We start from the raw sequence: 72,089 nt of genomic DNA, 5'->3' as shown, positions 1-72,089 counted from the left end.
CTAGACACTCTGGTTCAGCGTCGACCACCCTCTGATCCAAATCTATCGGAGGCTGTTCAAGAAACTCTAGGGGCTATGGCCCTACCCTTCGGGTTCACCAACGCCGCCGCCGCTTACCAAGATGCCCTAAGGGGCAAATTCACCGACTAGGATGAGACATTCATCCTCTCGCCGACCAAATCACCGACCAGCCTCTGTCAGCTGTCAACATGCTCCACGTCAGCCGACACTCTAGAGCATCCTGCTGGACCATCCCAGAGGGGAATCCAGACTCTGAGTCCCAAGGTTCTATGGAGACCCTCGCTGAAACCTTCACTGAGCAACTTCCTCTCCCTCCTTTCTAGGGTGGCGTGATCTTCAATGTCAGCGTCGATAGCCCCCCTCAGAATGTCGAGATCGAGGAGGAACGCGCTGCTCGTGAGAACCAGAACATCAACCGTGCACAACGCCAAGCAAACAAGAATGTCCTTGTGAGGGCCGAGCAGTAGCTTGACTCGCAAGGAGTACCACTCCAACGCAACCTCAACGAAGAGTTTCTTCATGTCGACGGCCATGACGTCTTCAAGACTCCAAGTGCCAATCTGGCAGTGGCCGCCAACGAGCTCACCTGCCTCTCATAGATGCCCGAGCTTGCCAAGGTCGCCGCCATGCTCAAAGCGGAGCACTGCCAGATCAATGAGATCCACCAAGATCAGAGACCTTCATACTCCACCACTTTGATTCGTCGATCAGTCGCCACAAGAACCGATCGCCGCCAAAGTCGCTTCACCGACTAGCACCGCGACGATAGGCAACCCCTCTAGGGTGGAGCTAGGGGCAACTGCACCAAACATCACTACCAACATGACCAGGAGGTCGACCAGGACGTTCGGGTGCACCTAAACAATCTCCAAGATGCATGATGATGTATCGACGAATGCCGCTTCGGTCGCCATGAAGATGAAGTATGCCGCCGCTAGGAGTATGAGCATGAGTATGGTAACCCAGACTCAGCTCTCGAGCCACTTGCTGGCTGCAATGCTGTAGACGATGGCATCAACAACCCTGAGGGCCCCCTAGCATTCATAAGGGTGCTCCGAACACTTTAGTGGCCCTATGGTTTCAAAATCACTAGGGTCAAGCCCTATGAAGGAAGGATAAACCCGACATAGTGGCTACAGGCTTACGCCACTGCTATCTTCGTCGCCGGAGGAGACACTAGTGTCATGGCGAACTATCTTCCCATCATGCTCATGCCAGCCGCCATGAGTTGGTTTACTAGCCTTTCCCCAGATTCCATCGGATCCTAGGAAGAGCTGAAAAAAGTTTTCACCGATAATTACATGGCTATGTGTACTTGGCCGGGCACCAAGCATGATTTGAACCGCATCAACTAGAAGCCATCTGAGCTCCTCCGTAGCTACATCCGATGCTTTTCTGAGATGAGGAATTCTATTCCTAACATCACGGAAGCTAAAGTTATCACCGCCTTCATCCGAGGACTCCATCACCGTGAGCTTCGCTCCAAGTTCAACCGCAAGCTACCAATAGGGATTGGCGAGATGATCACGACCGCCAACCAATACACCGACATCGAGGAAGCCGAGGTGCGGTTCAATGAGGATGCGGGCACTCATCGCCCAACACGCCGCCACGACGACCGCCCCGACGACCGATGCCACAACGACCGCCGCTTCGACGATCGTAGTTACCATCATGACAGCGGTCGTGATCGGCCAAAAGGCCCCAAGTCTAGCCAAAATCACCGCTGTTGGCCAGACTACATCGTCGCCGCCGTTAATGAACCTCGGGCCAAGTGCAATTATGATAAGGTGACCCGTGCCTCTCCATAAGAACGCCAAGCACAAGATGAAGAACTACCTCGGTTTGGCTAAGGAGTTCCAGGACAAAAAGCTAGACGACGACGCCAACGACGAAGCTGGAGGCCGCCGACCACCTGGGGGCAATAACAATGCTTTCCAGGACCACGACAAGGTGGTTGCCACCATCTTTGGGGGCCTCGCCTCCACTGAGAGCAGAAGAGAATGGAAGCTCGCCGCATGATCAGTGCTCGCCATCACTACGGAAGACACCGCCGCCAACCCCAACTATCGCCCATGGTCCAAGGTTCCCATCACCTTCAGCAGGGCTGACCAGTGGGCGGACATCCCCTACACATGGCATTTCTCTCTCGTCCTTGATGCAACCGTCTAGAAGGTGCTCTTCAGAAAAGTGCTCGTCGATGGTGGGAGCGCTCTGAATCTTCTCTTCGCCGGAGCCCTAAAGGAGCTGAGCCTCAGGTTAGCAAATCTCACACCCTCTGACTCCTCCTTTTGGGGTGTTGTACCTAGTAGTGCCTCTAAACCACTTGGAGAGATCACCCTACCAGTGCAGTTTAGCATGACAAGCAACTACCACATCGAACATATCAACTTCTACGTCGCTGACTTCAACACCACCTACCACACCATACTTGGTCGGCCAGCTCTGGCCAAGTTCATGGCTGTACCGCACTACGCTTATCTGGTGCTGAAGATGCCTTCGCCTATAGGAGTCTTGGCCCTGTGGGCCAACCTCTCCATTGCCTAGGCCTACGAGACAGAGAGTCTCGCCCTCACCAAAGCCATCGACCTCTCCATCTAGATGGCCAGTGTGGTCACCGAAGCTAAGACGGTGCCTGCCGACGACATGGAGATCCTAGAGCTGGAGCCTCCTCGCACCTTCACCAAATCCAAGGAAATAAAAGAGGTCGGCCTTGGCCTCGATGACCCCTCCAAGACAGTGAAGATTGGGGCTCACCTTGACCCCAAATAGGAAAGCGCACTCATCTCCTTCCTACGTGCCAACACCAACATGTTTGCTTGAAAACCTACACACATGCCAAGGGTACCATGGGAGAAGATCGAGCACTCCTTGAATGTCTCGCCGACCGCCAAATCGATCAAGTAGAAACTCCGCTGATTCGCGCCAAACAAGAAGGAGGCTATTAGGGTAGAAATAAAATGCCTCTTAGCTGCCAGATTCATAAAAGAAGTGTATCATCCTGAGTGGTTAGCAAACCTTGTTCTCGTTCAAAAAAAGAATAAAGAATGGAGAATGTGCGTTGATTACACTAATCTAACAAACACTGCCCTAAGGACCCCTTCGGTCTGCCTCGTATAGATGAGGTTGTAGACTCCACCGCCAGCTACGAACTGCTCTCCTTCCTCGACAGTTATTCTAGCTATCACCATATCTCTCTCAAGGAAGAAGACCAGATCAAGACATCGTTCATCATGCCCTTCGGTGCATACTGCTACACTACCATGTCCTTTGGACTCAAAAACACCGGGCGACTTATCAAAGGGCTATCCAGATGTGCCTCGATCAACAGATCAGCCGCAACATCGAAGCTTACATCGATGATGTGGTCATCAAGTCCAAGACCACCGATGATCTTATCACTGACCTCAAAGAAACGTTCGCCAACCTTAAAAGGTACCGATGGAAGCTGAACCCTTCAAAGTGCATCTTTGGAATTCCATCTGGTATACTCCTAGGCTACAATCGTCAGCGCACGAGGCTCTGAGCCCAACCCTGACAAGGTTTCCGCCATCACCAACATGAAACGGCCAACATATGTCAAGGACATACAGAAGCTTATAGACTACATGGCTGCTTTAAGCCACTTGATATCACGCCTCAGCGAGAAAGAGCTACCATTCTTTGAACTCCTTAAAGCCTCTGAGCGCTTTTCATGGTCGAAGGAGGTAGACACAGCCTTCGAGCAGCTCAAGTTGTTCCTAACAAAGCCTCCGATCATGACAGCACCATGGCCAGACGAAACGCTCCTGATCTACATTGCCGCTACTTCTCGTGTCATCAGCATAGCCATTATGGTCGAACGCAAGGAGGCCGGGCACGCCTATAAGGTATAATGTCCAGTATATTTCATTAGTGAGGTTCTTAATGAGCCCAAGACTCGTTACCCTCAGGTCCAGAAGCTGCTATATGTTGTCTTGATTACTTCACGCAAGCTCCATCACTACTTCGAGTATTACAAGATTGACGTGGTCACCGAGTTCCCTCTGGGGGACATCCTCCGCAACAAAGAGGCCAACGGCCATATCATCAAGTGGGGCCATCAAGCTCGGCACTTACTCCATTGAATTTAGAAGTAGGCCTACCATCAAGTCTTAGGCGCTTGCTGATTTCGTCGCTGAGTGGACCGAGATCCAAGAGCCCATTGCCGCCACCTGCCCCGAGCACTGGGTGATGTACTTTGATGACGCCCTTAACATCAATGGTGCTGGCATGGGCATCCTGTTTATCATGCCAACCAAGGATAAACTTCGATATGTTCTCCAGATACACTTTCTGGCCTCCAACAACACCGCCGAATATGAAGCATGTCTCCACGGACTCCATATAGCTGTTGAGCTCGGCATTAAACGCATCATGGTATACGAAGACTCCGCGCTGGTCATCAACCAGCTCAATAAAGACTAGTCTTACTCTAGTGAGAAGATGGATGCATATTGCACCGAAATTAGAAAACCTGAAGGGAAGTTCTATGGTATCGAGTACCACCACGTGGTACGTGATCAAAATCAGCTCACCGACCACTTATCCAAGTTAGGCTCCTCTCGCTCTGTGATTCCACTAGGGGTCTTCATTCAAGATCTTCTGGCACCATCTATTAAGGAAGATAAGGAAGTTCAGGAAGTTTCCCCCGCCAAGCAGCTAATACTTATGGTACCTTCACCGGCCACCGATTGGAGGGAACAATTCATCAAGTACCTCTCCAGCGCTGAAGTACCCACCGATAAGACTAAAACTAAATGCCTAATCTGTTGAAGTAAGCATTACATGCTGGTGGACGACAACTTGATGAGGAAAAGTGCCAAAGAAGGGATACTACAAAAGTGCATCACCCAAGAAGATAGAGTGAAGCTACTTCTTGAAATTCACTCTAGCTCCTGTGGCAACCACGTGGCCTCGAGAACACTAGTCGACAAAGCTTTTCGAGCTAGTTTTTACTGGCCCACGGCCATCTCTGATGCAGAAGACCTCCTCCGACGTTGTGAAGGATGCCAATTTTTCACACAAATACACATGCCAGCACAAGAGCTGTAGACCATCCTAGCTTACTGGCCCTTCACATGCTAGGGACTAGATATGATTGGGCCTTTCAAGCTAGCGCCTAGTGGTTTTTGGTACGTGTACATCACCATTGATAAGTTCTCCAAGCAGATCGAGTATAAACCGCTCATCTCAGCTACTGCAAGGAAAACAGTCAAGCTCTTTGAAGATATCATCCATAGATTTGGTCTCCCAAATAGCATCATCACCGACCTCAAAACTATGTTTACTGGCCATCAGTTTTGAGACTTCTGTGAAGACTGGTGCATCTCTGTTAAATACATCTCCGTTGCCCATCCTAGAGCCAACGGCCAGGTCGAACGGACAAACGGCATGATCCTTGATGCCCTCAAAAACAGGCTATATCAGAAAGAAGAAAAGCATTCAGGCAGATGACTCAAGGAGCTACCAGCTATAGTCTAGGGACTGCACACTCAAGCTAGTCATAGCACCAGCGTGTCTCCATATTTCTTGGTCTATGGATCAGAAGCCATACTACCAGCGGATATTGCGTTCTGAGCACCTAGGGTGGAAAATTATGATGAAGAGCAAGCCACCGCTGTTCGGACAGAGGACGTCGATAGGGCCGAGGAAGAATGCCTAATCACTTGCATCCGCACAACCAAGTATCTAGAAGGCTCGCGGAGGTACTACAACCGCAACGTCAAAGGTCGTTCATTTGCTGTCGACGACCTCGTTCTCCAAAGAAAACAAAAAACTGAAGGGATGCACAAACTCTCCTCCCCATGGGAAGGACCTTATGTTGTCAAAGAGGTTACCCATCCAGTGTCTTATCGCCTATGTGACTTAGGCGGAATCGATGTCCCCAACTCATGGCATATCGAGCACCTCATACATTTCTATCCTTGAAATGCCCCAGATATGTACTCTCAACTTTATGATAAATAAAGTTTTGGTCTCCATAATTTATCTCCATTTTTCTCCATTATGGCTTAATCTCCACTTATGGTCGCCGAGCTCTACGCTTCTCTATAATGAACTCCAATACGAAATTGCCATAACTGCGCTGACCATGTTTCTTCAAATCTCCAACGTTTTCGCCGAACGTTTTCTCCAAATCGCCGAACATGTTTTCTCCAAATCGCCAAACACGTTTTCTCTAAATCGCCGAATAATCACTGAACATGTTTTCTCCAAAATCGCCGAGCATATTTTCTCCAAACCACCAACGTATTTTGCCACATGTTTCTCCAAATCACCAAAGATTTTTTCCCCAAATCTCCAAGATACTTCGCCAATCAGCGAGCAACATATGTTCTTTTCTATTCTCTTCGGAGAAGACCCAGTCCCCGATCTCTCCCTACACGTGCCACGGGCTCCACGCTCTACGTTATGGGTAGTCGGCTATGGTTCTTTGGTCACGCCTATTCTTCCTACACGTGCATAGGCTCTGCACTCGACGTTATGGACTATGGGCTGGCCAAGGCTGAGAGTTTAGTAAAGACCTAATTGCTCAGATGCCACTTGTACTACGTTTACCTCCAAGTTATTTCACCAAACATCGAACAGCACACGTTCCGCTCTGTGCTCTATGGAGAAGACTCAGTCTCCGATCTCTCCCTACAAGGTCTACGGGCTCTATGCTCTGTGTTATGGGTGGTTGGCTGCGGTTCCTTGGTGGCGCCTGTTTCTCCTACTAGTCCATGGGCTACACGCTCGACGTTATGGACTATGGGCTAGCTGAGGCCAAAGAGTTCAGTAATGAGCTAACAACTCGGCTGCTACTTATACTATGTATAATTGCATTGGGTTGTCAGTACAAGGATTTTTCGCCGCAAATATGAACGAGTCGCATAAACATGCACTTTATAACATTTATACATGTACACAAATGTTTTTTTGCGCTTTTGACACCGTCCAGATATTACAGATGATAATCTCCGAGCAGATCACCAAGCTTCGCCATCGCCGCCTGTGTCACCAAACAGGTCGATGTCACCGGCTAGTTTTTTTGCTGCATCCTCCACCTCATCCTCTAGCTGCTGGGTCTCTGCCTCGCCTAGCCCTTCGGCAAATCCAACCCCTATCGATTGAAGGTCAACGGCTGGATAGTGCGACCAAACCACCGCAAGGGTGTGAGTAGCGGTGGTAACAACGGCATCGCGGTTGAAGCTCTCCCATGCCGTCTTGCACCTGTCGATGATGTCCGGGCGCGTCGACCTGCCGTCGTGCTGAGGAGCCACCTCTAGGTCAACATAGTCAAGCACTGGTTTGATTCTAGCAATACGGCGTCAAACTTGTCCCTCTGAGTCTGGGCGTCCTGCTCCAGCACATCGAACTATGCCTTGACCCTCCGACGGTAGTCTACAAGCATTACAAGGTTCCATTAAGCAAGGAAACTACTTCAGCGGTACTTTGACCAGGAAGTACTCACCGTTCAGCTCCTCAGCTAGTTTGTCTGCTCGCCCTGTCTCCTTCACCTTCTCCTCTCGGAGTTGTTCGAGGGCCTAGCGCAGCTGGCTAAGCTCTACATCTTGCTCTACAAGCACAATAGTCATCACCAAAAATATGGTTGTTCAACAATATAAAGCACATTCACTGGTATACCGCACCTGCTTTTTGCTCGGATACACTTTTGAGTTGCTCGGATTTTTGTTCTAGTTGCTTGGAGGCACTCGCCAGCTCTTCGGACTTGCACCGTAGCTGCTCGGACATAGCCGCTAGCTGCTCGGACAGGAGCCCTTTTTGGTGTTCCAAGTCCCGCGCGTTGGACTCAGCAAGGTCTCATTCACGTCAGGCCCTCTAGATGTTTCTCTCCATCAGGTTCATTGCCTCTTTGAGTTTCTTGTTCTCCTCGGCGAGGGGTTCCATCCTCTTTATCAGCTGGTGCCGCTGCTCGGTAGTCCGAGTTATCCCCTGCAAATGCACAATTATAATGATGAACTCCGATCTCCAACGTCAAAGATGAGCACTCCAGATGTAGTACTGACCTCGATTTGTTTTATCACTCTGGCAAGGGCGGTCTTCAATCTCCTCATTCCCTGGTGGTGTCTTCCTTCTCGATAACCACCACCTCTTCACTGCGCTTGTAGAGGATTCGGACAGATTGGGGTCGAGGTTCAGTGTGCTCGATCTCTTCCACCTTGTCCTCTTCTGCCATAGCATGAGGCACCACTGGGGGGCTCCATGGCTGGGCAGCAGGTCTGACCATGCCCTGCGATGCCTTAGGAAGCGCTGTTTGCACCTCGGGCGCCACCAGCTTCATCGCCCTAGATTCTGGTGCATCGCCGGCAACTCCAGCCTCTGCTCCCAAAGACCCGGTGGTTCCCGCCGTTGCCTCGGGCACTGCCACCGATCCATCCTTTGTCAACGCTGCTTGTTCATCGTCGCCAAGTTCGCTAGCAGTGGCAGTTGACTCCTCCTCTGGCTGCTGAGCTTTCAGGGACTCTAGGACGGGAGCCGCCGGCGTTGCCTCCACCATGGGATCAACCCTTGGTGGTTCGGTGGACTGGTCTGATGGGGTTAGACCCTCTGCACATTTCGCCCTACATCAGATCAGTTTGTCAAGCGCCAAAAAAGCTAAGCAATGACAACAAAGTAACTCTAAGGCAAGGATACTTATGGTTTGGTCTACCGGTACAATTTCTTGAACCGATGACACCTACCCGAGCACCTAGGCCTAGCCAGGGGGTCAACTTCCATGCTCTGGGGTGGAGGTCCTGTCTCCTCCACCATCGGCCTCTACTTCGTCTGCCGCTCTGGGATTTCCTCCACCTACTGCTTGGGGACTCCCATCGCCTGCCGCTCGGGAACTCCCATCGCCTACCACGTGGGGACTCCCCTCGCCCGCTGCTTAGGGACTTCTCCACCTCTCTTCACTTGTTCCTCCATGCGCATGCTGTGTGGAGGTGCTTTAGTGCTCAGTGGAGGAGCCACTGGTGTTTTGTCATCATTCGACCACTCGAACACCACGGTCCTTCGTGTTCGAGTGGTCTGGTTGCCACCAAGTGAGATGCCACCTGGTTTGAGGGGAGCAGCTATCACCATCTTCCTCTTCTTTTAGACCGGCTCGTCTACCGCTGCCCTTTTCCCCCAGACTTTCTCCAACACTAGGGATGGGCTCTCCGATGAGACGCTGATGGTTCCCTCCTTAGGCTATGGTGGTGGCCAAGAATCTACTCCCTTTGGCCAATCGCTCCTCAGGATGCCCGAGAAGTACCCCACTCTTTCCTACGAATGGATCTTTGCATAAGTGAATCAGTTCACTGCTCGGCCATAATCATGGATACAAAGCAGCATGAGAAAAACAACTAAGATGGTTACCTGAGGAGGCGGATTTGTATAATTGAAGGCCCTCATTTTCCTTGGCCTACTGAACAAGGCGTTGGGAGCAAATAACTCTATGGCCCGCTCCAGCACATCTTTCCTCAACAGTCGCTCCATCCTCTCCTAGGTCCCATCGTCATCACCTTTGAAGTCAAAGCCTGGGTGGGCCCTCTCCTTGTAGGGCTAGATGTGGCACACTATGAAGCTTGTCACCACTAGTTCGCCGCTAATCTCCATGCCTTTAATGAAGTCAAGGAGCTCCCTCACCTGCTCCATGTTAGCACTATTCGGTTTCTCCGACTAGCTCTTCTGGCTCTCTAGGATGTGGTGGATGTCGCAGCAGATTGCAGGGTGGCTCTGCTTCATGTAGAACCACCTGGAGTTCCACCCTTTAAGAGAAGTGTTTAGCGGTACATTAATGTACTCACTAGCCATCCTATCCCGGAGCTGCAGATATATGCCGCCGACCACCTTGGAACCACCGCCGCCCTTCTTCTTCAACTAGAACAGGTGTCTGAAGAGGTTGAAGTGCGACAGAACCCCCAGATATGTCTCACAGAAATGGATAAAGATTGAGATGTGCAATATGGTGTTTGGGTGGAGATTGCACAGACTAATCATCCAAAACTCCAGCAGATCCCACAGAAAAGGATGAATAGGGAACCCCAATCCACACCAGAAATAATCCTCAAACACTATAGCTTCATTAGTGTTAGGCATCAGGAAGGGCTCACCGCTGGCTAGCTGCCATCCAGTGGTTACACGGTCTAGAAGAATGCCCGCCGCCACCATCCTGTCGAGATCCGCCTTCCCCACCTTCGATGGCACCCATTCCTCATCGCGGCTGGCTCCGGCGGCCGCCTTCTTTGGCTTCACAGCTCCCTTCTTCGACGCCATTGCTTAGATTTGGTTCGAGATTGGTGGCGAATGTGCGTGTGGATGTGAATCTAGAAATATGAGGGCTGAGGAGGAAGACAAAATGGCAGCAAAGGTGGGAACGTGGGGGTGCGGAGGCGCAGTTATAAAGCAATTCCCCACCCTTTTGCATTCGAGGGTTTTTGGGGAACCGTTCCCACGATTTGCGTTTCTCTGAATTCTCCGCAACTGAAGGTGGGCCACTACCTAGGCTTTCGCTCAGCCCCGGCCCGCATTGCTGATTTATCGCTGCAATTGGTTATTTCTCGCTGAATATTCGCCAACATCTCCGCCAACCGTTATGGCTCAGTAATTATTACTGTACAGCCATTACTCTGGTATTTTCTCTACGGTTTTGTTATCTCTAGGTTTTCCCTCTTGTATCTCGAGGAGTGCATCAGCATCACGTCTGGGTTCCTTGCCGCATTAGGCATTTTTCTCTAGTTAACTGCTATTTCTGACCCTAGCACTACGAGACTACGTCACCTACTGTCAGGCTCGGGGACTAAGTGGGCACACTTCACCTAGCGGTGAATATTCTTTTTTCACTTTAGGGCTACACCCTGCCTGCTCGGCTGGTTTTCTACTTTTCTTCTACTTTGGACCCTGGCACCACATGACTACGTCATCTACTGCCAGGCTCGAGGACTAAGTGGGCACACTTCACCTAGCGGTGAATGTGTTTGCTTTGTTCTGGAGGACTCTGTGCCTCTTAAGGCTGAAGAAGATTATCTCCTTCTCTTGTGGTCGGACTCTAAGTGGGCACACTTGGTCCACTACGAAGAAATTTTTGATTATGAACTTGAGCTCCTTACAACCTTATGGTAAGCCGTATTTGGATCATATTGCTCGGCTATGGTTTTCGCTGCTCCGCTATGGTCCTCGCTGCTCGGCGATGGTTCACGCTGCTCAACAACTACTCAGAACTGCTCAACAACTCATCATGGTGGTCAGATCATGATTGTGACTGCTCAGCTTTGTTCACACATGCTCGGACAAGTGTAAGACGGCATTACACAATAGGTATAAGGTGCTCAGGGACTAGCTGTGGGGGGTACAACCCTGGATATCCATGGCAGACCACATGGGCTACGCCCCTAGGGGTGGCCCAACCTACAAGACGAAGCCTTGCAGGGCACGACTCTGCTCAGTGCCTCCTACAAGACATCTGGAAAATATCCTGAAGATACTATAAGATCTGTTAGGATATGTATGATCTAAAGATTCCTATAATCAGTTATTACTTTCTAGTTATCTCTCAGATCTAACTAACTTGTAACCTTGCTCCCTGGACTATATAAGGCGAGTAGGGACCCCCTCCAAACTCATGCAATATCATACGATAGCTAATACAAACCAACAGATCATAGGAGTAGGGTATTACGTCATACTAATGGCCTAAACCTATCTAACTCGTGTGTCTCTGTTGCCTTCTTGTTCTTGATCTCACGCTCCTCTACCAATCAATCTACCTTTGTGGGGAATCCCTCAGAGGACTACCGACGATATTCTGTCGACAGCTTGCTAACAGGTATGATCGAGTGGAATCTGGGTCCGTCGTTCATGACGGGGTCAGCATAGCCCTCTTGTGACATTCCACTGCTCCTATACCTACAACCCAGCAGATGCCTAGGTTGTTTCGAAGACTAACCTGAGTGGCCTGCTAGCCTCCCCTCGATGGAAATTCTATGGGTTTGGTGAGAGGTTTATGATCGAATGAGAAGGTTGAGATGACCCTATCTGCTTCGGGGCAGACTAGGCGAGGGCCACACAGGGCTCATCTACATTTTCTCCCCTGGCTCTATTTGATGCGAGGCAGCCTTAAGCCTTTTGTGGGCTGGCCTTCGAACCTCGATCGGTCGTTGCTCATGTTGAATGAGGCAACTGCCACTTCGTGACGCAACACGGAGCGTTGTGATGCATTTCGCCGCACATGCGATGCCTTAGTTCCTGAGCCCCCAGGCGATTCGGGCCCGGATCATCCAAGGGGCATGGGCGTATGGAATGAATGGATGAATGATTATATAAAGAAATTGCGGGGGTCGGTAGTGTTACCTTGATGACTCGAGTGACAGGGTTTGAAGAGCTTCAATCAGAATTGTCCGACCAGGACCCATGCTCGTCGTTCGTGAGGGAGTCGGCATGGCCCACATAGGGCGTCCCTTTGCTCCTTACCTATCTCTTAGTGTTTTCTTGAGCCGTTCGATTGACTTTAGGGAGCCCGATGGCCTTTCTTGGGCGGAGATCCTGTAGTTGGGTCTTTCCAAGTCCCACCTGGGAAGGCGGAGGGCCACCTACGCGTGGTGACGCTTTGGTTTTTGCGCTCAGTGTGCGGTAGTGGTGGTCCATACCCAAGCCACGTCCCATCTAACCAGGTGTCATTTCATCGGTCAGTGTGCGTCCCATCGGTTAGGGTGCGTCCCATCGTTTTCCATCCGCATTGAATGGGGGAAGGTAGAGAGTTTTTCGCTCTGATCCTTTGCCCTTCTTCAGCTGTCATGGTTCCTCCTTAAATAGGGGGAGGGAGAGGGCTTCTCATCGCTGTCCTTTGCCTGTTCTCCAACTATTGCCTCTCCTCCTTCCTCCTCACTGAGAGTGCCTGTATGCTGTGGCGGTTCCTAAGTGAGAGAGAGGGTAAGCATGGGGGAGGACTCACAGATCCCTTCATGTATCTAGAGCATAATGTCGAGCTGGAGGCTGCCTAAGGCAGTGCTGGCCATCTTTGTCTGAGAAGGGGTGGCTTTCGCCGAAGGAGGTGATGCGCTGGATTTGTCTGCAAGGCCTTTTTTGGGATGGAGCCATGCGTGGATTCTTTCTGGTGGATCTTCACTGGATGAGCCTTGTTGAAGGGGAAGTTGCCTAGGATCATGCTGGTGGAGGGTTCCGTACCTATAGCTGCTCAGGTTGGCTAGTTCATAAAGTTTGATGAGATCTCTTCCAGCCATGGTGGCCATACCTCGGTGGCAGTGTTCCTGCCTAGGAGCTACCTCGACTGCATGAGAAGGTTAGGAGCTCCATGCTCTTCTGCTAAGCATCTATGGGTGCAACATCCTTGAGGTACCCAATGTGATCGCCGAAGTCAAGGGAGCGGAACCGGGCGGGTCCCTTGAGGTGCCTGTTGCACTCGCCAAAGTTGAGGGAGCAGAACCGGGCAGGGCCCTTGCGGCGGTGGTTACGTTCGGTGGCGTGTGCCGTGGCCTCTCCTTTGGCATTAGCTGATGCCGCCGAGCAGCCATAGTAGTATTTGGAGTAGAAGTATTTAGCAAATGTAATCGTTAAGTTTAGGGGAGCACCCATGTGAATAGTTTTTGTATCAATGAATACATCAGTTCTGTTTTTGTGATAGAATCACTATCCATTCCTTGTTTTTTATCCTAGCATCGCTTTGTTTTTATCCTTTCTTTTTTGCACCTGCCCATTCATTCCGTAGGCTGTAGCTTATAAGAACCTAGGCATGGCCCGCGGGGCTCGGCTGCTCATAACCATAGGTAGTGGTGGGGTGCGTTCGGGAGTAAGAACAAACTTACGTAGGGTAATCAAAAGAATGGAATGCCTTTTTGTTTAGGCAAAAAGTTTTTATCATGTGATAGTAGAAAAGAGAGGTAGTATTTAGTATTGTACCCTCATGGAGCCCCCGAGTGACCCAGGCTGAAAATGTTCGGGCTGGGGTGCTTTTTAGGAGCAAGTGTTGACTATAAAGCAGTAAGACCAAATTTAGGGGAAAAACAATGTAGCTGTTCAATGTTCCAAGTGTTGGTGAAAACGTTGCCGTTGTCGTCCTATAGTTGATAGGCGCCCGGTCGGATTACTTCGGTCACCGTATACGGTCCTTCCCATGGTGGAGAGAGTTTGTGTTTTTCCTTTGTCAATTGGGTCCTCTGGAGCACGAGATCACCGACTTCGAGGATTCTCCCCCTGATCTTCCTTTAGTGGTACCTACGAAGAGTTTGCTGGTAGCAAGCAGAGCGGATGACGGTCATCTCATGGGCCTCCATGAGCAGGTCGACTGTGTCTTGCTAAGCCTCCGTGGCTCAGTCACGGTCGAAAGCCTTCACTCTTGGGGTGCCATGGTCGAGGTTGGAAGGCAGCACTGCTTCAGCTCCGTAGGCCAGGAAGAAGGGCGTGAACCCAATGGATTAGTTTGGGGTCATTCTCAGGCTCCAAAGGATCGCTGGGACCTCTACAGCCCATCGCCCGACGCACTTGTTGAGTCAGTCGAAGATGCGTGGCTTAAGTCCTTGGAGGACCATGCCATTGGCACGCTCGACCTGACCATTAGTATGTGGGTGTCCAACCGAGGCCCAGTCGATCTTGATGTTGTATCCATCACTGAAGTCCAAGAACTTCTTCCCGGTGAACTTAGTCCCATGGTTAGTGATGATGCAGTTCAGAACACCGAACCGGTAGATGATGTCGAGGTAGAATTTGACCGCCTCTTTTGAGCGGATGTTGGTGATGGGCTTGGCCTCTATCCACTTGGTGAACTTGTCGACCACCACGAGTAGGTGAGTGAAGCCACCCGGGCCTTTTTTGAGGGGTCCTACCATGTCGAGGCCCCAGACCACGAATGACTAGGTGATGGGGATGGTTTGGAGCTCTTGTGCTAGCAAATGGGTTTGTTGAGCATAGAACTAGCATCCTTCACACCTACAGAGGACCTCCTCTGCATCTCATAGTGCGGTGGGCTAGTAAAAACCTTAGCGAAAGGCTTTTCTGACCAGCGACCTTGGTGTCGTATGATGTCTGCAGATTCTGGCATGAACCTCGAGGAGGAGCAACTTCCCTCGATCGGTTGAGATGCACTTCATGAGTATTCCCGATGGACTTCATTTGTCGAGTTTGTTTTCGATCTCGATGAAGGTCTAGGTGCGTTGGGCAATTCATCGCACTTCGGTCCTTTCAGATGGGAGAATCTCCTCGAGGAGGTAGACGAGTAGCGATGCTCACCAGTCGGATTGATCGAGTGCCAACATGGCGACGTCGGCGGGTGACATCATCATAGAGGCACTGGGGTCAGAGCCCCTGGGCGTCGGCTTGGCATCGAGGTGTGTTTGGATCAGACCTTCTAGGACACGGGCGGATGGCTCATGGAGATCATTGATGAAGATCCCGCTCGGGGATGGATCCTGCCTGGCGACCAATTTTGCAAAAAAATCGGCAGCATCGTTGTCCTTTCGTGGGACATGATGCAGCTCGATTCCCTAGAATTTGACCTTGAGCTTACGCACCTCTTGGCAGTATGCTGTGATGAGGGAGCTTTTGTAGGAGGACTCCTTCATGACCTGATCAACGACTAGCTTCGTGTCACCGCGAACGTAGAGTCATGTGCACCAAGTTCGATGGCGATGTGTAGTCCATTGATGAGGGCCTCATACTCCATGGTGTTGTTTGAGGCTGAAAAGTGGAGGCGGATGGCGTAGCGGGGCCTACTCCCATCTAGGGAGATCAGAACTACTCTAGCCCCCGATCCGAGCGCCATGATGGACCCATCGAAGTACATTGTCTAGTACTCGTGGGTGACATCTGGGGTTAGTAGCTAGACCTCCATCCATTCGACAACAAAATTCGTGAGAGCTTGAAACTTAATGGCGGTATGGGGGATATACCTAATGTCATGGCCCATGAGTTCGAGTGCCCACTTGGAGATCTGTCCCATGGCATTACAGTTGCGGATGATGTCTCCGAGCGGGTATGAAGTGACTACCGCGACTTCGTGGTCGATGAAATAGTGCAGGAGCTTCCGGGTCACCATCAGCATGGCGTATAGGAGCTTCTGCACCTAGGGGTACCGGACCTTGGGGTAAGTGAGTACCTCCCCGATGAAGTATATAGGCTGCTAGACCTTAAGGTGGTGTCCTAGCTCCTCCCTTTTCGATGACTAGGGTGACGCTCGCCACATGGTTGCTTGCTGCGACGTAGAGGAGGAGGGGTTCTCCCTGTTCAGGAGCAACAAGGATTGGGGCCGACATTAGGGATGCTTTGAGGCTCTCTAGAGCCTGCTGAGCTTCCTCCGCCCATACGAAGGCATCCGTCTTTTTGAGGAGCTTGTAGAGTGGCATCCCCTGTTCATTGAGCCAGGAGATGAATTAGCTTAGGGCGGCCAGACAACCGGTGAGCCTTTGTACACCCTTGACGTTGCGTATGAGGCCCATGTTAGAGATGGCCATGGTCTTTTTGGGGTTGGCCTCGATGCCATGCTCGGATACAATGTATCCTAACAGCTTCCCCTTTAGAACCCTAAAAACACATTTCTCAGGATTCAATCTGATGTTGAACCTTCGAAGGTTAGTGAACGTTGTGGCCAAGTTTGTGATTAGGTCACAAGCTTGAGCTGTTTTGACGACTATGTCATCGACATAGATGGTGATTGTTGGTTTTGGCCGCTCGGCTTGATCAAGCTGATCAAGCGGGTCAATTTGGTTGGCGAAGCATTGCTGCATGCACCTTTGGAAGGTGGCACCAGCGTTCTTCAGGCCAAAAGTCATGGTTATGTAGCAGTACAAACCATATAGGGTGATGAACGAGGTTGCGAGCTGATTAGACTCTTTCATCGTGATTTGGTGATAGCCCGAGTAGGCATCCAGAAAGGAGAGGATCTCACAACCCGAGGTGGAGTCGACTATCTAGTCTATGCGCAGCAGAGGAAAGTGATCCTTTAGACACGCTTTGTTGAGGCCAGTATAATCAACGCACATTCTCCATTTCCTAGTCTTCTTTTTAACAAGAACGGGATTGGCAAGCCATTCAGAGTGGAATACCTCTCTGATAAATCCGGCTGCTAGGAGTTTGGCGATCTCTTTGCCTATGGCCCTGTGCCTCTCATCGTTGAAACGGCGTAGGCGTTGCTTAGTGGGCTTTGAGCCTGGGATGAGGTGTAGTGCGTGCTCGGCGATGTCTCACGGTATGCTCGGTATGTTAGATGGCTTCCATGCAAAAACATCGTGATTGGCGTGCAGGAAGTCGATGAGCTCGCATTCCTATTTGGCCAGGAGCTGGGTCCTGATCCGCACCATCTTGGTTGGGTCGGTGGGGTCGATTCCCACCGCTTTGGTTTCCTCAAGCGAGTGGAAGGCCTATGAGGAGTTTGGTTTGTTGTAGTCTAGGACTGCTGGGGCTGACGACTCCTCGAGCCGTGGAAGCTCGGACGAGTTGATGATCGTGGTGGCGAGCTCAAAATGCTCACGGTCGCACGTGAAGGCGTGCGAGAAGGCGCTGCTCATGGTAATGACGCCGTTCGGTCTCGGCATCTTCAGCTTGAGGTAGGTGTAGTTGGGGATTGCCATGAATTTGGCGTAGCATGGCCGCCCCAAGATGGCATGGTAGGACCCTGGAAAGTCCACCACTTCAAAGATGAGGACCTCCGAGCGGAAGTTGGCTCGGTTGCCAAACGTGACAGGTAGGTCGATCTGCCCGAGCGGGTATGCCTGTGCTCCCAGGATCACCCTATGGAAGGGAGAGCCCGCTAGGTGGAGTTCCGATCGGGGGATGCACATGGCATCGAGGGTGTCGACCTAGAGGATGTTGAGGCCGCTGCCTCCGTCCATCAGCACCTTGGTGAGGCACTTCTTGTGGATGATGGGGTCAATGACGAGCGGGTAATGTCCCGATCTCATGATGTGGGAGCGATGGTCCCTCTGATCGAAGGTGATCAAAGGGGATGGCTGTCTCGGCGGCGCATGCCTCCCTATAGCGCACCTTGTGCTGGCGCTTGGACCAGATGGCGTCGGATCCACCGAAGATCATGATGCATTCCTCAGGGTCGGGGAAGCCGTCTCTATCCTTGCCCGCCGTGCCTCCTTTCTTGGCTGCCGCCTCTTTGCTATCTCCTTCTTTTGGCCCACCGGCCTATCGTAGGAAATGTTTAAGGAGCTCGTAGTCCTTGTAGAGGTGTTTGATGGGGTAGGCGTGGTTGGTGCATGGGCTATCCATGAGCTTGTTGAAGTGGTCAGGTAGTCCCTGTTGGGGCTGCTTGCTCATGCGATTAGCCGCGGCGACCAACACGGTGTTGTCTGGTCGGCGCCGATCCTTTTTGTTCTTCTTCCCTCTCTGTGTGGAGGAGCCCTTGTCTTGGTCCATGTGCTTGGCCTTGCCTTTGTCCCAGCCTCCATTGAAGACCGCTCTGACCACCTCCTCGCCGGAGGCATGGTTAGTGGTGACGTCGAGCAGGTCGTGGGTGGTACGACGCTTAAGGCAGCCAAGCTTGTGGATCAGGGACTCGTAGGTCATCTTAGAGAGGAATGCACTGATGACGTCTGTGTCGATGACATCAGGGAGGGAGTTGCATGATTGGGAGAACCTGTAGATGTAATCCCATAGGGACTCACTGGACTCCTGCTGGCAGCTCTTGAGGTCCTAGGAGTTACCAGGGTGGACATACGTCCCCTAGAATTTTTTGATGAAGACCCTCTTGAGGTCCGCCCAGTCATGAATGCTGTCGTGCAAGAGGAATTCAAGCCATGCCCGAACATGTTCCCCCACGCAGATGGGGAGGTACTGAATGATGAAAAAGTCATCATCCACCCCTTTGGCTCGGCAGGTGAGCTGAAAATCTTCGAGCCAAATACCAGGGTTTGTCTCCCCGATGTACTTGGTGATGTTGTTCGGTGGTCGGAAGCGCTGTGGGAACGGCGCTCTTCGGATATGCTGGTAAAAGGCCCGTGGTCCCAGGCCCTCAGGGCTAGGACTCTGGTCGTCTGGCCGGCGACCATGCCTGGGGCACGTTTCACTGCTCCCCTCAATGGTTTGGCCAGGACCCATGTCGCCTGCCCTCACCGCCGCCTGGTGGACGTCATCATCACGCCAGGCCTGATGCCGGTTGCTGATGATGCTGCGATCATCTTGGTGTGGATCGGGCCATTCGCGTACTGGTGATCGGTGTAGAGCAGGCGCCAGGTCAGACCACGGCACAGCCACTGCCTCCTGAGCCACGCTCGACGGCTGTAGCGGTGAGCGAATGGAGCGATCCGTCTAGCGCATTCTTGCTCCCCTAGTGGGGAGAGAGGGCCCGTGTCGTAGTCGTGATGCAGAGTTCTCCACCTATTGAACGGCGGCAACATCTACCAACGCCCGGAGGTTTTGGTAGACCTCCCGCTCCTGGGGGTTGATGGGCTCAGGAACGCCACGCAGAAGCATTGCCGCAGCGGCAATACTCTGGCTAGCTCGAGCGAACTATGGGGGTCGTTCCCCTCATTCATGATGTCACGTTGGACCTAGCGGGCATGACCCTGGGCGCCGCCCACCGGGTCATTCGCATGGGGCGCAACAGGCTGCACCGAGCGCGCCAGCGTAGGCGGTGGCTAGTTCTGCCACCGTTGTCATAGCTCCTCGATGTGCCCTTGTGCGAGCGCAAGGGCCTCTGCACGTGGGTCCAGAGGGGTGTGAGTCTGTACAGACTCCGCAACCACTGGCAGTTATCCTAGAGCGTTCGCCATAGCGCACTCCTGGGACGGACGATGGCTAGGTGCCACGTCGCCGATGCTGAAGCTGTCGCTCTCACCTTCGTTATCCGGGAGTTCGTGGAAAGTGGTAGGAGCATAGCTCGCCATTCCCACAAATTTGGATGTGAGAGGGGATGGCACCAGCATCCTTCAAAGCCCCCAAGCGCACATGTTTGCGGGGGACACGAGGCCATAGGGGAACCGATCATATGGTGTTTGCGGTGCGGACAATACGGTCCAGCCAGATAATTGGTGGGAGATAGTAAGTAGAGAGTAAATAACAATATGCACATTACTCACAATGGGGTTTGAGCAGAGAGTTTGCTTGGAATGAAGTGTAGATGCCTCATCGTTGAAGTCGTCATGCGTCCTGGAGCCGATGGAGGGCGCCTCTCTGACGGGCGCTGGAATGAGTGCCTCCTCGTGGAGGTGTAGTACGACGAGCCAGTCGGCGATGAAGTCTAGGCTTCCGAAGAGGAAGGTCTGGGATGGCTCAAAGACAGGTGGAACCCAAATCCCAATAGGTGGGAGTGCGGGAAACTCTAGTGAGCCGAAGCGAGTCGTATCGCTTGAGCCCACCATGGCGAAGGTGGCAGAAAAGTGGGCCATCCGATGACCAAAAAGTGTTGAACGTACAACGTCTTCCCCACGGACGGCGCCAACTGTCGGTGTAGAAAGTGACCAACACGTAAATATTTCTAGTTTTGCCATACGTTGTGATCGGAGGTGGCCTAGCACTCAATGACACAGGGTTTATACTGGTTCAGGCAACGTGCCCTACGTCTAGTTTGAGTCGGTCGGTGACTTTATTCCTGAGCCTAGGTGCTCAAAGTTTGCAGTCAGGTTACAAATGAGAAGGAGAAAGATGGAGGGGTACAAGAGGTCCGGTCGGACTCTAGTCAGAGGGTCCGAGAGTGACGGGAGCCCCACTATGTACTATGTGTTCGAGCGTGTGCTTGAGGTTTGAACCTAGTGGTTCTGTTGTTGTGTACTAGTGAACTTGATCGATCTGAATCAACTTAGCTGTTGGAAGATAGCGCATCCTCTTTTATAGATGAAGGGGATGGCCTTACAAGTGAGAGGGAGAGAGTACGTTCACTGCTAAGTCTTGCTGCCCACGCTGGTAGGTACAAGATGATGATAGGCGCCCACAATACTGTTTAATATCGGATGCACGTGGGAGGTTGCGTCGTCTTCTTTAGGTATGGTAGACGTCGGTGCCTGCCACGCTGTTGATATCCAGAGGCATGCAAGTGGTTTTGCCATGTTTGCCTGGTACAGTAAATGCCAGTGCCCACAATACTGTTGATGCCCAGAGACACGTGTGGGAGCCTTACCGTGTTTGTTTGGTATAGGAGTTGATGGTGCCCACAACACTATAGGGGAAAATATCGGTGCCTACAACACTGCTTGCATTCTGTCATGCCAAGGAGGTCACAGGGTACTATCCTATAGTTATATAGGGTACGGTCCTCCATATTACGGTTGACTTTGAGTGCCCTACTTTACTTTCTCCATCTGTTTCCTGGTCCCTACCGAGCGGGCGTCCCCGATCGGTTGGTCCTAGTCGGCTCTAATTGCGTCAGCCAGAGAGGAGCTGTAAGTAGGGGTTCGGCGCATCCCTAGTCAAAGAAGCAGGTTGGAGTTGGAAGTAGTGTTGGGCTAGGCCTTCCGGTCGAAGAGGCTGTCCGGAGGTGGGCTAGAGACCGAAGCGAGCGCTCTGGTCGGAGAGGTGGGCCAAAGTCAGAAGCGGGCGCCATTCCTCCATGGCCAGGCCTTTTGGTCAGAGATTGGATCAACCTTCTGGCCTATCATCTAGGTATTTGGGCCGGCCCATGAGTTACGCGTTGCTCGCAATGTTGTCCGTTAGGCCAAGCTTTTGTTGGGAAGCCGGTCCCTTAGGGACCCTGGGTTTATGAACCCGACACTACCCATATAGACATGTGGCTATACATAATATCTCACTAGGCGAGAGGGACTATGAATCGGTCCTTATGTGACCGAGGCGAGTATCTCCCAAAGGAATCCCTCACCAAACGATCCTGCCAAGGTAATTTACCTCCATAAATTACCTCCACTCGCCCCCTATCGAGGTTTAGTCCAGTTTTACCAGTTTTAAGTTCCATAGTTATTAACCTCAGGTTCATAGAGCTCATCTCATATCTAGGTAACCATTATGTCATCATAATATCATAGTCAAACTTATATCATATCAAGATAATTATCATAAGTGTTCACATCATCATAACCGAGCTCATGACCCATTATAATTCCATTAATTCATAAAGAGAATTTAAGTATTATAAGTTAAGTTCATTAATTAGTGGGGATAGGGTTTTATGGGTTTATGGTGGAGGCTAGCAAAATGTGGAGGTGGAGGAAGGGGAGTAGTTAAGGGATGGTAAATAAAGTGGAGGGAAAAAGGGATAGGTGGGTGTTAGGACTTGCCTCCATTCGCTGACGATAAGCTCCTTCTTCGATTCCTGTGCCTCTTGCTCCTGTCTTCTTGGACTTCATCAGGTTCTCCACGTCTTCTATCCTACACGGTCTAGCATTGTCAAGCACAAACAAGAAAAATAACAAGCAAGACATGCAAAGCAAGCATAAGCAGCAAACGATTCTAGATGGGTTGATCCTATTGGGTGACGGGTCGTTATCTAAGTTATCATTATTATGTCAATTTGAAGTAAGGTTTGGATGAAGGGATTCCATCCATGGGGTAGGGCTCCTACGGGTTAAGTTAAGGTGGGTGGTTGGTCTGATGGAAAACTAGACCACACTATTAGGCTTCACTATTATGTGAACCTGAAAGAGAAAGCCTAACCAAGTCATCATAGATAACTTGCCTGGCCTTTACAGGTCCACAAGGGTTAGTGGCACATACGCACATGTATATGTATGTGCCTCGGGTTAGTTAGGTTAAAGAAAAGGTGGAAGATAACGTTAGCCATACATAGACGTATGTCCGGGTATCGCGCATATCCTTGTATGTGGAGATATCCTATTATTTTATGTGATTGGGTGTGGATATATTCGAGTATGTGTCAGAGTACATGCACATACGCGAATATATGGGGTTAATTACTGCTACGGTGATTGGCTACTACTGTAGTCAATATTTAATTTAAATACAAGGAAAGCAATCAACTAGAATTTAAATGGGCACCAAATAATAGAACAAATGGTATGAATAAGTAGAGCTTGAATTTACAAGATTTTTGGTGGAAGAACCAAATGATTTGGAGTTAGGATGGAGGAGATATGAATTAACAAAGATTTAATAGGAGAAGGGTATGTGGAATATAACTTGGGAATTATTTCTGGAAATTGACATAATGAAAATGGTATGGAAATGCTTGGGTAGGATCTGGGGTGTACCTAGTTTATTTAGGAATTTTCTGGGAATTTTTCCATGCATGGAAATAGGTTTTGTAACCTCCTGTGTACACTTCCGGGGTGTACACAGCATTTTCCCTCGGGTTTAGCTGCTGACGTGCGGGGCCAGCACGGCGGGGTTAGCCTGGCGGCACTATGCTGCGCGCTGGGTTCTTACTGCGCTGTAGACCGCTCTCTCTCTCTCTCTCTCTCTCTCTCTCTCTCTCTCTCTCTGAGTCCATGTGGATCGAGTCCACCGAAGTAAGGAGAAGAGGGGAGGGAGTCACGGTGGCTGCCACATGGGGTCACCATGTCCACGTTGGGACGGCGGTTGTCCAGCCGTCGATGAATAGAGCAGGGCGCTCAGAGTTCAACGGAGTGGACTACGCTGGTGGCGTTGATGGCTGAATCTTGACTCTATGCGGTTGTCGGTGCTCCTGAGATGATCCCGTAGCGGTTGGAGGAATCCTCGGTGACCGCGGGTGCTCGTGGCGGCGATGGTGACTCGCCGGAGCTGCAGCGGTGGCGCGGTGACGGGCCTTTGCCCCTGTAGGGTGCTCCAGGGAACGAGAATGGGTGGCGCATGGTCATAATAGATCGGTGGGTACGCCGAGGGTGTCGTTGTGTCTTGCGATGCCTCGACGGCGTCGGGTAGCGGCCATGACGGCTCGGCGGCGAGCTGCTCTCGGTGGTGGAGGGATGTAGAGGGGCAGAGCAGGATGGAGGTGGTGGAGGAGGTAGAGGATGGGTTGGGAAGCTTGCTAACTAACCTAATTGAACTATGGTGCACAGGAGGAGGAAGGGGAGTGGAGCTCGGTTCCATGGCAGCCGGATTGGGGAAACCAAGCCAGAGCTCAGGAGAAGGGGAGAGAGAGGGAAATAGAAGGGAGATGATATGTTCCTGACCAAGGTGAAGCTCGCTATGGCGGTGGTTGAAGCGGAGGAGCTCGGGGGAGGCCAATTTATAGGCCACCAATGGTGGTTCTCGCCGGTGACATGGCGGCGAGATATTTTCTCCGGTGCCTCAGATTCCTTCTTCCTGCGCATGCGTTCAAACTACAATGGCGGTTCGTCACAGTGCGTCCTTATCCTCTTCGCCGGAGTAAGGCAGTAACGGCGAGCCCGAGGCAGCGGAGGTAGACGGTGCGGACGACGCGGTATTCGCATTGACGTCGCGAGGTAGGTGACGATGCTGACTAGGCGGTTCCGCTCGTCGGTGAAAGAAGGGAGGAGGGAAGCGGCTGCGTGGCGCTGGGCTGGGCCAAATGGCCAAGTCAGCCCATGGCGGCGGCGAGGGGAAGCGCGCGCACGTGGGCTGACCTGGCGTGGGCCCGTTGTGGGGGAGGAGCAGGCCACGGCACGGGCCAGGGGGAGAAGTGGAGGGAAATGAGCCCGAGGTCGGGCCAGGGGGAGAAGTGGAGGGAAATGAGCCCGAGGTTCATTTCTTAATTAGAATTCCCATTTCCATTTTTCAGAAAATAAACTTGGTCACGTATGTTTGTTTTGAATTTGGATTACAAGGAGGTTTGAAATGTGGAGAGCTTGGTAAATCAAGTGGAGGTCAAGGGGATTACTTCAAGAAAAAGTCGAGGGAAAATGTCAAGGAGGTTATTTAGTGCCAAATAAATTCTAGAGCAAACAATTCATGCAAGCATAAAATCACAAGCATTCACACATCCAACCACTCAAGCAATTTAAACCATCTATCCTAAATGCATATGGTGAATTTTGATGCATGGTTTTGGAAAACATTTTATTTAAAAGTGGTTTTGCAGGAATTAAACTAATCAAGTTTTAATTTGTTGTAAAGTTTTTAAAAAAGTTTATTTTTAGTGGATTTTATGATGTAAAAACACGGGTGTTAGAGGAGGGGAGGAGGGTGGACGGCCGGCATGCATTAGCTGTCGGATCGTTCGCTGAACCCGAAATGGGTGAACGTCCGCTGAAATGGATTTGGAGGACAGAGACGTCCTTGCTTCTGCATGATTGCGGCCTACTACGCCTGTACTATGCTGAGCAGTGGGCTGCTGTAGGAACTTCGGCTGCCGGTAGGCATCACAGACATGCGTGATTGTGAAATGTGAGCCCATTATTGTCCCCGCTGCACCTCAGTCCACCAACTTCAGTTGCTTTCAAATACTCCTCTCTATGGGCCTGCATTAAAATGGGCGGGAACACGCTCGTCATGACCAAGCAGATTTTAAATTTGATGATATATATATATATATATATATATATATATATATATATATATATATATATATATATATATATATAAAGGTACCAATGTTTACGGTGTATAGTAAGTATCATTAGATGGATCAAAAATTATATTTATAATAAACCTATTTATAGACACAAATGTTGATAACTTTCCTATGAACCTAAAGTTTGACTTAGTCCGGATCTAGAACCATATATATATAAGAGATGTAGCAGCGAACTAATCATTATAGATCAGTTGGTTGGGTTCCTTGTGGTGGAACCTGCTCACCCGAGTTCAAGTCTTCGACTTGGCACAGATGCTCGCATTTTCCTAGATTAAACTACTTCCTGGTGGAGGTGGTGCAGCCATCTGTAAGACTACCTCCTGATGACCGTTTGTTGGACTACACTGCGTATCTCATCCTGCATCAATTGTGGTCCACTACATCAAACAACCCACTATGTCGACCAGTAGGAATTGCACTGCCTGTGCCTTCGGCATTGGTCCTGCCTCATCAGGGTATAATACTGCAACTGTTTTGTTGTTATTGTGTTCATTTGTTTGATCAATATGTTTATCATCTTTGAAATCACGGGTAGATCACAATGCACATGTTTGATGCTGCAAAAGAATTAAATTGTTCTTGAATTTGCCTAATTAAATCAAAAGCTGCAAACCAAAATATAGACCCATGATGTCAAAAAAAAAGGAGTGCAAACAAAGAGCTGATATAACTTCAATGTTCTAAATAAATACATATTAAAACTCCATAGAGGTATAATACAAAGGATGGAGAGTAATCGTGAATTTTGTACAACCAGATAGAGATTAATTAATAAAGCAACAAAACCATGTAAGGTCATTCTTATTTAAAATTATCATCCTGTAGTCCATTTCCTACGGAGATCAACAAAGCAAAAACAAAAAGACAAAGTTAGGTATAAGAATAATTAATAAACCAAAATAATATAATAATTAGTATGTAACAATATAATTATGGAAGGTAATTCTTATTTAAAATTATAGATAACATATATTGTTCAACTTTTTTCATCATGTTCTTCATGCAAGAGATTAAAACTACCTAGTTAACAAACTAATATAATGTACCACTAAACTAGTATTTTTTTTACTTTTGTTAAGTGAAATAAATGATTTCAAATTAAGAAATGAATTAGTACCAATTAATATTTCATCCGTTATTGTTCATGAAAACTTAATCCCATATAATAAATATAAAATAATATGAATGTCAACAATAAAAAACCTAATCCCAAACCGTAGTCCTAGATCTAGATCTAGATGCAAACCATCTCTCCCTAAAAACTATTAAGTAGACCACTAAAATCATGGCATGGCCGCTAAATGATGGTAGAATCTTGTTCCCCTACTAAATTTACCCTATCACCTTCAAAGATTTGATATAAATGCACCCATAAATTCCTCAACCACCATGGAAGAGAGAGAATGAGAAACATAATTACACAGTAATGTACCCCTAAAACTTTAAAATGGGGCTTAGATTAGCATCTACTACTTACCTTTTAAAGCCTCCTCCACCAAAGGAATCAAGATGAAAACCTTCTCCCTTAGATTTGTATTTTTTGTGAGGTAGCCCGAGGCCCCCTTCCTCCTCAGCTCGTTGGTGTACAGTAAAAATCCCAAGAAGGAAGAAAGGGCTGCTACTTATACACTGGACGATTTGTAACCTCTGAAGATAATATCCAGAGGCGGCTCCAACTATAGCCGCCTCTACAAATTAATCTTGAGAGGAAACTGGATACAACAACCGTCTCTAAAAATCCCCTATTTTAGAGGCAGCTACAGATAACAACCGTCTCTGAAGATCATTTTGTTGAGGTGTCTAGGGTTGGAGCTGCCTCTGTAAATCATCTTAAAATGCGGCTTATTTGACAGAGCACTAAGAGGGGAGCCGCCTCTATATATAGAAAAGGGCTCTCGTCTCTAAAAAAACATTTTTGTAGTAGTGAATTAATAATTATATATTGGTCTATAACATGTCAAATGGAAATGTTTCTAATAATTCAAATGGAGGCGAATATGATAGAGCCACTCCTTCAAAACTTCATGCTAAATTAACAATTTTTATGAGAAATATCTCGGGTTACCCACCATGCACACAGGTAAACTTTGAAGGTCTGAAGTTCCACCATTGATGGACAAGACGGTGTGTGGTTTATGTACTCCCTCTGTCCCTAAATTTTCTCTCATCTCGAGAAGTTAAAACACTTTCCACTTTGACCAAATATATGTAATAAAGTGTAATATTTACAATGCATAGTTAGTATAATTAGATAAAATTTTAAATATATTTTCATCATAAACTTATTTAGAGATATAAATATCTGTTAATATTTTCAATAAACCTAGTCAATTTTAAGAAAGATTAAGCGGTACGAACCCGTAGCGACACGCTTTTAGTGAAACATTGGTCTAAGGGGTGCTTTCTTCGATACCAATTTTCTATTTGACAGTGTTTCTCCTAGCCTAGATATACGTAAATGTAAATACATTAAGTGAAGAGCTCAAGTTATGAGGTTAAACTCTTGAAATGAGATGATGTTTTCCGTGATTTCGGTTGTCAAAACGCAACATCTAGTCTAAGTTGGAGCTCTATCAAGGTACATCGGCCGTTGTAGAGCTGTTTGGAACTGCTCCACGAACTTTATTCCACACACCACACCGTGGAGCAGCTCCACAAAACCTCTATTAGGAACAAATTTTTATTATGGTTGTAGATCAAATTTTCACACCTATAAGAGAAAGGCACCCCTCTAATTTACTCTGGCTTCGCCACTGACAGCCGCTCGGCGGCGCCGTGCTTGACGGCATCGACTTTGACATCGAGCTTGGTCAGGCCATTCACTACGACGACCTCGCCAAGAACCTGACATCGCTGTACAAGGGCGACAGGCGAGGGAGGAAGTACCTGCTCACCGCGGCGCCGCAGTGCATGTACCCGGACGACTTCCTCGCTGCAGCGCTCGCCACGGGGCTGTTCGACCACGTTTGGCCTCGGTTCTACAACAACCCCGGGTGCGACTACCAGAACGGAGACATGAGCAACCTGGAGACGTGGTGGAAGAAGTGGACGCAGTCCTTGCCGTCGGCGTCGGTGTTTCTTGGACTGCCAGCCTCCCCTGATGCAGTGGGTACCGGGTACATAGACCCGACAGCCCTAGTGTCACATGTGCTGCCGGTGGTGGACGGCTCCCCAAATTACGGCGGCATCATGCTGTGGAACTATTACTACGACGACAACACTAGTTACAGTTACAGAGCCAAGCTTGTTACCAACGGTAAGAAAATACTGATCCCTCCGTTTCAAATTCGGTAAGAAAATACTGATCCCTCCGTTTCAAATTCGGTAAGAAAATACTGATCCCTCCGTTTCAAATTATAAGTTACTTTAACTTTTTTATTCATTTATTTTGTCATATATCTAAATATATTATTATATTTAGATACATAGTGAAATGAATATAAAAAAAAATCAAAACGACTTATAATTTAGACCGACTCTCTCTTGAAATATTAATATTTTGATCAAAATATCTGGCTTTCATCAAAATATATAATTATAGTTGGCCCCACGGGAGAGAAAGGTGTTTGGAATGGAAATTATATATTTTGAAGAAACAATCCATCTGTGGGGCCAACTATAGTTTTATATGTGTAGTGTCTACATGACCACTACGGGAATCAGGAGGTCACTCGGCAAAGCCTAAAAAAACCCTCGGCAAAGGGTTTGCCGAGTGTCGACACTCGGCAAACGACACTCGGCGAATTTTAGTCGGCAAACAGACTTTGCCGAGTGTTTTTTGTCGGGCACTCGGCAAAGACTTCGCCGAGTGCCGAAAAAACACTCGGCAAAGATTTACACTCGGCAAAATAAAAATGCGAAAAAACCCAAAAATAATAGCAAAAAAAACCCAAATTTTTTTTTCGAGGGAGGCCACCACTGGCCAGCGCGCGCCCGCCTCCATTGAAGTCGCTGCATTTTTTGCACAAAATCCACGGCTAACGCGGCTGGTGGGATTGCTCTACCACTGCACTACACTGTCACTTGTGTCTAGATTCGTTATTTATCCTCATATATTATACTAAACCGAGAGTAAATTGCTTGTTTGAGGCCCTAAACGAATTCAAATCAAAAAGTGGTCAACTATAAAGTTTCATAACTTTTCGAGATCTACAATTTTCATTTAGGAAGTTTTTCCATCCTAGGTCGTTTGAAAAATTCGAATTTCAAATTTGAGAGATTCAAACGTAGTTTTGCATGATAAGATGATTTCAAATCAAAAAGTTGTCAACTATATAGTTTCATAACTTTTGGAGATCTACAATTTTCATTTAGGAAATTTTTCCATCCGAGGTCTTTTGAAAAATTCAAATTTTAAAATTTTCAAATTCAAACGTCGTTTTTGCATGACAAAATGATTTCAAATCAACATGTTGCCAACTACAAAATTTCATAACTTCTCAAGATCTACAAAGTTTATTTTGGTCATTTGTTCATCCGACATAGTGGTAGTAACATTGTTCACAAATCTTATATATCTCTTCTACTTTCATGAAACTAATATGAGAGATGTAGATTTTATGAACAACGTTATTATCGCTTTGTCAAATGAAGAAATGACCAAAATAAACTTTGTAGATCTTGAGAAGTTATACAACTTTGTAGTTGAAAAGTTTTTCATTTGAATTCATTTAGGGCCTCAAAAATTGATTCGAAAAACTGATTTATCGAGGGCAAAAAAAATACACACGGCAAAATGCCTCTTTGCCGAGTGCCAAAACAAAGGCACTAGGCAAACTCGATCTTTGCCGAGTGCCAGAAAAAAGGCACTCGACAAACTGAGAGTAAATTGCTTGTTTGAGGCCCTAAATGATTTCAAATCAAAAAGTGATCAACTACAAAGTTTCATAACTTTTCGAGATCTACAATTTTCATTTAGGAAGTTTTTCCATCCGAGGTCGTTTGAAAAATTCGAATTTCAAATTTGAGAGATTCAAACATAGTTTTGCATGATAAGATGATTTCAAATCAAAAAATTGTCAACTACATAGTTTCATAACTTTTGGAGATCTACAATTTTCATTTAGGAAGTTTTTTCATCCGAGGTCTTTTGAAAAATTCAAATTTTCAAATTCAAACGTCGTTTTTGCATGACAAGATGATTTCAAATCAAAATGTTGCCAACTACAAAATTTCATAACTTCTCAAGATCTACAATGTTTATTTTGTTCATTTGTTCATCCGACATAGTGGTACTAACATTGTTCACAAATCTTATATCTCTCTCTTCTACTTTTATGAAACTAATATGAGAGATATGAGACATGTCGTTTTGTCAAATGAAGAAATGACCAAAATAAACTTTGTAGATCTCGAGAAGTTATACAACTTTGTAGTTGAAAAGTTTTTCATTTGAATTCATTTAGGGCCTCAAAAATTGATTCGAAAAACTGATTTGCCGAGGGCCAAAAAAAAAATGCACACGACAAAATGCCTTTTTGCCGAGTGCCAAAACAAAGGCACTCGGCAAACCCATCTTTGCCGAGTGCCAGAAAAAAGGCACTCGGCAAAGACAAATTTTGCCGTGTGCCGAAAAAAAACACTCAGCAAAATACATCTTTGCCGAGTGCCAGAAAAAGGCACTCGGCAAAGACGAATTTTGTCGAGTGTTTTTTTTTTGCCGAGTGTATTTTATTTGGCACTCGGCAAAGACCGTCTTTGCCGAGTGCCCGATAAAATACACTCGGCAAAGCTCCGGCACTCGGCAAAGTGCCGGTTTCCAGTAGTGGACGTGACGCATATGGAGCAATCTAGGCCAGGATTGACCAACAAAGTGGGTTTGTGCATTTGATCTGTTCAATTACTGACTAAATGTACATATCAGTGATAAAAAAATTTATTCATAATTTACTTCTCATATTCCACTAAAGATCCAATAATTAGCATTTTTTTAAAAGAACAATAATTGATAACTTGATCGATCTATTTGTTAACTCAGCTGTCGCAGCGGATCCACCAAATGGCTCGCCAATTCTAGGGGGCTCCAGCGTTGCATAGCTGCCGAACAACTCACCAGTTACACCGAATATGTAAGAATCCCTGGCCTATTTATGTTCTTTGATGAAGATTTTTTATTGCTAAGACTAGCAGGAAATACACTTAGGAACATCTTATATATCATACTCATAAAGTCTTGAAAGGAACAAATAACATCGAACACATGTGTTTATTTGAGTTCTGGGCTTCTAGCCACTAGAGTTTCTCCTTTTAGAACAACAGATAGTTCTCTACCTTTTTTTAGATAATGGAACGATGTTCTAACCTGTATATCATTTAACGATATACACAGCTGTTCAAATACAAACCACGAGCTCTTAGGCTCATACCAAAATACATCGGAGAGATAAGATATAAAACCAAAAGTCTAGATAACTGAAAAGAAAGGAGGCTAAGCTTCAATTCTATTCGATATCTTCCCATCCGAACTTAGCGAAGACCTTGCCAGTTTCTTTTTGCAAGATTATCTTTCATAAGAGTAACACCTTTGTTAAGATACCATAAAAAAGATTTAATTTTCAGTGGTATTCTGATCTTACAAATTGGGCACTTAGTAGGAACTACTCCGCACTGTATTATAGAAGTGTACATAGAGCATACCGAGAAAATACCACCGCTGTGTAAGCTCCAAATAAAAATATCTTGATCATTAGATAGGTTAACAAATGCTACGTACTTTTGACACAAGATCATACCATGCAGTCAAGTTACTATCCACCAAAGCCCTTCGGAATGAAATATTCAAAGGTCTGGTACTTAGTACATGTGCAACCGTTGCATCCTTTTCCTTCACAAATATTGTATAGAGATGGGTAATCAATTTTGAGAGGTTTGTTGCCAACCCATGTGTCTTCCCACAACCGGACTTCAGTACCACTATGGGTTCAGAAAGATCCTCTTGCCAAGAATTGGTCTTTGACTTTCATAAGTCTGGACCAAAACTGAGAATCACCTGGTCATTTTTGAGTTATGTTAAGGTTTATTTGACAAGATATTTCCTTCTTAGAAGGTCTTTCCAGGTTCCTTCCTTATTGATAAGTTTAAACAACCATTTACTCAAGAGACACTTATTTTGGATATCTAGGTTTTGGATGCCTAACCCACCAAAATCGTTGGGTGTGCACAATATGTTCCACTTAGTGAGTCTATACTTTTTCTTGTGTTCATCATCATTTTGCCCAAAGAATCAAGAGCGGTAGTAGTGTAATTTTTTAAGGACTCCTCTAGGGACCTTAAAGAAGCTAGGAAAGCATATACATGGATAATCTCGTCAACACTGAGTTGATCAAAACAAGCCATCCTCCTATTGAGAGGAGTTTTCCTTTCCAGCTGCACATCTTTTTCTGAAACCTCTCAATCATAATCTAGTCATTACTGTAAAATTTTCTATGGTGCATAGGGATGCCTAGGTATTTAAAAGGAGTGCTCCCTGAGGTTCAACCAGAAAGGCGTGCTTACTCCTCAACATTATCCTTAGCTTTACGGCTTTACCATAACATAAAAGCTCACTTATGTGGAAATTGATCTTTAACCAAAATAATTGCTTAAATGTACTTAACACTAGTTTAATTTGTTTGGCCAGATTTAAATCATGTTCCATAAAGAGGATAGTGTCATCAACGTACTAGAAAATGGACAGTCCATTGTCTACCAGATGAGGGATAACTCCTTCAAAATTTCCATTCTCCTTAGCCCTTTCAATAAGGATAGCCACATATCAGCTACCAAATTTAAAAGGATAGGAGAGAGGGGGTCTCCTTGATGGAGACCTTTTTTGGACTGAAAATAGTGATCCATCTCATCATCTTTAATTCCTACACTTCCCCTATGCACATATGATAGATCCATTTACATCATACCAAATTTAAACCCTTTCATCCTCAACGTTAGATGAAAGAAAGACGAATTGACTTCATCTTACGCCTTATGAAAATCTAGCTTTGAAATGACTCCATCTAACAAGCCCGACAGTTCATTGTTTTTAAAATAATATAATGTTATGGGCATTTTGCAACATAATTTCACATAGATAATTTTATTTAATGTCTATTTTCAGATATTATAGCGGGCACCTCAGGCCTCTCTGGTTTGTGCGTAATCGTTCTCACAGTCTTCATGTGCTATAAAAGATGTATGTCATGATACTAAGGCAGAGAGGGCCAAGAAATTCACCAAGGATTGAATCCTTTTTGCAAAATCAAGGAACTTTACAGCCGAAAGGTTACACTTATTCAGAAGTGAAAAGAATGACCAAGTCTTTTTCTCACAAGCTCGACCATGGTGGCTATGGTTCTGTTTACAGAGGCAACATGCGCAATGGTCGTGAGATAGCTGTTAAGATGCTGAAGGGCATCGAAGGCGATGGTGAGCGATTCATGAATGAGGTGGCTAGTATTAGCAGAACATCTCATGTCAGCATCGTTACTCTGGTAGGATATTGCCTTCAAGGATCAAAACGAGCTCTCCTCTACGAGTACATGCCCAATGGTTCCCTTGAGAGGTACACTTATGGTAGCAATTCTACTGAAGGAGAAGACAGTTTGAGCTGGGATAAACTGTTCGACATTGTCAAAGGAATTACACGAGGATTGGAGTACCTCCATGCGGGCTGTAACACCCGCATTGTGCATTTCGATATCAAACCACACACCATTCTATTAGATCAGGACTTATGTCCAAAGATATCGGATTTTGGATTACGAAGCTGTGCCGACAAAAGGAGAGTAGAATCTCCATTGCTAGGGCAAGAGACACTATAGGGTACATAGCCCCTGAAGTATTATCAAGAAACTATGGACCAGTGGGCAGCAAGGCTGATGTGTACAGTTATGGCATGCTTGTCCTTGAGATGGTGGGAGCAAGGAAGAAAATCGATGGTAGTACAGATGACAACAGCAGCAAGTATTTTCTGCAATGGTTGTATGAAAACTTGGATCAGTTCTGTGGCCTCACAACCAGCGAGATCAGCAGCAGCGACACCACGGAAGTGCTCGTGAGGAAGATGATCATAGTTGGCTTGTGGTGCATACAGTCCAAACCAGCAGATCGGCCTTCCATGGGCGAAGTCCTTGAAATGTTGGAGAGCAACGCTGATAACCTGCAGTTGCCACCTAAGGCCTTTTGGACCCGTTATTAGGGCACTCACGATGCAAGAAACTATTAATAGTTTCTATAGCATACGACATCGTACCAAGAAATTATCCTTCCCAGTGCAAGATTTTCTATAGCATAGGACATAAGTAGTGATAGAAACTATATTTGCTCTCCCAATGCGGTAACGAGTAGTTTCTTGTCTATTGATAACCGTAAAGACACAGTTTCTTAGTTAGACCTGGTTTCTTGGATTTTATCTCTCTTCTCATTAAATCACTTGTCACATCAGCATATTGCTTACATGACAGTGTAATTAATATCTATAGAAAGTACCACAAATTTCTACAGTGTGAGTGCCCTTAAACCCAACTTGTAAACTTTGCACCCTTTTTTATGACAGCGTAATGCATTGTTTTAGTGAGTCCCTACTAGGATTGATTCGAGTTCGTTCACTCCACAACATCTTTTGCTCTTTCAAAGATGAAAACTGAAATTTAATTCCCTGTAATGTAAAAACACACACAAAAAAAAGGAACTGCCATAAATTCCTCTTGTAGGGGCTATGGCCCCCTCTAGTTTCATAAAAAAAAGAACTGCCAGACTGCAGTCCACCAGCAATGTCCAAGACTCCAAGTTGAACCACTGATCAGGAGAAGTAATATCTTAATCCTTCTGTTCTTAATTTTAAATCAACTTGACTTTTCTAGATAAAAAACATGTAGAGATAGTGCATATCTAAATACATAATAAAAATTAACAAAATACAAAACAAATTACAATTTAGAATGAAGAGAGTGTATTGTTGCTTTTAAACGCGCTATAATAGACAGTGCTCCCTCCGTTCAAGAAAAAAAAATGCAATTCTACCACAATGTCATGTTTTATTACATCAAGTTTGACCAATTATAAATAAAAATTATCAATATTTATAGTATCAAATAAATATCATTAGATTAATTATGAAATATATTTTCATAAAAAATAATTTGGAGCCATAAATATGAATACTATTCACTGTAACTAATTTAACAGGCACATAACTCATAATTGTATTCTTTTTAGGATAGAGGGAGTAGTAGTGTAACATTTGTAATCATCCATTTCATGAATAAAAAATGTTTGTAATCATTCAAAACTCATTCAACCAGGCCCAACTCTCAGCCACCTGCCACCGCCTGCTTGCTGCTGCCCAGCCCGGTCAGGCGCCGGCCACCCAGCGCGGCCACCCAGCTGTGATATCAGCAAAAAGGATGTATGTTAATGTTAGGCCGGCAGGCTTTTGAGGTCTTGGCCGGCTAGCCACATCACGCCGGCCGACTCGGTCGTTTCACACCTTATTATAATGGACTTTGGTACAAGCTTCATATTATTTGGAGTTAAAACTAAGGCCCTGCTTTGTAGGGCTCCGGCTCCTAAAACAATTCCAACTCTGGCTTCTCCTAGGAAGCAGCTTCAATGGTGGAGCTAGAGCGGTTCGAAAGATGTTGGTTAAAACACCTCTAATGATATTTTTGTAGTAATTTTTATTAGGTTTGTGAGGAGGATCTAATAGAAGCCACTTTTTTCAGCAAACTTGCCTGACATTGTACGGAACCCAATACATTTTGAAATTAGACTTCATATCATCCCTAAGCACGAGTTATTCAAACTCATACGAGCACAGGTCATGAATCCAGGTCATGAGTATGTCTACCCAACAACCATGTATTTTATGTAGTTTCAACACATAATTTTTTTTGCACCATAGAATTAAAATCCAACAGCCTTAATCTTCCTTCTACTTCTAGCCTTCTTCTACCTCTAGCCTTCTTCTACCTCCAGACAATCACAAATCACAAGATCAATGATCCACAGATCACAAGAAATAATTTTTTTTCAATGCACGCGACACTGAGCACTCGTACACACAGCTCTCGTTTGTGCACGGTTCAACAACCGAATTGTCTTCAGAAAATCCATGTGTTTTTTGCGCTAAAATACACGTGTGTTGTATAGCATTTCTGTTAATATTATTAGATTAGATTACATACATACATACATACATATATATATATATATATATATATATAGGGAGAGGCTATTCAGTAGCCGGCTACAGAATAAGTTATTCTGTAGCCACCTCCATTTACCATAATTTTATATACTAATTTACCATAATGTCAATACATATTTACGATAGTTATTTACGATAGTTGGGTTACTATAACACACGGAGGATATTTACCATAACGTTATATTAAACCACTTAGTAAGGAGTTACTATAATCTCGTAAATTAACATAGTAATTATCGTAACTCAAAGTGGCTACAGAATAAGTTATTTTGTAGCCAGCTACAGGATAGTAGTTCTATATATATATATATATATATATATATATATATATATATATATATATATATATATATATATATATATATATATATATATATATATATATATATATGTAGACTAGACAACAAGTATGCTCTTGCCTTGTTGCAACGGGATATATGACATTCTACAACAACCTGAACAATTGTTGATCGTGTCATGCGTTCCATTGCATCGTAGAATTGGACTTCCCATCATGTCCGAACATGTTGCTCTAAAATTTATACAGACATGGGAGAGAGAGCGAAGGGCAAGGAAACGCTTAGTGCTTTATTAGGCACTCCATTCGTGCTGAATATAGTGTTTTTTTTTCATTTATGCTAAGTCAGCACATCTTAAGTTTGATCAAATTTATATAAAAGGATAATAATGTTTTTGACATCATATAAGCTCCATTAGAAACATTATGGAATGTATTTTTATAACTTAACTTTTTGATGTGATAGAAGTTAATATGTTTCCTTATAATTGTAGGTCAATATAAAATAGGTTGACTTAGGACAAATGAAATTACGCTAGATAGATGGAGTATATACCAATGTTTTTTTTTTGTAAATAGTTCATATTAGAAACGTGCCTAAAGCAGTTTATTTCCATACCTGGAAATGGAGACCAAACAAACAAACTCGAACATGCTCCTCAAATTCGCAGGTGCCTCAGCTCTCTTAAACTCATCTTGCACGAGGCGACCAGCTCTCCCTATTATATAATTCTCGGCAGAGACGACATGACACAGGTATAGAAAAACTGTTTTATTTCTCACTCAATGGTTTGATTTATTTAGTTATTATTAGGCAATCATGTTGAACCATCGACTCCCTACACTAGAACACGCAATCACTGTTAGACCATCACCGCTAGTTGTGTTAGAGCCGATAGTGATTAGTTTATCACTGCCGATTCGTGGTAGTTGTGATAAATGGACCTATCACTGTTGGTTCGTGTCTTCAGTCGGCAGTGATATCACTATCGGTTGAAGTCACGAACCAACAGTGATAGTCTGTTTTGTAAAAAAAACATTATCTTTTTCATATGATATAAACTTTATATTGAAATTGTGAAGTTCAAGGAGATCCAAAACTTTGTAGTTGACATTTTTTTTAATTTGAGATGGTTTACGTGTCTAAATATTCAATGTAAGTTCCCAAATCGGGTTTTGAGATGGTTAACCATATCGAATAAAGACAAAGTCAACATCAAAGTTGTACTCAACGGGAGCTACAACTTTGCAGTTAACAACATTTTCATTTGAGACCATTTATAGTGTCAAATATACAATATAAGATTTAAAATTGTGTAGTCAGAAGAATAACATCAATCACATGTCTCTCGTAGCTCAGCTGGTAAGTAAATTGAGGGAACGTAATCCAGTAGTGACAAATCAATCACTGCCGAGATTGTCCACTGTCGGACATGATTTCGGCAATAATTACGGTTCCGACCCATCAGTGATTATGAAATATACCTCAAATAGGATGACTTACGTTAAAAGTTCAAAAACACATCAATAGCTTAGCGGTGAAATTTTTCTAGGCAAAGCTAAGATAATGGTTCAATTCACTACTCTTACATTATAATTTTTATACTTTTTCAATTTGTGCTACTCTATTTGGAAAAAAAAAAAGATTTACACGTCTAGACCAAAAAAAGAAGAAGCCAAAACACGGAACAGGGAAGAAAAGAAACTGAAACAGAAAAAGAACACGCGAGAACCTGTGCTCCAACGATACCTGCCAGATATGGTAGAACTAGAGATTTATAATGCAACGTCCAGAAGAAGAATTGAATAAGCAAGTCTACGTGCAGCTCCGAGGTTTTGGGCCCATAGCCCATGCAGGACTGACCGTCCATCAGATCAAAATGGCATAGGCCTAGGTTTTGGGCCCATAGCCCGTGCAGGATTGACGCATGGTATCCGAAAGCATGTGATGCCCAGCGTCTTCTACAAATTATGGACCAAATTAAGCTAAAACAAACCACTGAGGGCTGCACAATAACAGGTCCAAACGCTTTTAATTTGCTCACTGAAAAGGTATTTATTAATACTAGTACAGTGTCCGTGCTAACGCTACGGCTTCATTCAGGGATGTACATGGAAACAACCAAACAACAATTTTTTTTTTCTAGAGTTCAACTTTCACACAATTATATATGACCATATATATACAATTCGGGAAACACTTACACGTAACAAGGCATAATAAAGTTATTTCTCGCATTAACCATATAATTTACAATATGCCTAAGTCCTTAAACATGTCTTGGAGATCTTCATGGCCACTTCATGCAAACTTCATCCCAAATAATTAAAGATGCCGTACCAAGCTTCTTAAAGTAACTCTATAATTCACTTTTGATAAATGAAAGAAAAAATTGTATTTGATCTTTTTTAAAATTAAATAGTAGATATAGTCGTAAATATATGTGCGCAACCACGATGGATATTTATCTGGTTGTTCCTCGGTTTCTCCCTCTCTTCCATCCTGTTTTTCTTTCTTCAGATGATTTTCGGGTACTAGAAAGCTAACTAATGAAAATTATTGGACAAAAGAAAAAAGCATTTCTTCTTGGCATAATCAACTGATTTATCAAGTAAGTTTTAAGTACTCCATCTATTTTAAATTATAAGTTGTTCCAGCTTTTCTAGATACATACTCCCTCCATTCCAAATTATAAGTCGCTTTGACTTTTTTTGTTCATCCATTTTGCTATATATCTAGACATATTATTATATCTAGATGCATAACAAAATGGATGTACCAAAAAAATCAAAGCGACTTATAATTTGAAATGGAGGAAGTAATTTTTACTATGTATATAGACATAATGTATATTTAGGTGCATAGCAAAAGCTATATATCTAAAAATTAGAACAAAACTAATTATTTCTAGCTTGCGTGTTCTATTTCATAATGGCCTTTTATTTTCATAATCACGTGTCAAGTCAGTTCGTTTATTTTGTAAACTCGATCGGGGCGTGTAGTGTGTTACTTCTATAACACAGTGGTCTTACTTCTCTCTTTGTAATACAGTGGTCTAACTCCTCTCTTTGATACCAAATGTGCTAAACCTCTTCATCGATCTCCTCTCTGTGGGCCTGGATTGTAAGTGACCCGTTTTGCTTCCTTGTCTAGGGTGTCGCCGTTGGTATTTTATGAGAAGAAAGGGGTAGACCTTTCTAGGTTTAGCTACGCTGTAGATGCTCCACTGCTCCTACTGAAGCGTGGGGTCACAAAACCAGGTCCCACGTGTTCTTGACGGAAACATGTGAATGGGTATGTTGGCAGGTCTGTCGCCATTCCTTATTGACGCAATACCAGAATGGCACGGAGAGTTTTGGAAGGGGCGCGTCAGATGGGGCCGTGCTCGGCGTGGATTTTTCCATTATAATGACAATTCTGGAAATTGCCTGGATCGAAGTCACGGATCCCTCCTTCCTATTTGCCTTGATTGACTTCCATATTTGCCTTTATTGACTTCCATTGGTTTCCATTTTACCGTAGCATGCGGGATGTATGAAGCGTGCGTTGAAGCCTAGGCGGGGGAGATCCAAATAACGTTGGCCATCGGATCAAGTTGAAGCCTGTGAGAAAGGATTATGAGCCATAGATTTTAATGATACGGTAATCCTAGGTATAATTTTATTGGTGCACAATGGTTGTAGTCTCTTAGCGGGGGACTTTTTTTTGGGAGACCTAGTATAGTTTTGACTGGTCTCATATAGTAGAGATTATGCAAATCCAAAAAAATTGGCTTTGTCATCTATAGTCTGAGAAATGAACGGGCGTAATCTAGACCGTGCATTTATTAAATGCGTCTCCTTTAGGATAACAATATTTACTAAACCGTGCATCCAAATTACAACATGTTTATAGTTTTGTATTCCTCGTGATCTAACCTACAAACCAAGACCAAAGTTGGCTACACTTTGATGTTAAAAAAAACTTAGTGACATACATGTCCCAGATGTCAAACTAAGGGTTTGTTTGGTTGAGCTGTGGCTATGGAAAAAGGCTATTGTGAGTTGTAGGATGTGAAAAAACTGATGTGGGATGTTAGCTGTGAGAAAGCTGAAAGCCGTTTGGCTAAAACAGCTATGGACAAGTTGCTGTGTGCTATAAGCTGTGTAAAAAGTCTATAATATCCTTATCTATTTTAGACGTTGTTTATATGCAAATTGGTTGTAAAATACTATGTTATTCATTGATTCACTATCAATAGCAAGTTGAGAGGGGACATTCGTTCTCCTCTGACCATTTGGCCGGCAGTAGGTGGGGGTAACGAACGGCGCGCACGGCAAAGGAAGAAAGGAAAGGCCTTGAATGTGGGACTAAAACAGCTTGTTCCAAGCGCCTCCCCTCTCCCCCCACCGCCGGTGGCCACTCCGGCCCTGGTGCCTCGGCAAACCATCCCAGCTTGGTAGGCGGTGCTTCTGGAGGGCTCCTCCGCTGACGCTCACCTCCGGTGACCACCTCAGAGGGCGTCACTGACACTCTACACCTTCACGTGCTCCTGGGACCTTCCAAGGATTGGGTCCTCACCATGGCTGGTGTAAGGTGTCCTGACGGTCAGACCTACCTCCGACACCCGCCATCATGACACTCGCCGTCATGCCTCTGTTCTTTGCCCTCAAGTAAGTCTTCCCCCGCCGGTGCTAGTTCTTCTTGGCTGTCTGTGCTTTGCCTTTCATGGCGCTCTAGGGCCTCTCTTTTGCCCTGGGCTTAAGGTTCAAGCTGATGTCAGCTGCCACCTTGGTCTCCCGACTTCTTCTCCTGCTCTTGATTCGCACTCCTTTGCGTTCGTTGTTGCCTTTGGGAGATGCAGGTTTTGCCTTGATCTCCCATCTGTGAGCTCCATCATTCAGGCCACCATTGGCGGCTCGGCTTCCCATTTTCATGTCTCCTTGCTTTCTGATCGCACCTTCAAGTTCTTTGTCTCCTCTAAGCAAGTTGGTTTCTACGTTTCTACGTTGCCAATCTTCAATCCTTCTCCTGTCAACTGTATTCCCTGACCTTCCATCTCTGGGGCAGTGGTGGCCCTAACTGGAGGAGAGAGTTTGCTCCCTATCAGGAGGAGGGATGTCATTCTTGGAAACCTGATGTCAAGCATCATGACGCTAGGACTGATGCCCCCGTGTTTCTGTATTTCATTGCTTGGGCAAATTGTTTGCTGATGTTGTTAGATCAGCCCATGCTCCGCCCCTTTCTGGAGCCAACAGTGTTCCCATCGTACCTGCTCCGGCTCTGCCCCTTTTTGGAGCTAATAACGTTCCAATCGGAGCTCCCTTGCAAAACTCCATTCTTGGCCGTCCCTCTGTTTTCAGTCGTCTTCAACCTCAGCTCGGTGGGCGTGTTCTTGGTGTCCCGGGCTCCCGGCAAGCCAATCTTCGATAGATCGTGTTGGGGATAGAGCCTCGACACCATCCTTCTGCCAGAGATGCCTGTCCAAGGACCATCGCAGAGCCGCTTGCTGTTGGCCTATCAGGTGCCGGTCTTGCCTTAATTGGGGTCATACTGTAGTAAATTGCCATTCTGGGAAAAATTTAAAAGGTGGACAGGTTACTGGTAACAGTAAAAGTGGGGCAGCTCCCTTTGGTTGGTTCAACGTTGCCGCTATCTGGCCGTCTTCATCAAAGTCGTCCGTTTTCAATTCGTTTGCTAAATTGGCTCAATCTCTCTCCCTCTCCTCGTCTTGGGCTGCTAGGGGAAAAGCGCCTACGGTTAATGCGCCCAGCTCACAAAGCCCAACACTGTTCCCCTTAATACGGCCCCCTGACCCCCTCTGCCTCTCACTTGACCCCTCGCCTTCTTTGTGCATTCCGTCCTCCCCAAGCGAACCCCTCTGAAAACCCCACTCCCGAGCTACAGTACCCACCATCTGGCCACCGGGAGAGTTCCTCATCGACGTCGGCAATGGCATATCAACGTGCCAACCTGAGGCCTTTCATCCCTGAAGGCTTCAACTAGGAGGACATACCGGATAGGGCTTCATGAGCAGAGTGGTTGCTCCGATTAGGCCGCCGGCGGCCAATAAGGACCTGGCCATCGTCACCGTCAACCCTTTTTGCCCGGTAATGAGCTGAACTTCGCTGTAGTTCGGAATATCATTAGGGAGTTCTTAGCTGTGCATAAAATAGGGCAACGTGCTATCATGCCATGCCATTTGGCCGGGTCAGGCCTATGTCCGTTGCACTCATGATTATGACCGTGATAATTTGGTTAGGCATAGTCCTTGGCTGTTTGGGAACATTCAACTTTCTTTTGCTAAGCACAATGAGGGCAAAAACTAGAGAAGGGTTCTATTTAATGATGATTGTTGGATGATGCTACTCGGGTTCCCTGAGGATTATAAGTCTAAACGTCACATTCAGAATGCCATAAGTGATTTTGGCAAAGTCATTTTGTGGGAAGAGAGTGATAACTTCCCAGGGAGGATTATGGTTAGGGCTAGAGTCAAGAGCATTCAAGCTGTTCCATAGTTTATAGCTTACTTAGATTCCATGGATTTGAATGGGGATTCATGGACCATTCAGTGTGAAGTAGTGCAGGGGCCTCCTCTTGAAGATCTAGTGACTGATGAGCTTGAGTTGGAGTCTATTGTTCCTTTTGACTTTTTTGTCCTTGGGCAGCCGGCGATACAGCAGGAACAAGATGATAAGCAAAACCAGAATGAGCAGGAAGAGAATGCCAACATGCAACAAGAGTAGGGCAATGAGGGGTAGGACCTACAACAGTTACAATAGCTCAACCCATGGGATCCCTGGGCCCCCCTGGCCTGATGAACTTCTGGCTCAGCAATTGGCCTAGGACCTAAACATTGAGCTTGCAGAGGGAGATGAGATGGAAATTGATCTGAACTTACTAGGGCAGGTTGATCCTCTAGAGGTTATCATTAATCCAGCAAACCCACTAGCTGCAGATGGTTTTTTAGAGATAAATGACTTCATTGAGGAAGTGGAGGAAAATGTTCCACAGCAAATGAACCTAGAGCCACTGGTGCTGAATGTGGTGCAAGTAGAGGATGAAGTACAAAATGAGGTTGTGCCACACATTGATGGATTTCCTATTCCACCTCTAGTCGATCTAATTGGAGAAGAAATCCTTGTTGAGTTGCTTATTAGAATAGAAAATGAGCCAGAAGAGGCAAAACAGGAGGCTGGTGAAAGCTCTAGTTTGGTTTTGGTGAATTGATGAAACCCTATGTGCTAACCTAGTTAATCAAAGTAATTATGAGATTGGTGACACATTCCAAGTGGTGAAGCAAATGAAGATCATGACATGATGATGGTGATGCCATGGTGATGATCAAGTGCTTGGACTTGGAAAAGAAGAAAGAGAAAAATAAATGCTCAAGGCAAAGATAAAATTGATTGGAGCTTTTTGGTTTAGTGATCGAGACACTTAACGAGTGTGATCATATTTAGCATTGATAGCCGTACTATTAAGAGGGGTGAAACAAGTATCAAAATACGGTTATCAAAGTGCCACTAGATGCTCTAACTCATTACATATGCATTTAGGATCTAGTGGAAAGCTAACACTCTTGAAAAATATTTGTTAAAATATGCTAACACACGTGCACAAGATGATACACTTGGTGGTTGGCACATTTGAGCAAGGGTGGAGAAGTTGGTGAATTGAAGTAGGTGTTTTTCACTGTCAAACAGTGACCGGACGCTGAGTTCGAAGTGACCGGACTCAGGGTTCCAGCGTTCGGTCAATTATAAAAGAAGGTGGTGCTCTCGGGCTTGACTTGCCCTATGACCGGACTCGGAGAAGAAAAGTCACTGGACTCTGGTTGAACACTGTTTAGCGTCTAGTCCTACATACGTGGCGGTGCACAGAGAAGAGGGTGAGTGACCAAATGCGTCCGGTCGCAATTTTACCTCTCTAGGAGCTTACTAGAAACGAACACACTCTAGTGATGGAGCGTTCGGTCACTTTGAGCAGCGCGTCCGGTCGCAACTTAACACATGGTGTGAAGCAGACTAGCTGTTAAGATCGTGCGCTCAACATTTGAAGCTAATGACATGTGGCGATCATCGGGCGACCGGACGCTGGGGTCCTGTGTTCGGTCAACCTAACTGGCGTGTTCGGTCAGCCCGTGTTTTAGAGGACTGAGGAGCCAACAACTCTATTTTATTGGGGGCTCTATTTAAGGCATGTGGCTGGCTCTAGCTTATAACTCTTGGCCATTTGCATTGACATAGCAACCTTGTGAGCTTAGCCAAAGTCCTCCCACTCATCTCCATCATTGATTCATCATCTTTGTGAGGTTCGGAGAGAATTCAAGTGCATTGCTTTAGTGTTTGCTTCTAGAGGCACTTGTTATTTGTGTTTCGCTATGGGTTTGGCTTGTTACTCTTGGTGGTTTCCACCACCTAGATGGCTTGGAGTAGCGAAGATCGTCGAGCGGAGGTTGGTGATTGTCTCCGGCTCCGATCGTGGTGATTGTGAGGGGTTCTTGACTTTCCTCTGGCAGAGAGCCAAAAGGTACTCTAGTAAATTGCTCATGGCTTATGTGATCCTCATCTTGTGTTGGTTGTGTGGCAACTTATTGAGGGTTTGGTGGGTGATGCCAATTAGCGCGTGAACCTCCAAGTGAGTGAATCGCCACAACGAGGACTAGCTTGCCAGCAAGCAAGTGAACCTCGGTAAAAAATCATTGTGTCATCATTTGATTCCGAGGTGATTAGTCTTCATTGGTACTCATTCTTGTGATTGATTGGTTCATTCCTCGACTCAGTGGTATAACTATCTTGCTCGCTCTCTTTACATTATCGTAAACTAGTTGTCAAGCTCTTTAGTGTAGTTAGTCGTGAGAGCTTGTTAGTTTGATTAGTGTGGCTCTTTAGTTAGTCTTTGAGAGCACACTAACTTAGTGTAGTGACATAGCCATTATGTGGATAGAGACTATAGAAAGTAGAATTGTGGTAGATGGCTTGTATTTTTAGTAGGCTAGCGCAACACTTGCTTCGCCTCATATTTATCTAACCGGTTTGCTAAGTATTGTTGTAGAAATTTTTAATAGGCTATCCACCCCCTCTAGCAATTAGGACCTTTCAAGTGGTATCTGATGAGTACAGGCCCGATCTTCCGAGAGGTAGCCGGTAAGTTCGATTTGTGGAGATCTCGACGTTGGCGATCCGGCTTCAAATCAGACACGATTCAAACCCTGCAACTGTTACACCACTGCTCCGTTGGTTATCAACCAAGCACAACTTGATTGACCTCGCCAAGAAGGCTTTTCCTGCAAGCGAATCGAAGAGCACAAGCAAGAAGGTAAAACACGCAATCTGAAATTGCAAATATGAATGACGCGAATATCAATAAAGGATTCAAGAACTCGGTTCCAAAGGACTAATCGACACAGTGGAGGAGATCAAGAACGGGGGCCCTGGATCACTGTAAAAGGATTTGTCACCACAGTTACAATGAACGATTCAGTTTCTCGATGGAAAACTAAACTCTAAACAAAACCCAATTATGTAGCAGCGGCGGCGACTGTGTTTATAGTCTAAGACTCGACCTAGGGTTGGGGACGGCCAGGGGTTGGGCGCCCACAACTTGGGCTTAAGGCCCGACACGATACATGGCCAAGTTGGCCCAAATAGGTGATGCAGCACCTTGCCATGGTCACACAGAATGATTCACGGACCTTCTGGAGCTGGGACCAGATCCAAAACGACGGCGTCGTCGTCCCCTTTCCAACGCATCCAAGAATGGCCCGTTTCGATGTCGTATGAGGAAGTTATGACCGAAACAGTGACGACGTGTCTGCTGAATCCGAGGGCGACGTGGCAGCTGAGTTGGGAACGAATTGGAACTTGGGGAAGACCATGGCGTCGGTGTGTCCAGCGTGGCGATGTCCTCCTCATCCTCCCCTTCTCGAATTGGAGTCATCCTCGACTCCATCTTGGCGATGTCCTCATCATCCCCTCCTTGTAGAATTGGAGTCGTCCTCGACTCCATCCCATCATCAGTGAACTCCTGCAAAAGGTTAGTGACAGCAGGCAATGCACCAGACATAAAAGGTTGACAAAACATAGTATAACATGGTGCATCAGGATTATCACATAACTCAGCAGTAGCAGGAGTTGTAGCAAGAAAAGCACCTCCTTTTAACTTAATCCCATTATTTTTAGCAATGTCTGTTGGAGATTTATTTTTTATCTCATTAGCATGTTTAATAATATCCGTAGGAGACAAAGGCAGCAATGTAATTTTCTCGTCCTTATGTATGATAGTGTTTGTATTAGTTCTACCATGGTGTAAAGCATCATTATCAAATTCCCATGGGCGACCTAACAAAATGGAACAAGCTTGCATAGGGACAACATCAAAATCAGCAGTATCATGATAAGAGCCTGTGAAAAAGCTAATGCGTGCTGATTGAGTTACCTTAGTCTTACCACTATTATTAAACCATTGAAGTTTATATGGATACGAATGTTGTCGTGTGGTCAAGCCAAGCTTGTCAACCAAATCTGAACTCACCAAGTTATTGCAACTCCCGCTATCAATGATAGTGAGAACACGACAACCCTGCACAATGAGATACATGTGGAACAAATTGTGGCGTTGGATCTTCATCTCTTCTTCATGACCCACACGTGTACTCAACACACGCTGCACAAGAAGGCTAGGGTAGTCCGCGGCAGCAGCCACGGAGTCAATGGTGATGGCCTCCTTGTCTTGATCGCCCTCGATGGGATCTGCATCAATGTTAGCAGCAAGAGCTAAATCATCTTCAACATCACTAGCACTTACATATCCATCCTCGGTAGCAATGAAAGCGCGACGACTGGGGCATTCCTTCATGACATGTCCCATGCCTTTGCATCGGTGGCAAATGATTTTAGAGCTAGACGAGGAGGAGCTAGTAGAAGCACTCGGAGTGCCACCTTTCTTCAGCTGTGGAAACTGCACATTAGACAATTTACTTACCCCGGAAGAAAATGGAGGTGTAGATGGCTGTGGTGCAACAGGAAGCTTGGGCGTCTCCGGCTTGGAACGCTGCTGAAAATTCCTCCCATTGTTAGACCTGAAAGGCTGGTGGTGTTTGCGTCCCTGTACTTCTCGTTCGGCCTTAATAGCAAGATGATACAATTGGGAAAAATTGTGCCATTCTTTGTAATCAAGTATGTTCTGTATATCATGGTTTAAACCACCAAAAAATCTAGCACTAGCATCATCATCATCTTCATTTATAGCACAACGTGCTAAACCAATAAACAATTCTTGATAGTATGCTTCTACTCCTTTATCACCTTGTTTTAAAGTTTGTAGTTTCAAACGTAAATCACGTTGGTAATAAGGAGAAACAAAACGAGATTTCATACGTTGTTTTAAAACATTCCAAGTTTGAGGCACAGCAGCAGCATTATTGGCATTGCAAAGATCACTCCACCAGAACAAAGCAAAATTAGTAAACTCACTAGTAGCAAGTCTAACTCTATGCTCAGCAGGAACATTATGAGAATCAAATTTTTGTTGAACAGCAAGCTCCCAATCTAAATATGCCTCTAGATCAACATTACCAGCAAAAGGTGGTAGACTAAATTTAATTTTAGCAAAAGGATCATTATTACCATGATTATTACCTGCCATACCGCGACGATTGAAGTTGAGGCGGCGACGGGCACCACCGTCAGCATACGCATCTTCATCACCAAAAGCATCCGCATCTTCATCATCAGCACGATAAGGTGGATGACGTTGCTCAAGCTATTCAATGCGGGTGACCAGATTGTTCACGTTGCGCGTCAGCTCGGTCATAAGATTGCGTTGTTCAGTCATGAACGTTGCAAGCTCGCCCTTGGACACGCACTCATTAAAGTCCGTCGGAGTTCCTGCCATGGTTAGAAGATAGAAAAAGACAACACCAAAGTATTATCCCTATCAACTAAAAGGAAACAAGTGGTGGTGATGGTGGTGAAAGTGGAATGCAAAATCACAAGCGGCTTACCACCGTCTTGCCTGTATTCTTACCAACGCCAAACAGGAGCAAAACCAAAGTGGCGAAGCAATCTGTTGTTGAGCGTGGATAACAGTTGCAAGATGAACCTGTGCTGACAGAAGAATATGTGGAGCTATGGGTAGGCACACAATATGACAGCAAGGATTAGCAATTAACGAGTGCAGAGTAGCGATTGTTCAATCTGGATCCAAAGTACAAATCATAGGTGCTGGCTAAGACGTGTCGAGACATAGCGCAACAAGGTGAAAACAAAGGACGATCGAAAGAACTCACAGAACAAGCAAATAACCCGGATTTCTCCTTTTTCCTGATTTTTTCCCGGATTTTTCCAAAAGGCACTAGTAGGAAACAATTTTTTTTTACTATTTTTTTATACTTTTCTCTGAACAAGGATCACAAAAGATGCAACCACAAAAATTGGCACCTACAACTGAGGTGGGATGTGGTCTACAGAAATTCAGCACGTTCTCTGAAAAGCGTGCAAAAACTTTGACAAATTTTTTTCTATATTTTCCCGAATTTTTTTGGCAATTCTGATGAAACCAAACAGGGCGAAGTCGAGTTTGGGTTGGGTCCAAATGGTGTCAAGAAGCTGCTGAAAAAATTTTAGATTTTTCTGATAAACGAGCGAAAAGTTATGCCTGTTTTACCAAAGGTATCTCAAGGTATGTTTTCCGGGAGGCACAACACGGCGGCGGTAGTTAGGGCAAAGCGTCCCTAAACTCTAACACCGATCATAGCAGTAGGTATTCGCCTAATGATGTAAGGAGGGCTGCGATGCAGGCAAAATAATAGCGGCTGGCAACCTATCTAGGGTTTGCGCGGCGGCGAGAAGTTACACAAGGCGGCTAGCGGGGCAAGTCGAGTAATGTGGTGGCTTCGACTTGTTGTTTGGGAACGGTGGATGGGATAGCGGCGGAAAACAAAATCACAGCAACGGGCGATTGAACTACGACCACGAACACAATCCTAAACCAGCAACAAGACTCGACCACGGACACAAACTCAACAACACGAATCTGAAACGAAATTGCAAAGGCACAAATGGCGATAGGACAGCGGAAATTGAAATATTTTTGGGCTTTTTGTGGACTCTAGGTAATGAACAAATATGAATCTAAGGCAAACAAGATTATACCTCATGGTAAACCTGAAATATCTGATACCAATTGATGAGTACAGGCCCGATCTTCCGAGAGGTAGCCGGTAAGTTCGATTTGTGGAGATCTCGATGTTGGCGATCCGGCTTCAAATCAGACACGATTCGAACCCTGCAACTGTTACACCACTGCTCCGTTGGTTATCAACCAAGCACAACTTGATTGACCTCGCCAAGAAGGCTTTTCCTGCAAGCGAATCGAAGAGCACAAGCAAGAAGGTAAACACGCAATCTAAAATTGCAAATATGAATGACGCGAATATCAATAAAGGATTCAAGAACTCGGTTCCAAAGGACTAATCGACACAGTGGAGGAGATCAAGAACGGGGGCCCTGGATCACTGTAAAAGGATTTGTCACCACAGTTACAATGAACGATTCAGTTTCTCGATGGAAAACTAAACTCTAAATAAAACCCAATTGTGTAGCAGCGGTGGCGGCTGTGTTTATAGTCTAAGACTCGACCTAGGGTTGGGGACGGCCAGGGGTTGGGCGCCCACAACTTGGGCTTAAGGCCCAACACGATACATGGCCAAGTTGGCCCAAATAGGTGACGCAGCACCTTGCCGTGGTCACACAGAATGATCCACGGAGCTTCTGGAGCTGGGACCAGATCCAAAACGACGGCGTCGTCGTCCCCTTTCCAACGTATCCAAGAACGGCCCGTTTCGATGTCGTATGAGGAAGTTATGACCGAAATAGTGACGACGTGTCTGCTGAATCCGAGGGCGACGTGGCAGCTGAGTTGGGAACGAATTGGAACTTGGGGAAGACCATGGCGTCGGTGTGTCCAGCGTGGCGATGTCCTCATCAGTATCAGAGCCATGGTTACCATGATTTAAGGCTTAACAACCTTCGGTGTCAAAATGGCTCAAATTAACAACACCAAGAAGCCACTCCAATTTGATGGCACAAATTATCCATATTGGAAGTCAAAGATAACCACACATATCAAGTCAATCAATAGGAAGATTTGGAAGGTGGTGGAGACCAAGATTGAGATAGAGGATCCAGAGAACCCCACCGCCGCCGAAGAAGTGCTTCTCTAAAACAATGACATTGCTCTTAGTGCCATTCATGATGCTATTAATGAGAGAACATTTGAGCAAATCAAGAACATTGAGATGGCTCATGTAGCATGGAAGAAGTTGGAGGAATTATTTGAGGGCACTCAAGCCATGAAGGGTGCCAAGGCATATATCCTCAAAGAGAAGTTTGCTAGTTTCAAGTGAAGATAAAGACTTGAGCTTTAATGAGATGGATGATGAGAAGATGGTTCTTTTTGTCAAGAAATTTGGCAAGTTCATGATCAAGAAGGGCTACCATGCTAGAAGAAAGAAGTCTTCATCCAAGAATAAGAAAGAGTCAAGAAGGTGCTTCAATTGTGAAAGCAAATATCATCTTGTTGCTCAATGCCCATACAATAGCGACAATAGTGATGACAACAAGAAAAACAAGAAGGACAAGAAGGAAAAGAAAGAGAAGGACAAGATGACCTTCAAGAAGAAGAAGGATGGTTCATATGTGGTCACTTGGGATAGTGATGCTTCCTCAAGTGATGATGATGATAGTGATGATGACAAGACCACCAAGAAGAAGGTACTTGCAAGCATTGCTATCAATGAGAAGCCTTCTCTCTTCGATACTCCATCATGCTTCATGGCTAAGGCCACTAAGGTACAAACTTGTGATGATGGAAGTGATGAGGAACATGATAATGAAAATAAAAATGAAAGTGATAGTGATGATGATGAACCAACTAAGGATGAATTACTTGACATGCTAGATGATGCTAAAGAACACTTTGATATTAAGAGAAGGGAATGTCAAAGCTTGCATAAGGAACTAAAAGCCCTTAAGAAATCCTTTGATGAACTCAATGCATCTCATGAGAGGCTAGAGGAAGCCCATGAGAACTTGGCAAGGCTCACAAGAAGCTTGAAAAAGCTTATTCCTCTTTGCTTAATGAGCAAAATGAGAAGAAGCGTGTTGAGACATGTGATGTAGGCTTAACTTGTGATATAATTGATGAATCATTCCATAAGCCTATTATTGTTGCTCCCACTAACTCTTCTTGTAGTACTTCCACTTCCACCTCATCTAGTAGCGATGGTTTCACATATGATGCCTTACTAATGGTTGAGAATAAGACCCTCAAGAAGGAGGTCAATGAGCTCACTCACACCTTGGCTAAGGCCTATGGCGGTGAGGACCGCTTGCTTATGTGCTTGGTAGCCAAAGAGCCTCTCTCTACAAAGAGGGATTGGGCTATACCCCCAAGAAAGACAAGGCGGTCTTTGCTCTTCACAAGATTAGTTTTGTGAAGAACAATGGTCAGTTTTGCACTAGTTACAAGCAACTTGGTCATAAAGAGCATGAGTGCAAGAACAAGGGTAAGAATGCTAATGTTTCCTCAATTAAGATTAATTCTTTCTATGTGCTTACTAAGGGTACAAATGGTGTAAAGGCTAAGTTCATTGATATACTATGGATGGGCTCAAAGAAGAAAGCCATTTGGGTGCCAAAGAGCTTGGTCACTAACCTTCAAGGACCCAATCAAGTTTGGGTATCTAAAAAGAATTAATCTTCTTTTGTAGGTCAATTACAAAGCCAGAAGAAGGCATTGGGTTCATGATAGTGGGTGCACTCAATACATGACTGGTGATGCAAGAATGTTCAACTCAATCAATACCAATGGCAATGATGGTTATGATAGTATCGCATTTGGTGATAATGGCAAAGGCAAGGTCGAAGGGCTTGGTAAGATTGCAATATCCAATGACTTGAGCATTTTCAATGTGTTGCTAGTAGAGAGCTTGAACTTCAATTTGCTATCCATGGCTCAATTGTGTGATCTTGGATTTAAATGCATATTTGGGGTAGATGATGTAGAGATCATAAGTGTAGATGGCTCTAACTTGATCTTCAAAGGATTTAGATATGAGAATCTATACTTGGTTGATTTCAATGCTAGTGAAGCTCAATTATCTATATGTTTGTTCACTAAGTCTAGCATAGGTTGGTTATGTCATAGAAGGCTTGGTCATGTTGGAATGAAATAATTGAATAGATTGGTCAAGCTTGACTTGGTTAAAGGCTTGAAAGATGTAGTGTTTGAGAAAGATAAGCTTTGTAGCTCTTGTCAAGCCGAAAAACAAGTTGGAAACATCCATCCTAAGAAAAACATGATGAACACTAGTAAAGCATTTGAGTTATTGCACATGGACTGGTTTAGGCCAACTCAATACACTAACATTGGTGGTAATAAATATAGCTTTGTGATCGTGAATGATTATACTAGATGTACTTGGGTATTCTTTCTAGTGGATAAAAGTGATATGTTTACAACATTCAAATCATTTATCAAGGACATTCACAATGAGTTTGAAATAACTATCAAGAGAGTTAGAAGTGACAATGGCAGTGAGTTCAAGAACACTAGAATTGATGAGTTGTGTGATGAATTTAGAATTAGACATCAATTCTCATCTAAGTACACTCCACAATCAAATGGCCTTGTTGAGGGGAAGAATAGAACACTCATTGATATGGCAATGTCTATGCTTAGTGAGTACAATGTGAGTCAATCTTTTTGGGCCAAAGCTATCAACACGGCTTGCTATTATAGCAACCACTTATATTGTCACCCATTAAAAGAAAAGACACCTTATGAGCTCTTGAATGGTCGAAAGCCCAACATTGTATATTTTTTGGTCTTTGGTTGCAAATGCTATATCTTGAAGAAAGGCACTAGATTGGGCAAGTTTGACAAGAAGTGTGATGAAGGATTTCTACTTGGTTATTTCACTACAAGCAAAGCATATAGAGTTTAGAATTTGGATGGTGGTACTCTTGAGGAAGTTCATGATGTTGAATTTGATGAAACCAATGGTTCATAAGAAGAGAATGAGAACTTGAAAGATGTTAGAGGCATTCAGCTTTCAAATGCCATGAAGAACATGGATGTTGGTGAATTGAGGCCTAGGCAAATGAATGATGATGGAGATGATCAAGTGCAAGTGCTCTCTAACTCAAATGTGCAAGATGATGCAAATCAAGCTAGTACAAGTGGCTCTCATGATAATGAACAAAATCAAGTGGCTAGCACATCATCTCAATCCAATGATCAAGCAAGTGTAAGCAATCAAGTTCCAATACTCCAACCAACCAATATTGCAAGGGATCATCCATTGGACACTATCATTGGTGATATTTCAAGAGGTGTGCAAACTAGATCAAGATTGACTTTATTTTGTGAGCATTTCTTATTTGTGTCATCCATTGAACCAAAGAAGATAGATGAAGCATTGAAGGATGTTGATTGGGTGAATGCTATGCATGAAGAATTGAATAACTTCACAAGAAATCAAGTATAGAAATTAGTAGAGAGATCAAAGGGACACAATGTGATTAGAACCAAATGGGTCTTTAGAAACAAGCAAGATCAAGATGGGATAGTAGTAAGGAACAAAGCAAGATTGGTAGTACAAGGATATACACAAGTTGAAGGTCTTGACTTTGGAGAAATATATGCCCCGGATGCTAGATTAGAAACAATTAGAATCTTATTAGCCTATGCTTATGCCCATAACATCAAACTTTATCAAATGGATATCAAGAGTGCATTTCTCAATGGTTACATCAATAAAGAAGTATATGTTGAGCAACCTCCCAGTTTTGAAGATGACAAGAAGCCCAACCTCCCAGTTTTGAAGATGATAAGAAGCCCAACCATGTGTACAAGTTGAAGTAGGCATTGTATGGATTGAAATAAGCACCTAGAGCATGGTTTGAGAGATTAAGGGATTTCCTACTCTCTAAGGGGTTCATGATGGGCAAGGTTAACACCACCCTTTTCACCAAGAAGATTGGCAAAAACTTATTTGTGTTGCAAATCTATGTTGATAACATCATATTTGGATCAACCAATCAAGAGATTTATGAAGAGTTTGGAAAGATGATGGATAATGAGTTTGAAATGCCTATGATTGGAGAGTTAAGTTACTTCCTTAGTTTTCAAATCAAGCAATTGAAGAATGGTACATTTGTGAGTCAAGACAAGTACATCAAAGACATGCTCAAGAAGTTTGGCATGAGTGATAGCAAAGCCATTAGCACACCAATGGGGACAAATGACAATTTGGATAGTGATGCAAGTGGCAATATGGTGGATAAAAAATTGTATCAGTCCATGATTGGAAGCCTACTCTATGTGACCGTGTCAAAGCCAGATGTCATGCTTAGTGTATGCATGTGTGCAAGATTTCAAGCCTCACCAAGAGAAAGTCATTTGAAGGCTACAAAGAGAATATTAAGGTACTTAAAGCATACACAAAATGTTGGTTTATGGTATCCCAAAGCAGCAAAGTTTGAGCTAGTTGGTTACTCTAACTCGGATTATGCGAGATGTAAGGTTGAAAGGAAGAGCACCTCGAGCACATGTCAATTGTTGGGAAGATCACTTGTTTCATGGTTATCAAAGAAGCAAAATAGTGTTGTATTATGTGGGGATATTAACCCCTATACCCTTATGGCTAGGCTTGGGCCGGCCCGGACTAGGGGGTCTAGCCCACTAGAAGACGACGCATGGCCCAGCCAATCTATTCGGAGTCCCGCGTAAGGAATCAAGGCAGATTTGGAGATCAAGCAAGATCCTGGTCGGTTAGAATAGGAATCCTTATCCAGCCACCTATGGCAATTGTAACTGGTTAGGATTAGTTTCTAGATCTGTAACCCTACCCCCCGAACTATATAAGGCTGGCAGGGGACCCCTCTAAAAACATCTCTCATTGACATACAACAATACAATCAGACACATGACATAGGTATTACGCCTTCATGGCGGCTAAACCTGGATAAAACCTCATGTCTGTCTTGCGTCACCATCTTGTTTGTAGCTTGCGCATCTGTCTGCCGATAATCTACTACCTTGGGCATACCCCTAGGTAGACCACCGACCATATTTTGTCGATAGTGGCATGCCAGGTAGGGGGTGTGCGTACTGCTCTCTAGGCGAACAAGATGGTCATCATCCCTGGTTCCATGGCTACGCCGAACGGCCTCACGTTCACCATCGGCTAGATCACCTGGACCACTGGCTCCGATGACTTCATCGCCATGACCACGGAGGAGGCATGGATTCAATCTGCGTTGACCACTGCTTCACCTGCATCGGCTACGGCTCTGACCATGGTGGATCTGGCTCTGGCCACGCCAGCATCGTCTTCAGCCATGCTGACAACCCGTCATCCACTTCCTCGCTATAAAGGGAGGCAGATCGACAACACTGACCTGCTCGACTCCATCGATCGGGTCGGCACCAGACTTGCTGAAACCCTAGCTCTGGTAAGTTCGATTCAAAATCAACCTAATAAGCAGGTAACCACTACCCACAATATATCTACCCGACCAGCTCGGGCCAGTCATCCTGCACGACTCGGTATGAATCTCGTGGTCACATCTACTCCTAAAGGGTGCTCCGTTCGTCGCTGGCCAGCCCCCGCGATGGGTCTCTAGCTCTTCGAGTACGAAGCCTCGATGGAGAACTACTAGGCCCAGTCCTATGGCTTGCGCAACTTTGTCAACATGGTCCGGATTGAGGATTATCAAGAAGGATCGGTCCACACAGTTCAAGAGGGTGGCTCAAGCTCCTCATCCGGCATCGCATCTAATGGCTCCGTCCACACCAAGCTCCAGCATCATGACAATGAAGGCATTGAATATGATCTGGATATCCCAGACCATGGCCCGGGGTTCCCATGATTCCCATCCTTCCCACCAAGGCAAGGAGACTTGATCAATGTGGTCAATAATGACGAACCACCGGCAGTTGGTGAAACAGAACAAGAAAGGCTAGCACGCGAAGCACGCAATATTGACCGGTTTAATCACCGACAAATCAAAGCCGAGGTAGAAGAGGAGGCATGACATATAAGGGTCCAGCCACACGACCTTAACAATGCCTTTGACAGGGTGGGGGACAAGCAGGTCTTTAGGACTCCAAGCGCCAATGTAGCTATTGCTATGGCGACAATGCAACGACTACCCAATACCCTGGATTCCTATGCAGTTCATGATGATATACAAGCTTACCTGATGGCTGCTATGGCCTAGACTGCAGAGATTGTAAATCAAGCCTAGGCTCCATCCATCTTAGTCAAATCAAGCCATAGCCGCCAGCACTCAAGTCACTCATAGCCACCCAACCAACGTGGCTCACGCAACAATGACCCATCAGACAACCATCAAGGTGGAAACGATGGCCATGATGGTGGTCGGGACGACAACCACCGAGACAACCGCGATAATCACCGTGATAACCGCGGTCATAGGGTTAACCAGGGTGGCAACCGAGATCGCTGTGATGGCAATAACGATCTCTACCATTACCTCGGAGAACGTGATCTACGCGATCGCATTAACCAAAGAGCCAATGATCGTGCATCCCACAAAAGCTATCGCCGTATGGAATATGATACTACCCACGACCCTCCGGGTTTGAAGCAGTTTACTCCACACCTTTGCCAAGTCATATGGCCCAAGAACTTCAAGCTCAAAAAACTTCAGAAGTACGACGGCAAGGAGAACCCCAAATTTTGGGTCATGCTCTATGAAACCGCATGTAGATCAGCCATGGCTGACGAGCACGTCATGTCTAATTACTTCCTAGTCGCCGTCGGCCATGCAGGCCACCAATGGCTGGTCAGCTTGCCGGTGAACTACTTTGATTCTTGGCAAGAGCTCAAGCAAGCATTCATCGACAACTTCATTGCTACTTGCGAGCAACCCGACAACAAATATGATCTGCAGCGGATTTGAGATCGCAAAGATGAGCCTCTGCATGAGTACGTCAGACGCTTCTCGGAGATGCGCATCAAGGTCCCATCAATCTCCAACAACAAGGCAATCGAGGCTTTCATCACTGGTCTCCGCTTCCACGATGCCCTAAGGGACAAGCTCCTCCACAAGAGACCTGAATCAGTCACAGTGCTCCTGGCCACTGCTAAAAAATATGCGGATGCCGATAATGCTAAAAAGATAATCATCGAAGAAGCAGCAAGGGTTCCACGCTACGACCACCCCCCACACCGCGATGACTACCGTGGCAACCGTGGTCAGAATGACAATTTTGATTGCCACAACCAGCGCAACGATTCCTGCGACCACCGCGACCAGCGTAATCAGCGGCGTAATCACCATGATGATTACAGGGGCAAGCGTGCTCAGGAAGACGATGGTGAGGTCAACACCATTAAAAAAGGTGGTGGACGTCGCAACTACGAAGAAGACTACACCAAAGCATTGAAAGGACCCTACCAGCTCCATCCTAAGTCAAACCATGCCATGGAGAATTGCTGTGTTCTCAAATCTATCTACACATGCCAACAGGCTCCGGATACATCCGACAAGCCTAACGACATAGGGGAGCAGCGTAACGAGGACAACGACAATGAAGACATAGATCCCCATCACAAGTACATCAAGCCAACCGATCGTGTCCACACCATTATCGGAGGCAAAGTGTCCATCGAGACCAAATGAGAATGCAAGCTGCTCGCCCACGCTTGCTTGAACGTGGCCAACGCCGACAACCTCATTGCTGATCCGCGGCTCTCTCCTTGGTCTCACCAAGATCTCCTTCAGCAGAAAGGACCAATGGGCTACAATACCCAAGCTAGGACATTTTCCTCTAGTTCTTGATCCTTGTATCAATAAGGTTTAGTTCGATAGAGTGCTGATTGACGGCGGTAGTTCCATCGATATACTGTTCAAGAACAGTTTGCCAGCCCTAAAGATAACCCAGGCTGATCTTAGGCCATACGAGGCACAGTTCTGGGGTGTTCTCCCCAGACAGAGCTCCACACCTCTCGGGCAGATCACGCTACCTGTGCAATTTGGTACCCTAGACCACTTCCACACCGACTACGTCAACTTCATGGTCGCTGACTTCGACGGCACCTACCATGCTATCCTTGGCTGACTAGCGCTCACCAAATTCATGGCCATACCTCACTACAGGTATTTGGTGCTCAAGATGCCTATCGAGAAAGGGGTTCTAACTCTCAGGGGCAACGTATACTAGGCTTATACCTACGAGGATGATAGCTTCAAAATAGCAGAGGCTCACGACCTCTCTATTTGCATGGCCAAGACCATGCTCAATGCCAAGAAGACCCTAGTCGACCACCTGGAGATCCTAGAGCTCGAGGCGCCACGCAAGAACATCAAGTCCAAAGAGCACAAAGCGATCCAGCTAGTCGACGGTGATCCCAGCAAAACGTCCCTTATTGGGGCCAACCTAGATCCTAAATAGGAAGACGCGCTCGTCAGGTTCTTGAGGAGCAACGTGAGTGTGTTCGCATGGAAACCTGCTGACATGCCTGGTGTACCTTGGAACTTGATCGAGCACTCCTTAAATGTCGACGGCAAGGCCAAACCTATCAAGCAGAAGCTACGACGGTTCGCTCGTGACAAAAAGGAGGCTATTAGGGTAGAAGTTACATGGCTTTTGGCAGCCGGATTTATCAAAGAAGTGTATCATCCGGAGTGGTTAGCCAACCCGGTTCTTGTACGCAAAAAGAATAATGAATCGAGAATGTGTGTTGATTACACTAATCTCAACAAACACTACCCTAAAGACCCCTTTGGCTTACCTCGCATAGATGAGGTCATAGATTCAACTGCCGGTTGCGAGTTGCTTTCCTTTCTCGATTGCTACTCTGGTTATCACCAGATCGCTCTCAAAAAGGACGACCAGATCAAGACATCCTTCATCACGCCCTTCGGTGCTTACTGCTACACGACCATGTCATTCAGGCTCAAGAACGCCGAGGCTACCTACCAACGTGCCATATAGGCCTACCTCAAAGACGAGATAAAAGACGACCGCATCGAGGCTTATGTTGATGATGTAGTTGTTAAAACCAAGGAAGCATACACCCTTGTTGACCACCTCGAATGTACCTTTGCAGCTCTTAACACATTCCAATGGAAATTAAACCCAAAGAAGTGTATCTTTGGTGTTCCATCTGGTATATTGCTCGGTAACATCATCAGTCACGACGGCATGCGCCCTAACCTAAAGAAGGTAAAAGCTATCTTGGACATGAAGCCGCCCAAAAAGGTGAAGGATGTTCAGAAGCTTACCGAATGCATGGCTGCCCTAAGTCATTTCATATCAAGATTAGGTGAAAAAGGACTACTGTTTTTTAAGCTACTCAAAGCATCCGAGAAGTTTGAGTGGTCGGAGGAAGTAGACGCTGCCTTTACACAGCTAAAATAATTCCTTACATCACCTCCGGTCCTCATTGCTCCCAGAGAAGACAAAACCCTCCTGCTTTACATTGTGGCAACTAATCGAGTGGCCTCCACTACCATGGTGGTCAAGCACGATGAGCCTGGCCATGTCTACAAGGTACAGCGACCAATTTATTTCATCAGCGAGGTGCTTAATGAATCCAAGACCAGGTACCTACAGATTCAGAAACTGATCTACGCCATACTAATCACATCCTAAAAGTTGAAACACTACTTCAACGGATATCGCATGGTGGTCATGACTGAGTACCCTCTAGGAGACATCATTCGCAACAAGGATGCAAATGGGTGCATCATCAAATGGGCAATGGAGCTATGCCCTTTCTCCTTGGAATTTGCAAGCCGTACTACAATCAAGTCTCAGGCACTTGTCAATTTCATCATCGAGTGGACAGACTTAAGCACACCTACCTCTCAGGGGCCCGATGAGTATTGGAAGATGTACTTCAACGGCGTAGGAGCAGGAGTCCTTTTTGTATCATTATCTAAGGAGCAGCTCCAATACGTCCTCAGGATTTATTTTCTGGCGTCTAATAACGCCGCCGAGTACGAAGCATGCCTACATGGTCTGCGCATTGCGGTCGAGCTCGGTGTCAAACATCTCTATGTCTACGGAGACTCTGCACTGGTCATCAACCAACTCAACAAGGATTGGGATACGACCAGCGAAAAGATGGACGCATACTGCAAATCGATTAGAAAGCTGGAAGGCAAGTTCTACGGCATCGAGTACACACATGTGGTTCGGGACAAAAATCAAGCAGCAGATGCGCTATCAAAGTTAGGATCATCCTGAGCCAGAGTCCCACATGGCGTATTTATTCAAGACCTGCTCACGCCTTCCATCAAAGAAGAAGATCCCGTAGTCGACAAGCCTCCAGACCAGCTATTGGTGGCAATGGTTCCGGCGTTAAACACCACCGAACCACCTCCGACCACTAAGGAGCCTAACTAGAGAGTACCTTTCATCAAGTACCTGACAGATGGTAGCAATTATACCGATCAGACAGAAAACGAACGCCTGATGTGTCGTAGTAAGCAGTATCTGCTCATTGATGACAAATTGTGGCGCAAGAACGTGAAGGAAGAAATCTTGATGAAGTGTATAACCTAGGAGGATGGTGAACATCTCCTAGACCAAATCCACTCTGGCTCCTGTGGCAACCATGTGGCCTCGAGAATGCTGGTTGGCAAGGCTTTCCGAGCAGGGTTCTATTGGCCGTCAGCCGTAGCCGATGCGGAGAAGCTAGTCTGCTATTGTGAAGGTTGTCAGTTCTTCGCCAAGAGAATCCACATACCAGCACATGAGATTCAGACAATACCAGCCTCTTGGCCCTTCGCATGCTAGGGACTGGATATGATCAGGCCTTTCAAACCAGCCCCTGGGAAATTTACATGCGTCTTTGTGCTGATCGACAATTTTTCCAAGTGGATAGAGTACATGCCCCTGGTCCAGGCATCTTTAGAAAAGGCTATCACGTTCATCAACCAGGTCATCCACCGCTTTGGCATACCCAACAGCATCATCACCGATCTGGGTACTCAGTTCACCGGGAACGCTTTTTGGGACTTCTGCGATGAAAGGAGCATAGTAGTAAAATACGTCTCGGTGGCGCACCCTAGAGCTAATGGACAGGTCGAGCGGGCAAATGGTATGATCTTGGATGCACTTAAGAAGAGGATGTACAGAGAAAATGACAAAGCTCCCAGAAGATGGCTCAAAGAGTTACCAGCCGTGGTCTGGGGTCTCAGAACCTAGCCCAGTCGTAATACCGGCGTATCACCATACTTTATGGTTTATGGTGCTGAGGCAGTGCTCCTAGCAAATATATCCTTCATATCAGCATGGGTAGAGAACTTCGACGAAGATAAGGCCAATGAAGTACGGGAGCTAGAAGTGAATAGTGCAGAAGAGAAGCGGCTCGATTCTTGCGTATGTACAGCCAAATACCTTGCTATTTTGCGCAGGTACTACAACAAGAACGTCAAGGAGCAGTTCTTCATGGTTGGGGACCTGGTCCTAAAGTGGAAGACGAATCAGGCTGGCGTCCACAAACTCGCAACCCCATGAGAAGGGCCCTTCATGATCAAGGAGGTTACACGACCAACATCTTACAGGTTAGCTCACCTGGACGGTACAGACGTACCCAATTCATGGCACATCGATAAGCTTAGGTGTTTCTATGCTTAACTACTAAGATATGTACTCCTCTTGTACTTTTGATTTAATTCAATAAAGCTATATGATTTCTCCGACCACTCTAATGTGTCACTTCGAAGTCTATTGTTATTCTAACTCAACCAGTTAAAACCGACCACCATTCCTTCTCGGGTTTTCGGAGCAGGCCCTATCTCCGATTCCTCCCAACACGTGCATGGGATCCGCTCTCTACGCTATGGGTGATTGGTATATCCTCTCTGATTTGACTTGTGTCTGTCTACGTGTGCACAAGCTACGCACCTCACACTCCGACCACAGGATAAACCAGGGCCATACAAACCTTTTAGGATGACGTGTTGACTAAGTTGGTACAACTAAATAGAACGCTAACATGTTCTCACTTAGTTACACCAACATGATATCCAAGCTTAAATACGTTTTCTACAAAACAAACAAGCTTATGCTGATATACAGTTACGTTATTACAAGCTTGCCTAAAAAGGTATAAGTTTACAATAACACAACTACATCTTCTTCCACAGCTATAGCCTATACTATTGGCTGGTCGGGGCACGCGGCACCTGCTGCTCACTGGGCCTAACATCGTGCAAGGGTCTCGGGGACTCTAGCATTGATGGAGCTGAAGAAGATGGCCCCGCCAATGCCTGGCTGGTCAAGACCGCAGGCTTCGCCAGTTGGCTTAAAAATGATGGCGCTTCCAGCTGACTTGTTGATGGTGTTCCCTGTACTGGTGGTGTCGCACCTCCACACATGTTAATGTCACCAATTATTTTCGCCGACAAGTCCAGCTGGGTCATCTGTAGCTCCTTAGCCTTGTCTGGATCTACCTCCTTTGGGTATCCAGCCTCCAGGCACTTGAGATCGATCAAGGGGTAGTGAGCGTGTACCATGCTTAGCACATGTGCGCCTGTGTACTCACCCGCCTCCTTCACGAACTCCTGGAACTATCCCCATGCCTTTCGACATCTCTCGATCAATCCTAGCTGCGGCGTCCTTGGCACATCCTCTGCTAGCACTGGATCGATGAGGTTAAGGACTGGCAAAATGCTCGTTGCCACCTCCTAGCACTGGTTTTTCTAGGTGTCACGATCCTTGGTGATCTCTTGGCACTACGCCTTCTAGCCATCACGGTCTTTTATCACGGCCTCCAGATGCTTCTTCGCATTGATTTTTATAACTACAAACCATACATGCTGTTAAGACGCTATATTACGCCAAACTACGGTAGGCAACAAAAATGAGCAAAGGGGTATGGAAAACTTACCTTTCAGCTCCTCTGTCATCTTGGTCGTGTGGTCCCGGAGCTGTGACTGGTCTTGCACTAGTTTTCTGTTGTCCTCTTTCAAGCGATCACACTCCACAACCGCATGACTGTTCTCTTCTTGGAGATGGACCACTTTGGCTTCTAAGCCTACACTACAGCTGTTACTACCAACAACGCAATAGCACTTGTCAGTAGCCGTTGTGATAAAGTGGCTACTTACTTGTTCTTTGCCGCTCTTTATTACTAAGCTGGACGACCAGGTTCTGGTTCTGGGACTCTTGCACCATCTTTTCATGGTTGGCGGCTTCAAGTCGTTGGCACAAGCGTTCCACCTCCACCATCAGCTCCTTGTTGCTGGCAGCGATCCCCTCGATCTGGTCGAAGCATTTCTTGTGGTACCTTGCGGTCTTCATTAAGTCCTATGTGCAGATTGCTAAGTAAGATAGCTGTGACTAGACATCGAGATCAGGGGGGTGAAGCAAAGCTTACCTGCACTTCCGTCACCAGCCATTTTGCCACCCATTCAACTTTCTTGGTTTCTTCAACCTCTGGGATTTCCTTGTGGATAACCCATTGGTCGTTCTGCCAACGCGACACATACACATGTTGTCGCTTGTCCTGCAGATGGCCTAGGACCTCCTCCACTTCATCCTCTTCGGACTCTTCTTTGGGTCTCGATGCTGGTTCAGCGTTAGCAGCTTCTGCGATCACCATGGCCTTCCCATGGGCTGCAGCATCAACAAGCGTGGTCTGTGCTCTCACCTTCGGCCACTGCTCCTCAGTCTGTTCTGTTACCCTTGACGCTGAGGTGTTGCCCTCAGCAGGTTTAGCACTCAGAGCACTTGTGCTCGGCTCGGCTCTTCCCTCGACCCCCTGCTCAGGGACTATTGTCTGACTATTTGTTTGCTGAGGCCCCGACGGATCTTCCGCTATGGGTTCCTCGATGGTTGGCCGCTGGACAGTCTGCTCTGCACTTATTGGTGGCACCACGTCGCTTCTGGCTAGCTGGTCCGGACTTTCGCTGGACACCGAGCTAGTACATCCGAGATAAGTTTAGAAGGCAATCATATTCAATGCAAATTGCTAGCTTACATCAAGGTTACAAATACTTACATGTTGGAAGCACGGAATAATGTGGCGAAGGCGCGTCTCTTTGGCCGTGCTTGCTCCACGTGCTATGCAGGTGACTCCTGGTCTCCCTCTACATCCAGCACTGTTCCTGGGCCTTGGTGCTCGACCCCTCCGCCGCTTGTCCTTTGCGCTACAGTGGCCGGTGGCGTGCTCGGTCGAGTTGTCTCTCCCGTCACCGGTCGTGTTCCTTGCCCAGGCACTCCTGACGTCGACCCGGTTGTATCCTTCACCACCATCGGCAATGTGGGTCCCATAGGCATGGAGGAGACACCTTGCTCCATCGACTACAGTTGTGTCCTCCTCTTTCGAGGGATAAGTCGAAAGGCATCTGCATTCTCTCCCTCCTCTACGTCATCGTCCGACTAGGCAAAAATCGCCTGTCGACGCTTGCTGGCCGGTTTCTCCTTCGGGCCCTCCTCAGGCTCATTGATACTTAGCGCCCCCTGGTGAGCAGGGTGGTTGCTGATCTCTTCTTTGGCTATTTGGGGGCAGCCGGCCTCTTACCAATGGCTAGGGCCGCTACCTCCTCTCTAGCTCCGAGCACCGCCTAGTCGATGTCCTCATCTTTGATCTCGACGCTAGTCTGGGTGGTGGGACCAGCTCCTTGTGGCCACTCCACTCTAGGGGGTGGCGACACAAACACTGTGGGTAACAAAAATGGGTGAACATAGTAAGTTTCCACTTATCCTACCACAATATAAAACTACGGGTACAGGGCAAGATAGTTACCTTTGGGGGAGGTCGGGCAAGCTTGAAAGCATGCTCGATGTCGTTCAATCTGGCATAATTTGGATCAGCTAAGTTAAATAGCTTTCCAATTCTGGCTTTGACTTCAATTTTGTCAAGCGCCTCCCACCTCGTCCTCGTTGGGTCCGCGCTACCTTGATATTCATAGCCAAGATGTACTCTTCTCTAGTAGGGCTAGATCCATCGGCTGATGAAGTTCCTGACCACGCTCGGACCATCCAGTTTTTTCCATGGGATCATTCCAAATATTTCTGGAATTTGTTCTAGGTGCTCGGGCTTCTCTGACTAGCTTGTCCTTTTCTCTAGAATGTACCCCATGTTGCACAGTGTAATCGTGTTTGGCTCTTCGTGGATGTAGAACCATTTCTTGTACCAATTATCTAGCGATGTGTTCCATGGGTAGTGCAGGTACTGGGCTTTCATGCCATCATGGAGGTTGAGGTACACACCCCCGGCTATCTTTGAAACACCGCTTCCTTTCTTCCACAGACAGAAAAGATGGCGGAAAAATCAAAATGGGGCTAGAAGCCGCCATATGCTTCGCAAAGATGTATGAAAGTGGCGACAAGGAGGATCGAGTTGGGATGCAGATTACAAATCCCAATCTCATAGTAAAGACAGAGCCCCTGAAGAAAAGGATGTACCGGAACCCCAAATCCCCGCTTAAAGAAGTCTTCGAACACCACGATCTCATCTGGTTGCGGATCGAGGTACCCCTCGCCCTCCGGCGCACGCCATCCTGTGAGCTCCTTGTTGTGGAGTACCCCCATGGCGACGAGGTCTTCAATGGTCTACTCGTTGCTTCTTGATTTCCACCACTCCTTCGCCATGACTCCTACTTTCTTCTGCGCATCACTTTTTGCCATGAATCTGGCCTTGTTGATGAATGAGGAAATTGCGGAGGATTGATTGGTGGTGATTTCGGAGGTATTAGGGTTGGCGAGAGGAAGAAGATGGCTGCGGTTGCGAATGGCAATGGGGTTCAGTAAAAAGTAACTTACCTATCCTATACTGTATTTAACCTAAGAGTTATGCCATTTTGTCTGCCCGAGATTCTTGGGAGACGTGTGCACGCGCTGTAGACGGTTGTTTTCATAGCCTCGAGATCTATGCCAATATATGCGCCTCTTCATTGCTAGTGTGAGAGGGCCAACGCTGACGCACCAACTTACAGGTGTCATGCAACTGTTTGCTTGAGAAGACAAAAAGGCAGTATGATGTGCTATACCCGTCTACTTTTTTGACCAGACGTGTCAGATTGGACTTGACAGAGCAAGTAAATAAATAAATACAAAAAATAATAGTACAAGTGGCATATGGTTTTTCGCCACAATTCTCGTGCTCGGGGACTATTGTGACTATCCTTGTGCTTGAGGACTATCCATACCACCATTGTGCTTGGGAACTGTCTAGACCACCATCGTGCTCGGGGACTGTCCAGACCACCATCATGCACGGGGATTGTCCATACCACCACCGTGCTCGGGGACTGTTCCGACCACTCTCATGCTCGGGGACTGCCCCAACCACTCTCCGAACATTGCTCGGAGACCGCTCTCCTCGGCTACATGTGATTTGTACTCACATACAGTTGAGAGGCATTTATTTAGGCCTTGCTACAAGGCTGATACCTCGCCTTCCAGCAAGCTCAGGGACTACATCAGTACGATGCACCTGCCGGTGCATCTCGTATTGCTTGTATGACGATTGGATTCTCAACTTCAGTGGGAATTCTTTTTAGACCCTGGCACCACGTGCCTACGTCACCTACTACCAGGCTCAGGGACTAAGTGGGCACACTTCACCTTGCGATGAATGTGCTTATTTTATCGACCCCTACGCTCTAACTGTTGGCCATAACTACTATTGTACAAGGGTCACTTACATTTCTTTTCAGAAATATAAGTGGGCACACTTGATCAGGAAAGAAATCTTTTTCTTTTTTCTTTAGAGCACCATGCATTCTTCGGACAACCAGAATATTCGGCTATAATCGTGGTCTACTGCTCTCTGTTCTGACCAGAATACTAGCACATTCGCTTGGTCAATATTTCAACCAGTTGGAGATGACATGAAGATGGATCACATTAGCTGAAGGAGATCAAATGGTGTGTCGCAGCATAATACATGGTGCTCAGGGACTAGCTGTGGGGGTATTAACCCCTATACCCTTATGGCTAGGCTTAGGCCGGCTCGGACCAGGGGGTCTGGCCCACTAGAAGACGACGCACGGCCCGGCCAATCTGTTCGGAGTCCCGCGCAAGGAATCAAGGCAGATTTGGAGATCAAGCAAGATCCTGGTCGGTTAGAATAGGAATCCTTATCCAGCCACCTGTGGCAATTGTAACTGGTTAGGATTAGTTTCCAGATCTATAACCCTGCCCCTCAAACTATATAAGACGGGCAGGGGACCCCTCTAAAAAACATCTCTCATTGACATACAGCAATACAATCAGATGCAGGACATAGGTATTACGCCTTCACGGTGGCCGAACCTGGATAAAACCTCGTGTCTGTATTGCGTCACCATCTTGTTTGTAGCTTGCGCATCTGTCTGCTGATAATCTACTACCTTGGGCATACCTCTATGTAGACTGCCGACCATATTTTGTCGACACATTATCAACCACCAAAGCCGAATACATATCCGCCGGTAGTTGTTGTGCACAAATACTTTAGATGAAGACCACCTTGAATGACTTTGGAATCAAGTTCAAGAAAGTGCCATTGCTATGTGACAATGAGAGTGCAATCAAGATAACCAACAATCCAGTTCAACGTGCAAGAACAAAGCACATTGATGTCCGCCACCATTTCATAATAGATCACCAACAAAAAGGGGATATTTGCATTGAGAGTGTAGGCGAAGATCAACTTGCCGATATATTCACCAAGCCATTAGATGAGAAAAGGTTTTGCAAGCTAAGCAATGAGTTGAACATATTGAATTTCTGAAATATGTGTTGATGCACCCCCCACTTATATGACATGCCTCTCCTTTATGCAATCCAAGGTAAAAGTTGATTGGCATGGCATACATCCTTGCTAAGGACATGTTTAGTGCATCTAGTCATCTTTCACATTTAATAGGCTCATTCATGAAAATCAAATAATTTTGATGTTTGTATGGTACCACTATTGCTTCTATGCTTAATTTGGTCTAGTGGTAGCATATGACATGTTTGTGGGCTTGTGAACCTAGTGTTTGATCTAGAAAATGAGCTATAAGTGCTTAACTCAACATGGTACAAGATAACCCTTGAAATGAAGTGTGAAGAAGCTTGTCCTTGGATCAAACCAAGTTAAATATCTTTGGCAAGTGTTCTAGATTGAACCAAATTTGGGAAAATAATCCTCACCCCATTGATTGACATTGATAATCTCAACCTATCTATTTTTTAACCTTTTGTGGTCATTGATGATAAAGGGGGAGAAATAATGTACAAAGATAGTGAAAAGATAACAAAGGGGGAGAAATTTGACATAGGGGAAGATATGACAAAGGAAGGGGGGATCAATTAAAATTTTAAGCACACAAGTAGGGGAGCAAGCTCATGAACTTGTATGGTGCATTTGAATGTTCATTTCATATATTTGCTTGCATGGCACAAGTTTTCAATTTCAATATCCATGCTTGTATGGTGTATACTAGTTGTAGGTTTGAATGATGAAATAAAAAAACTAGCATGCATAGATTAAGAAACTAGACTTATGTTCATTTTATGGAAACTAGACCCTTGCTTCTAAATGTTGATCTCATGGGGTATTCTAGTTTTTGTGTATGTCTAGTTACTACTGGTGCTAAGCGTGGTATATTGGTGCACTCCGATTGGTATCACGCTTCAAAGGTCCATCTTTTAAACCTTAGCATCATTTGGTAGACATTGTCTCCTATATTTCCTATCTAAGCATATGTGCAAGCTACAATCCAAACTCTTAGCACATATGTAGGGGGAGCAATTGCTACCATATGGGATTCATGAAACTTGTCCATATCCTTTTACACATGGTAAATATGCTTGGGCAAGCAACATTGATTCAATCAAATTTTAATTTATATCTTTGTGAAAAGGTTGTCATCAATTACCAAAAAGGGGGAGATTGAAAGCTTTAGTTTGGTTTTGGTGAATTGATGAAACCCTATGTGCTAACCTAGTGTATCAAAGTGATTATAAGATAGGTGGCACATTCCAAGTGGTGAAGCAAATGAAGATCATGACATGATGATGGTGATGCCATGGTGATGATCAAGTGCTTGGACTTGGAAAAGAAGAAAGAGAAAAATAAAAAGCTCAAGGCAAAGGTAAAATTGATAGGAGCTTTTCGGTTTAGTGATCGAGACAGTTAGCGAGTGTGATCACATTTAGGATCGATAGCCGTACTATTAAGTGGTGGTGAAACTCATATCGAAATGTGGTTATCAAAGTGCCACTAGATGCTCTAACTCATTGCATATGCATTTAGGATCTAGTGGAAAGCTAACACCCTTGAAAATGTTTGTGAAAATATGCTAACACACGTGCGCAAGGTGATACACTTGGTGGTTGGCACATTTGAGCATGGGTGGAGAAGTTGGTGAATTGAAGGAGGTGTTTTTCACTGTCAAACAGTGACCGGACGCTGAGTTCAAAGTGACCGGACTTTGGGTTCCAGCATCAGTCAATTATAAAAGAAGGTGGTGCTCTCGGGCTTGACTTGCCCTGTGATCGGACTCAAAGAAGAATAGTCACCAGACTCTGGCTGAACACTATTTAGTGTCCGGTCCTACTGACATGGCAGTGCGCAGAGAAGAGGGTGAGTGATTGGACATTGGGCGAGTCCGATCAGGCGTGACCGGACGCGTTTGGTCACAATTTTACCTCTCTAGGAGCTTACTGGAAACGACCAGACTCCAGTGATGGAGCATCCGGTCACTTTGAGCAGTGTGTCCGGTCACAACTTAACATGTGGCGCAAAGTAGACTAGCTATTAAGCTCATGCGCTCAACATTTGAAGCTAATGACACGTGGCGATCATCGGGCAACTAGACGCTGGGGTCTCGCATCCGGTCAACCTGATCGACACGTCTAGTCTGCCCGTGTTTCAAAGGACTGAGGAGCCAATGGCTCTATTTCATTGAGGGCTCTATTTACGGCATGTAGCCAGCTCTAGCTCATAACTCTTGGCCATTTATAGTGACATAGCAACCTTGTGAGCTTAGCCAAAGTCCTCCCACTTATGTCCATCATTGATTCATTATCTTTGTAAGATTGGGAGAGAATCCAAGTGCATTGCTTGAGTATTTGCATCTAGAGGCACTTGGTATTCGTGTTTTGCTATGGGTTTGGCTTGTTACTCTTGGTGGTTGCCGCAACCTAGATGGCTTGGAGCAGCGAGGATCATCGAGCAGAGGTTAGTGATTGTCTCTGGCTTTGATCGTGGTGATTGTGAGGGGTTCTTGACCTTTCCCCGGTGGAGAGCCAAAAGGTACTCTAGTAAATTGCTCGTGGCTTGTGTGATCCTCATCTTATGTTGGTTGTGCGGCACCCTATTGAGGGTTTAGCGTGTGATGCCAATTAGCGCGTGAACCTCCAAGTGAGTGAATCGCCACAACGAGGACTAGCTTGCCGGCAAGCAAGTGAACCTCAGTAAAAATGATTGTGTCATTCTTTTGATTGATTGGTTCATTCCTCAACTCGGCGGTATAACCATCTTGCTCTCTCTCTTTACATTACTGCAAACTAGTTGTCAAGCTCTTTAGTGTAGTTAGTCATGAGCGCTTGTTAGTTTGGTTAGTGTGGCTCTTTAGTTAGCCTTTGAGAGCAACTAACTTAGTGTAGTGACATAGCCATTGTGTGGATAGAGACTATAGAAACTAGAATTGTCGTAGGTGGCTTGCATTTTTAGTAGGCTAGCTCAACACTCGCTTCGCCTCATATTTGTCTAACTGGTTTGCTAAGTGTTGTTGTAGAAATTTTTAATAGGCTATTCACCCCCCCCCCTTTAGCCATTAGGACCTTTTAGCTGGTTGGAAGACTTTGATCCCAACCAACTGGTTGGACTAGGGCAGGATGGATTCCCTGACTTGAACAATGGTTGTGGCCTTCAGCTGCAAGCAAACCCTAATGAAGGCAATCTCCTCGCAATTGCAGATGAGCTGCACATGGAAGAAATGATGCAGGCGCAGCAAGTCAGTCAGCTAAATTTGTAGGAGGAACAGCATGGAGAGCTGAACATTCAGGGACATGATCAGGCATAAGGAAACAACAATAACAAATAGGAAGCTGACCAAGCATAGATTCAGAACCAAGTTCAGATTCAGGGCCAAGACATAAACATGCATGTGGGCTTCATGCTCAATCCCAATGATGGGCCTAATCCTGCTTGGCATGGGAGAATGCTAAAAGGGCTCAACCAACTAAACTTTGGGCTTCCCTGTTCTCAAAA

The 72,089-nt window shown here is 45.8% G+C and overlaps 1 pseudogene; it reads left to right on the top strand.

The window, feature by feature from the left end:
• Positions 1 to 15,895: 15,895 nt before the first annotated feature.
• On the top strand, positions 15,896 to 34,556 carry LOC136469264 (PR5-like receptor kinase; annotated as a pseudogene).
• Positions 34,557 to 72,089: the final 37,533 nt, after the last annotated feature.

This window comes from Miscanthus floridulus, chromosome 8, assembly GCF_019320115.1.
Source record: "Miscanthus floridulus cultivar M001 chromosome 8, ASM1932011v1, whole genome shotgun sequence".
NCBI classification, from domain to species: Eukaryota; Viridiplantae; Streptophyta; class Magnoliopsida; order Poales; family Poaceae; genus Miscanthus; species Miscanthus floridulus.
Note: the sequence above shows the minus strand (reverse complement) of the source record. Positions and strands in the feature narration are given on the sequence as shown.